Consider the following 70,510-nt stretch of genomic DNA (forward strand, 5'->3'; position numbering starts at 1 on the left):
TACCATCACCAATAGCTTAGTGGTCAAGAATTATGGATCTTCCGGCGCCAAGGACCAATGACATATTAATGCCCAATTTCACTTCTAGCTTTGTGGTAATATGGGATTTCATGGCTATTTTCTACTCTTCTTACTCCTGGTAGATCAGAGATATATTACGGTAAGCATTTCAAAGGGTGAAATCCAATGTAGTTCTGCTACATAAACCCCAATTTTATTTCCATTCAGTATTAACCTTTACCATTTGGCTTACTGTATACCATACCAGTCAAAGGACTATTCCAAGTCAATTCAACTACTATAAGTATTTACAATTCTGAGAGATGTATGCAACACAAGCATAGAGGTCCTAGATAGGACGAGTAAAGTGGTTCGACGGGAACACACAATGGTTTTTCACACAAACATTGTGAAAAATTTCTCAGAATTACCTTTCGATGTACTCGCAACTTCGTGTTGCTAATGTACTAGTCATTTATCTTAAAGTCTGCTCCATATCATTCAACAACAAATAGCAATTTGCCAACATCTGGTTGAGCAATATATAACTAAGATTTATAGCCTTTATTCATTTGGTAAGGTCTTTTGCTTACTAATAGAATCCCAATGTGTGATATCTTCTATGCCAAAATGGCTTTCATGCATTATATATATATCTTCGGGTTACTTCGGGTAAAACTTTATGCATGAGGAGAGAGCAGAAAATTAACTTATCTGTGTTTAATTGTATTTCAATTTAATTTCCCAGATTTCCAAGCACTATAGAGCTTGATATAGTTGTTAATGCCACTTGGCGATACATATAAATATATGATGACACGCAACACAATCAAACAAAATATAGAGCCAAACAAAATTGTTTATGAAGGTTGAGCGTAATGTGACTTCAGGGGCTTGAACAACCCACCACAATCCACGCGAGTACAAGCTCAAGCGTATCTGGCGTAAATGCGTGTGCGGCCATCAGGGCTATGACAACACAACAAGCCTTCGTAACAAACGCAACAGGTGCAGTTGTGGCTCAGTATTGGGGTACGCAACAAGTTCACACAATGTGCGCAACAGACGCATTTGTGGCTCGGTGATAACGATAGACGAACAGTGCCTACAGGGCATGCGAAAAATACGTGACTCGGCGATGCCGGTCCAACTCAACAGGAGTGGTCCGATTAAGCGATGATACAACATAGCAATCACATGACGCAACCAAGTTATTACGATACAAATAATGCGTCGTGTTGCCAGGGTGCAGCCAATGCTTAGCCAATGCCATAGCTCAGCCAATTAAAAATGTAGTCTGATCGATGTGCCTGAGTACCCACTGTATCATTTAATCACTCGACGTGAGCCCAAAAGCTCAACGCAACACAAATATTTAGAGCGATTTGGGTATACGCAATATAGCATTCACACATTTTAATAATTTCTATCAATTATCTACTACAGGAAATAAAAGCAGAAAAATAGACTCTAGAACTAATGCATGAACATAACACATCAGGTGTAACAAACATTTACCATATTCATGCATGTATTTGTCTACTTATTATTTAGTAGACAGGAAATTGAATTAGAAGCAGCAAAATAAAACATACTGCCTTGCTATCGTATTATATGTTATCTCTAGTCATCCAAATCCTTATGCTAAAACATTTTAATATGTAATTAACACATTATATGCGGCCATGCAGGAGGTGGGTGCGTGTGGCAGTTTAAGAGATAAAGCTGCCTCTTGCATGCGGCCATGTAGGAGGTGGGTGCGTGTGGCCGTTCAAGAGATAAAGCTGCCCCTTGCATGCGCGACCACTTTTTTCAACTAAAAGCCGCTCGCTGCATGCACGCATGGTCAACAGCCATGCAGCCACGATCAGGGAGAAGCCCCTGGGAAAAACGGCTTTGGTCTTATCTATCCAAAATACAGAAGAAAGAAATGGTCCACGCGGATGACCCGCTCGTAGGAAACGCACATGCCATCTCCATCTCTCGTAGGCTCCATGTGCACTGTCTCATCCGGCTCGAAAACTGTCAGATCTGTTTTTCTCTTAGCAGCTACTGGCCGCTCGCCCGCCAGGTACACGGTCACAGGACACAACCATCCAGGGCTGAGGGCTCGACACTGGTCTGCAGGGCCGCGTGGAGCCAGTAGCAGGGCGGGCGGCTCGCCGCGTCAGTGCGTACAGGAGCGACAATTATCCACCGCGGGGGCTGGAGACAGTCGATAGGCAGAGGCTTTTCTCAAGCTGGGGTATGACGCCTACCCAAGCCTCCACCCGTGAATGGAGATGACGCCACGGAGCACCGCCGTGACGCAGCTCCGGCGTGGACGCAACTTCTAATGCAGACATGACTCATAGAGGGCAATGGTTGGGCCACGTGCCCCTGTTATGGGAAACTGAAGTGGTGGCTAAATTCTCTTCCGGTGAATAGGAGTAGATTCAATCTCATACCGTTCATTCTATTGCGTAGAGGAAATCGAAGCCTGTCGCGTAGGACAGTTCGGCTAGGTCGGAGACCTGCCGGATTGACGGAGAGTTGATGCAGATCCAATCCCGCAGCAACGTCGAGGTAGAGCGTGCTGATAACGTATTGAGAACTACGTTACCACAGATCACCAGATCCGCTCCCTTCCCTCCCGTCAGCAGTAGAGGCGCAAGAAGCTGTAGAGAACCCGTCTCCCTTCCCATAAACACGACAGTGGAAACACACGAGACACATGATATAGGGTTGGGCCTCTGGCCTCTTTCTGATCTTTGTATATAGGTTCCTTATATAGAGATGTGAGACCCCTCAGGGGCAAAACAGGTATTTGTCTACATAACACTAACTAGGGTTACTTAACAATAACTACGTCCGAGAAAGGTGGGCATGAGTGAGAGGGCGGGTGGAAGAGGAAAGACTGTGCTGATACGATACCTTAGAGAGCATTCAGCGGGGTGGAGGATGCCTCAACACATGATATGTCGTCGTTCGTGTACTATAGGACGTTTATCCAGATTCCAGGAGAGACCATCTAATTATCTAGCAGATCTTGTAAAATAAGAGACTTCCACTATACATTATATACTATACATTATGGTATTTATAAAGTGAAGCTTGAAATAGTGAATAATATTGGGGATATGATGTAATAGCTGCTGGATACAATCTAGAAACACAATAGAACACAATTAGGGGGTGTTTGGTTAGATAGACTAAAGATTAGTCTCTAGTTTTTAGTCCCATTTAGTCCTTTTTTGCCAAACACTAGGACTAAAATATGGACTAAAATGATTTAGTCTTTAATCCTTCACATATGTGCTAAAAGAGACTAAAAGCCCACATGAGTGTATTCAAGAGCATTTAAGTCTTTGGACAATGTATTTAATAACTTTAGAATCTATTTAGTCCATATAACCAAACAAGTAGGGACTAAAATTTAGTCCTAAGACTAAAGTTTAGTCCTAAGATTAATTGAAACTAAACATGTCCTTATATATACTACATTTGGTGTCGTGGACGCGTTCGACACATGGGCTAGTTGTTGGAGGTCAACGATTATTATTTGTTGTATTCAACACAAAAGGAAAAATACTATCATATAAGTCTGTACGATATAATCCTCTCATCCCAAAATATTTTTGTTTTATAAATAAATTAGTGACTAAGGTTTAATCACTCAGAAGCTAAAGATCTAAATAGGAAGAGATAAAAAATACTAAACTGATACTTCTTTACTATTTTAGTTACTTTCTCTTCCTGTTCATATCTTTATCTTCTGAATGACTAAACTTTAGTCACTTTTGTTTTACCTTCTAGGAAGAAAAAAAAACCCTTAGTTAAACACTTGCAGAAATTTAAAGATAAAAAGTGTATAAAAGCGTGTTTGTCATTGAACCTATAAATTGATTTAATTTTGCTACTACAAAAAGTAAATATATATGTAAGTCTATAGATTAACCCATTTACATTCGACACATTCATCAGTTCAATACAACTTCTCATGGCTATAAACATATCAATATTTACTGCTCTTATGAGATTGCTCAATTATTTACTTGTCAACACTAACACTGCTGAAAGGGAAATGGGGTTAACCTTTTCCCTCAATTAATTTTTATGGTTGAATGTCCAACACAAATATATGGACTAACTAGTTTGCTCTAGAATACATGTTCTACAGATGCATAAGGTTCAACACAAATCAATAAATATTCAAGTTAGGGATCCAAAATTGAACGGGAGCAAAGACTTGAGTGTGCTGGACTGGCGCACCGGTCTGTCCGGTGTGCCACCAGACAGTGTCTGGTGCACCATGTCCGTACGAAGATGAACCAGCCACTCTCGAGAAAACTGAGCCACGCTCCGCTATAATTCACCGGACTGTCCGGTGCACCAGCGGAGCAACGGCTAACTCGCGCAACGGTCGACTGCAAAAGCCGTTGACAGAGGAACAGTGCGCGCAGAGTCAGAGCCGCAGAGTCAGAGGCGCACCGGACAATGTCCGGTGCCGCAAGAAGACAAAGCTCCAACGGTCGACCGAGCTCTGAACCCTAACGGTCGGGTGACGTGGCAGCGCACCAGACAGTGAACAGGACCTGTCTAGTGGCGCACCGGGCTGTCCGGTGCGCCCATCACCAGCAGCCTCCCCAACGGCTATTTGGTGGTTGAGGGCTATAAATACCCCCCAACCACCACAACCCAAGGATTCTGAACATTGCATTCAATACAAGAGCAAAAGACTTCACTCCAAGACACAATCAAAGCGATCGATCCACTCAAAGTCTCTAAATCAACTCTAGTGCATTAGGACTTGTGAGAGGATCTCTTGTGTTCTTTTGTTGTTCTTGTTTGCTTGGCTTGGCCTTCTTTTCTTTTCAATTCTTACTCTCAAGTGCTTTGTAAGTAAGTCGATGAGCACTGCTTCCTATTTGGGATCGAGCCCGGAGCCGATCCGGATCTGCTTGGAGGCGTCACCGCTGGGGTCGAGGGGGACGGCCTTAACCGTCTCCACTGGCTCGAAGTTGCCGGCATGACGTTTCACGTCTGGCACCTCCTTAGAGAGGCTTTCCAGGTCGGCGATGAGGGCCTCGGACTCGGCGAGGGCCTCGGCGTACTCCACGCACTCCACGTCGCATTCGAACGCGTGTTTGTACGTGGGGCCGACGGTGATGACCCCGTTGGGGCCCGGCATCTTGAGCTTCAGGTAGGTGTAGTTGGGGACGGCCATGAACTTCGCGTAGCATGGTCTTCCCAGTACCGCGTGGTAGGTTCCTCGGAAACCGACCACCTCGAACGTCAGGGTCTCCCTTCGGAAGTTGGAGGGTGTTCCGAAGCAGACAGGAAGGTTGAGTTGTCCGAGGGGCTGGACGCGCTTCCCAGGAATGATCCCATGGAAGGGCGCAGCGCCTGCTCGGACGGAGGACAGATCGACACGCAGGAGCCCGAGGGTCTCGGCGTAGATGATGTTGAGGCTGCTGTCTCCGTCCATGAGGACCTTGGTGAGCCTGACGTCGCCGATGACGGGGTCGTCGACGAGCGGGTATTTCCCCGGGCTCGGCACGTGGTCGGGGTGGTCGGCTTGGTCGAAGGTGATGGGCTTGTCGGACCAGTCTAGGTAGACTGGCGCCGCCACCTTCACCGAGCAGACCTCCCGGCGCTCTTGCTTGCAGTGCCGAGCCGAGGCATTCGCCGCTTGCCCACCGTAGATCATGAAGCAGTCGCGGACCTCGGGGAACTCTCCTGCTTGGTGATCTTCCTTCTTGTCGTCGTCGCGGGCCCTGCCACCCTCCGCGGGTGGCCCGGCCCTGTGGAAGTGACGCCGAAGCATGACACACTCCTCAAGGGTGTGCTTGACGGGCCCCTGGTGATAGGGGCACGGCTCCTTGAGCATCTTGTCGAAGAGGTTGGCACCTCCGGGGGGTTTCCGAGGGTTCTTGTACTCGGCGGCGGCGACAAGGTCCGCGTCGGCGGCGTCGCGTTTCGCTTGCGACTTCTTCTTGCCTTTCTTCTTGGCACCGCGCTGAGTCGACGCCTCGGCAGCATCTTCCGATGGGCGGCCCTGGGGCTGCTTGTCCTTTCGGAAGATAGCCTCGACCGCCTCCTGGCCGGAGGCGAACTTGGTGGCGATGTCCATCAGCTCGCTCGCCCTGGTGGGGGTCTTGCGACCCAGCTTGCTCACCAGGTCGCGGCAGGTGGTGCCGGCGAGGAACGCGCCGATGACATCCGAGTTGGTGATGTTGGGTAGCTCGGTGCGCTGCTTCGAGAATCGCCGGATGTAGTCCTGGAGAGACTCTCCCGGCTGCTGCCGGCAGCTTTGGAGGTCCCAGGAATTCCCGGGGCGCACGTACGTGCCCTGGAAATTGCCGGCGAAAGCTTGGACTAGGTCGTCCCAGTTGGAGATCTGCCCCGGAGGCAGGTGCTCCAACCAGGCGCGAGCGGTGTCGGAGAGGAACAGGGGGAGGTTGCGGATGATGAGGTTGTCATCGTCCGTTCCACCCAGTTGGCAGGCCAGACGGTAGTCCACGAGCCACAGTTCCGGTCTCGTCTCCCCCGAGTACTTTGTGATAGTAGTTGGGGGTCGGAACCGGGTCGGGAACGGTGCCCGTCGGATGGCCCGGCTGAAGGCCTGTGGACCGGGTGGTTCGGGCGAGGGACTCCGATCCTCCCCGCTGTCGTAGCGTCCCCCACGCCTGGGGTGGTAGCCTCGGCGCACCCTCTCGTCGAGGTGGGCCCGACGGTCGCGGTGATGGTGCTCGTTGCCGAGGCGGCCCGGGGCCGCAGGCGCGGTGTTGCGCGTGCGCCCGGTGTAGACCGAGGCTTCCCGCATGAATCGGGAAGCGCGGCATGAGGTTCCGAGGGGTACCCCTGCCTTCGGGAGGCAGAGCTCTCGGCCCGTCGGGCCGCGGCGCCTTCCAGGAGATTCTTGAGCTCCCCCTGGATTCGCCGGCCCTCGGTGGTTGATGGCTCCGGCATCGCGCGGAGAAGCATCGCTGCTGCAGCCAGGTTCTGGCCGACCCCACTAGATGCGGGTGGTGGCCTGACCCTGACGTCGTCGGCGACGCGGTGCTGGAAGCCCTGGGGCAGATGACGTATTTCTCCGGCCGGGGGTTGGCCCGCCCATGCCTGCCCGACGTCCCGGCGGATCGGCTCAAGCGCTCCTGCTCCCTCGTCGAGCTTGGCCTGCACCCCGCGGATTTGCTCGAGCTGTGGGTCATGGCCCCCCGCCTGAACGGGGACCATAGCTAGCTCCCGTGGGATGTCAACGCGGGGCACCGGCCTAGGGAGATCACCGTCCTCCAGCATGCCGAGATGATTGCCTTCGGAGGGACCCCCTAGATCGACGTGGAATCATTCGCGGCTTGGGCCGCAGTCCTCGTCGCCGAGGCTGCGGCTACCGTCGGAACAGTCGGAGAGGCAGTAGTCACATGCGGTCATGAAGTCCCGCATGGCACTGGGGTTGCCAAGTCCAGAGAAATCCCAACAGATGTTGGGCTCGTCGTCTTCCTTGGACCTAGAGGGCCCGTAGGTCGAGACGTCCGTCAGCCGGTCCCAAGGCGACCGCATGCGAAACCCCAGAGGGTTTGGACTCGCCTCTACGAGAGCGCCCGCCAAAGCGGGGTCGCTAGACGGGTTGAGGCTGAATCCAAATGACGTGGGATGGGAATCAGTCGGTACCTCTCGGTCGACGAGCGGCGATAAAGTCACGTCGGGGACTGACTGCACCGTCGTCTCACGTACGAGGGTGATGTCCAGCAAGCTTTTCGCGAGCGCGCTGGCGTCGTCCGCTTGCTCGGGATTGGCGTGTCGCGGGGAGACGGCGCCCGTCTTCGTCTCAAGCGCGAAGTCGATACCCGGTGCGCCCCCCGTTGGGGTGCCGGCGCTGTCGACTCGCTCGACAGCCGACGAGGCGCTGCCTCCTGCTTGGCCTTGGTTGCCCTGCCTTCCCCTCCGTCGGCGAGGAAGAGGGCGGGATGAGCTCGAAGGTTGTTCTTCCACCACGCGGGGAAGACGTCGTCGATTCCGCCGCCGGCGGGCGGGCTGTCGGCCGCCATTGTCGTTGTCGCGCGGCGGTGGAAGGAGTATCATGTCGTAGCTGCCGTCGAGGGACATGAACTCAAGACCCTCGAAACGGAGCACCGTCCCGGGTTGGAGAGGTTGCTGGAGACTGCCCATCTGGAGCTTGACGGGAAGCTGTTCGTCAACACGCAGCAGGCCCCTACCTGGCGCGCCAACTGTCGGCGTTTCGAGACCGGGGGGTCCTTGGGCCGACGAGTGAATGTCGCCGCGTGCCCCAGCCCAGATGGGTCGAGCGCGAGGGCGAGTGCGAAGGGGGGAGAGCGAGGCGACCGGAGACCGGCGTGAGAGAGGTGGGAATCCCGCGGCCTTCGTGTTCGTCCCGCGCCCAGGTCGGGTGCGCTTGCAGTAGGGGGTTACAAGCGTCCACGCGGGAGAGGGAGCGAGCGGCTTCAAGCGAGCGCCTGTCTCGTCCTTGTCCCCGCACGACCAACCCTCCCTAAGAGGGCCCTGGTCCTTCCTTTTATAGGCGTAAGGAGAGGATCCAGGTGTACAATGGGGGGTGTAGCAGAGTGCTACGTGTCTAGCGGAGGAGAGCTAGCGCCCTAAGTACATGCCGTTGTGGCAGCCGGAGAGATTTTGGCACCCAGCTGGTGTGATGTCGTGGCCGTCGGAGGAGCGACGGAGCCTGGCGGAGGGACAGTTGTCGGAGCGGTTGAGTCCTTGCTGACGTCCTCTTGCTTCCGTAAGGGGGCTAAGAGCCGCCGTCGTCACAGAGTATGCGGGGCGCCATCATTGCCTATCTGGCGGAGCGAGCCAGATGGGACGCCGGTCTTGTTCCCTGCGGCCCGAGTCAGCTCGGGGTAGGGTGATGATGGCGCCTCCTGTTGACGTGGCTGGTTTGCGCCCTAGGTTGGGCGATGTGGAAGCTCCTCCGAAGCCGAGGTCGAGTCTGTCTTCCGTGGTCGAGGTCGAGTCCGAGCCCCTGGGTCGGGCGAGGCGGAGTTCGTTGTCTTCTAGGGCTGAGCCCAAGTCCGAGCCCTGGGTCGGGCAGAGCGGAGTTCGCCGTCTTCCGGGACTTAGCCCGAGTCCGAGCCCTGGGTCGGGCGGAGCGGAGTTCGCCGTCTTTCGGGACTTAGCCCGAGTCCGAGCCCTGGGTCGGACGGAGCGGAGTTCGCCGTCTTCCGGGACTTAGCCCGAGTCCGAGCCCTGGGTCGGGCGGAGCGGAGTTCGCCGTCTTCCGGGACTTAGCCCGAGTCCGAGCCCTGGGTCGGGCGAAGCGGAGCTCCCTATGGTGCCTTCGGCAGGGCCTGACTGCCTGTCAGTCTCACTCTGTCAAGTGGCACCGCAGTCGGAGTGGCGCAGGCGGCACTGTCCTTCTGTCAGGCCGGTCAGTGGAGCGGCGAAGTGACGGCGGTCACTTCGGCTCTGCCGGCTGGGGGGCACACGTCAGGATAAAGGTGTCAGGCCACCTTTGCATTAAATGCCCCTGCGATTTGGTCGGTCGGTGCGGCGATTTAGTCAGGGTTGCTTCTTGGCGAAGGCAGGGCCTCGGGTGAGCCGGAAATATGTTCGCCGCTGGAGGGGGGCCTCGGGCGAGACGGAAATCCTCCGGGGTCGGCTGCCCTTGTCCGAGGCTAGGCTCGGACGAGGCGTGATCGAGTCCCTCGAATGGACTGATCCCTGACTTAATCGCACCCATCAGGCCTTTGCAGCTTTATGCTGATGGGGGTTACCAGCTGAGAATTAGGAGCCTTGAGGGTACCCCTAATTATGGTCCCCGACAGATATAGTTATCTCAAAAGGGTGGAGGATGAGTCTGTGGGATAGAGCGCAAGGAACGTTGGCTAGAGACTTGTCGATCCTGAGTACTACTAAGCTAGTGGGCGACTATAGAGGTCCAGGTCACAAGTGCATAACTTTACACCTTTCCCCTTCCCATTCTTGCGTTATTTATCGTCTTTGCATTCCGCTTCTTTCTCCTCTCACATTCGTTCTCCGTCTGTCATTGTTGCACCTTCGCTCTCCGTTTACACTCAACTAGTTGCTAGTTCTTAACCAGGAAGATCTAGACAAGGTGTGTGAACTCCTTGGGTGGGTCAAGCCACCTATTAATGAATCTAGAGTAGACTCATAAAGAGGAGACAAGTAGGGCTGGACGAAATACTCGTGGCTCGCTGGCTCGCTCGGTTCGTGGTCAGCTCGGCTCGGCTCGGATCGGCTCGTTTGAATTTTTTCACGAGATGAGCTAACATCCTAGCTCGGTTTGTTAATGAGCCAGCTCGGTTCGTTAACGAGCCAGCTCGCGAGCTAAACGAGCTACCATATTCCAGCAAAACGAAACTATATGCATATCATTTACAAAATAATTGATGAACATGTTATATATATGTGAGGTGTTTATGGCCTATGAATTAAACTAATGATTAATGAACTATGTCTATGTGTTAATTTGGTTTATGCAAATATAATTATGGGTTAAACTGATGAGCATGTATGTGAATTGTGAATTAATGAGTGATGAATTGTGCTAATTTGGTGTTATATTGACGTGGTTTGTGAAACTATGAGTATAATTATTATTTTCTATTGTTAAATTAGTTTGAAATTAACTAAAAAATAATTATTATATACATTTTATTTTTTTTCTGCTCTGGCTCGCGAGCTAAACGAGCCAGCTCGAGCTCGTAAACGAGCCGAGCCGAGCTGACTCTGTGGCTCGTTACCTTAACGAGCCGAGCCGAGCTGGCTCGTTAGCTTAACGAGCCAGCTCGAACTCGGACGAGCCGAGCCGAGCTGGCTCGTTATCCACCCCTAGAGACAAGGCAGTACTACATAAGCTTCTACTCCCATGAGATGGTGGAGCTGAACTTCTCATTATCAAGGCTCTTTCTATGCGTCCTTGACTTCTATAGCCTTTAGGTTGGTCACATTACCCAAATTCCAACATCGCCATCTTGGCTTCTTCGTCTTCACTTATAAGTATGAAGCGTTCATGGTGGGTGAGGCCCTACATTGAACTCTCCCACCACTTCTTCATTCTCTAGGCATTGAGTAGCTAGAATTTCTTTAGTATTGTGTACTTATGACTCCGCTTATTGCTTTAGACCACGCTTCTAGATGTCATACATCATGATGGATTTCACCATTAAATGGGAGCACTAGTGGGCATCATGGATCTATGTCATCGTCAAGCCGCATGTGCACCTAGAGATGCTGACTAGAGTCGACAGTTGATAGGGGCTAGTGAGAGAATTTGTTGATCTTGGACGCGACATGGAAGCTAGTCCCAAGGAGGATCGTGGAGCTCACCGAATGCGAGGCTATTGACAAATAATGAGCTCGCCGATGCGGGGCTATCAATACAGGTCGGTCCTAATGATACTACTAAATTAAGAAATTAGGGAAAAAGTGAACTACATCAAATAATAGATTTACAATTAAAGAATATAAGTACTACATTCACATTTATATGCTTTTCATTTTGGTCAATGATGGTCTAATTATACACCAATAGTATCATTTGTGCACCATAAATAGTAGTCTATACAAACAATTAAGAAGGGTAACAATTACATAAGTTGATAAAGTTGCACCATGGCATTTTAATGCACAAATAAGAAAGCATAAAAATCAAACCTTCCTTATGCTCTAAAGCACCTAAGAAATTTCTTTGGAGCTACCCTAGTGGCACGGTACTTAGCTGCCATCTCCTCAGTCTTGAGAATTTCTTCACCATGCTGGGCCATAACCATCGCTCTCTTTTCCTCGGCCTTCTTATGGATGATTGCCTTCTTGTTTTTCATCTTCTCAGCATATTCAGCCATTTTCTTCTCTAGTTCTTCCTGATCAGTAGCTCAAAGAGATTAATATTTTTTATTTTCATTAAAAAGCACACAATTTCCCACACCATATTTTATGATATACCTATTACATTAACATCAATATAATTGTTTTCTCAAAAGCAACTAGACATCAATACTAAAATTAAACCATTATATCAAAACAAACACTTTTAAGACCTTACCTCTAGTATATAGTACTTCTGCTGATTATGTTTATTTTAGAGTTATAGTCTGTGAAACTTCTTTAATTTAACCATCAATATAAGAAATGTTTAAGTTACACATATTAACAACATAGGTTGGTGATAATTCGATAATATATATGTTTTTTATTTATAATAGTACACTTTGTAATAGAAGTAAAAATGACACATTTATTTATAATAGTAAAATTTGCAATAAAATGTCATACTTTGTGACATGTGGTTATAATTTATCATATGGAATTCTTTTGATGTTCTAAATGACTTACATTTGTAATTAGAGAGAGTTCTGAATATGGTATGATCATCCTTCAAAACGATGTATAATAAGACAAATGAAAACGTCAAACTTACTTTCTTCTTTTTCAACTCAGCTTCTATGATTGCCTTCTTTGTGTTCTCCCATGAAAGAATAATAGATTGTTTCTTAGCAGTCCTGTGACATATGGATTAGTTAGTTGATTATTTGTGGTTTTGTGATTTATTTTTGTTACCAGATACACATAATTTCTAATGAAATCATACAACAACATGAAGGCATGGCCATCATATGCTTGTGCTCATGCTTGCTAGTATGTTTTTTCTTAATACCTACTTGCTCACTTAAACATGGTGTACCACTGAGTCACAAAAGATCGAGGGTTTAGGCACATCAATGAAAAAAATACATAAGCATTTTCTTAGAATGTTTAAGTGTTTAGATGTTTGGAGAATAATTTAGCTCAGATAAAAAATGAAGAAAAAAGGTTACCATGACAACTAATAGTTGCTATAAGATGCAAAAGTGACTAGATATGTGAAAAAACTAGAGAACACAACTTGGCAACATACTTGTTATCTGCTTTTGCCTTCTCATTCTCTTCCCAAGCTTTAATCAAAGAGTTTATCTTCTCTATTTCCACTGTTGCAAGAGCAATGTCTAAACATAGGTTACCTTAATTAGTCAACTCCCATGATTATATATGCAATAGGAAGAAAAAAGGAAAATCATTTAATTACCTCTATCATTGGAGTTCCTTGGCATATTATTCAAAGAAAAAGGTTTATCATCCACCTCTGGGAATCACAAAATATATGGAACTTATTCATGGATTAAGATAAATGACTTGATTAAACATTTGCCCTATGGAAGATATGCAATGATAGTATTGAATGAATCATGTACATCTTAACTTCATACAACTTTCTGAGTGTGTTGAGACATATCATACATAGTTGAAATTGTTAGAGATTTGAAAGATTTTACAAATTTCATGTTTGAGTATATTTGGTAGTTAGGATTGTAATCATGTATTGACATGTACCATGTAGGGATAGCAACGGGTTGGATTCGGGTCGGGTATAATAAATATCCGCCATCGACCGTACCCGCGGGTATTAGCCATACTCTCTCGCAACTGTATCCGCGGGTAAAAAATTGTACCCGTGCCCGTACCCGTCAGGTATCGGGCGGGTATCGGGTACCCATATATATAAACAACTATATATATATATAAACAATACAGAAAAATTCGAGAAAAATATAATCATAACCAGCAAAATTTCCAGAAAACTTATGCGTACAGGGAACACTTCAAACAAGTCTTCATGAATTATGCGTCAACACAGGCATACAGAACATAATATGGGAACACTTAAGTCTTCATGATACATGCTCACTAGTTTTTTTAGTTTTTAAGGACCGCGGATGACAAAAAATATCCGTGCCTGACCCGATTTTATCACGGGTCGGGCATAGGCAAGACCCGCGGGTACAAATTCGTACCCGAACCTGACGGGTCGGATATCCGACGGATATCCGAACCCGCGGGTAAAATTGCCATCCCTAGTACCATGAGAGGCATCTTTCCCACCACATCCAAGTCTATATGTCTATATACAGTGTCTAATAGGCTTAATACAATCCTTCCAACTTTCATGGTTTCATGTGTTTAGAATTTGGCTCTTTGGCTAAGGCTTTTGCTGCCACTGTTGTGTTGGCTATGGTACATAATTAGTATTATTAGATGAACCTTTAAATCATTTCTATAGTAAATTTATTCGAATATACAAATATCCTAATATATTCTATAAATCCAGTCAAACTAAAGGCATAAATACCATAGCGATAAATATTTATGAACGGAAGAAGTAATCATGAATTCATATTTACTTTTTTATCAATAAAGCTGTGCCAAACAGACAAAAAAAGGTAGGTGTTCCACGAGATTAGACAAAGACAACCTTTTATGGCCGATTTAAACAACGACTATAACTTTTGCAGCTCAGAAATTTCCTGGTTAAAGACTTCTTTGGATCGAAGGATTATTTTCTGAATCCTACGTTTTTCTGTGTTTTTAACTAATTTCTATATTGTTCCTATGAAATTCCTGCGTTAAGTCCTAAGTAATTTTCAATACGATTGCACTAGCGCATGGCACAGGCACAGGCACAGGCACAAGCTGACAGCGCTCTCGAAATTCACGGAGGAAAACTAAGTTTGCCTTGTGCGAAGAAACAGAGAAAAAAAAAACTCAGGACAGGGTGCTAGGAAGAACACCTAGGGGCTAGCGAAGTGCTTGTACTACTCACTGTCAACGACGATCAGGGCCTTGGAGTTGGAGCCACCAACCGGAGGCCCAGGCGCGGTGACGCCGGCCTCCTCCTCTGCCACGGCCTTTGCCGCCGTCTCCGCAGCCGGCGCCGCCTCCACCACCGCAGCCATCTATCTACCTCGCAGCTCACGTACGCACAGGCACAGGCGAATCGGCCTAGGCTGTGCCGAGTTTTCTGGAGTTGGTTTCGAAGCAGCTGGGGGCGTGTACCGTGTACGTGGCCGCACGCTGATAAAATATATACAGCGTCGTCCGCGCCGGCCGGGTTTAGCAGCTGGCGAGGCGTGGAGTGGAGTGAGAAAGCTTAAGACTTTGCGAGCAGGCGCGCGAAAGTAAACACAAGTTAGTTGTGACCGCAGGATTAGGACACCGCTGGTACGCGCCCGCTATACAGCGTCGTTCCCAACCGCTCGTTCCAAAGCAGACAGACAGCTTTGGTAGCCTTCGTCGTTGCGGTCCTCGGCTGAAACTGAAAATTCCCGATCAGCAGTTGTCGCCGCGCGACGGCCGCACCGAAGCCTGGACGGCCGGCGCTGGCGCTTGATCTGGCATGTTCAGATGACGCTTGTCGGTGGCTCGGCGCGCGCTAACCGATCGAGCTTGCATACAATACAATGGGAATGCTCAACCATAAGCCTCGTTCCCCTTCCTTCCTGTCAGCTTCTTGCAATCATCTTTTCCTCGTTTTGTTATTTGAGACTCACATGCTTGATAACCTGTAAAAGAACCGCACAATGGTCGACACCTCCTTTATGTATTTTAGTTACGCAATAAATCGCTGTCCTGTCACATGTACCATGCCTTCTTATATTTATGTAGTCTGATATTTTCAATGGCTCAGTAGTGCGCTTAACTTTCTTCAGAACTATTCCTCATTTGATAAACATACATGTCTATCTATGTTCATTACAATATGGGGGATATCAGTTAATGGTAGTTATGGGCTGTCGATGACACTTACATTATATTACTTGAAGTGCGCTCTTTTTAAATTATGCTTTTCATCGTAGTCTGGTTGGGCTGAAGGTTCTGGCAAGTTGATTGCGCTCCAGCTAAAATCTGATTCTGCTTGTAAGTCATGCAGTGGCGGACCCAGAAATTGGCTAAGGCCCGGGCCAAAGTGACTATAAACTTTATACATCTTCGTTTTGATTGTTACTGGCTTCTTGTATCTGAAACATTTTACAAACACAATAAAACTCTATAAAACATCTAATTAAAGCCTTAAAAGTTAAAAGGATAGAGAAATTAAGGGCACTGTTGAACACTTGAACACATACCGTCTACCGAGGAGGCCAGGAGGGCGCGGCCGTGCGGGCGCCGCGGTGTTGGCTGGCGCACGGCGTCAGCTGGCCGCGCCGCAGAGGGCGCGACGACGCGTGGCCGGGCTGCGGACAAGGCCAGTTGGCTAGCGCGCGGCGTCGGGTGGCACTGGCAGAGGGCGTGTGGCTAGGCTCGCGACCTAGCGTGCTCCCTGGCCCATGCTTCCCGTGACTCCGTGTGAGCTTCTGAGCGGACACGACCACAACTGATGAGGGTGTGAAGAAGCTAAACTTCTAACTATAATGCATGATTTTGAAAAAAAAAATGAGATTTTAAAGAAAAAAATTATGAAGGATTTTGACTTACTCGGATTTAATCCCACTTAATCCCGTCTAATCAACATGGATTGAGCATTAAACAATCATGCCCTATATAGTATGGTTTTAAAGACGAGTAAACGGTATATCACATACAATCCCAATTGACAAATATACCCCCACCGTCTTATCGGATTATTATTGGATAAAAATAACTCCATTATGTTTTTCTCATGCACTACAGCAAACCCGTGCAAATAAGTGGGAACTGAGACGATAGATAACTCCATTATGACAGTGAACATGCATATAACCTTTATCACTTTCTGTTAGGTAGTTCCAGTGGCTGATTCTGAACCAGCACAATTCAAAGTCAGCTCAATTTGCAATAAATATCAGCAAAACAGTAGAGATAGCGCATTTATCAAGAAGAATACTGATGAAAGCAAATACAGACATTTATGAAGCAGGATATTCAATTTTGCATATACTGAAATTTTGAAGTATCACAGAATGTATCTCTACTAATCCTTAAGACAATAGTGTAGACATATACAAACACAATGAAGATGCACTATCTTCTTATCGTGATAACTCCATGATCTTCTTCTCCTTAATAAAGAGAGATGAATATCTTAGCTCCATATGGTAACAGCCAATCCTGGCAACTGCATATGATGTACATTTCATTTGTACTAGTTTTCTGGAATTGGAACATAACCCTGTGGTTCTTCAAGGCGAACTGGAGCTATAGCAGCCACCACAACAGAGGCACCAAACAACACGACAACCAACGCTGTGAAGTTCACCAAGAATGCCTCTGTGCCGTATTTGTCGAGACCCGAGCTCTCGAGGAAAGTGAGCTTCTCAAGAAAGCCGAGTTCCGCATTAGCCAGTGCTAAGATGTAGACAAAGAGCCCAAAGAGTATGTGCCAAGGAAGAACACCCTTCTTCACGTTTGGCGCAGCACCAGGGAAGAAGAATGTAACGAATCCAACTATCCACTGTGATAAATTAGGCAAATATAAGTGCAATCCCAATCCAACTATCTAACTTTGCCATCATATGCATGACCTTACCTGAATACCATACAAAGTAATCGTCCCTATCCCAATCCAAGAGTGCAAACTGTAAAGATTGGCAATCCCACTCTCATTATGATTTTTGAAGGCGAAATATATTCCAACCGCACCAAGGACAAGTGCAATCCCGTGGAGAACTAGATGGATCAGCTTATTTGTCTCGTGGTTCGATGTTGGAAGTACCCTGTATACCATTATAGCTGACAACGACGAACAAGATGTTACTAAACTAAAATCTGTCATGTGACAGAAAAGAGAAGCCTGGAAAACATTTAAATCATTTACCTTCGCCGCCGATGATAATATAACCGATAAGCATAAGAACAGGGTGAACCTGCAATGTTTAACATGTGATGGACTCTAAATCAACTTATTATTCTGATTCAGTTTCAAAAAATAAAAACTTATTGCTCTGATTCACTAAAAACTGTACAGACGAAACAAATGGTTAGCTTGAAGCAATAGATAGGGTTTCGTGATTTGAAAGGTAATTGATGAAACCTCAGGAGGGCAGGCAGACAGCAAAATGCTTTCTAACTAACATAGGCCACAACCTCAGCCAAATAAACACGTATTAAGTGCTCTGCTAGTTTTAGCTAGAGATTCTGAATAGCGGCATAATTGAAGTCCTGGATTGCAGAGAACTGAAGGTCCAAAAGCTGATGGCTCTTTGTGAATTCTAGCTCATGGCCTCTCTCTCTCTCTCTCTCTCTCTAGTTTGAGAGGATTCGTGGATCGTAGAATCTGGGCGAGCTGGATTGTGTAATTTAGTACTCCACAATCCAGCTCGTGCAGCAGCCTATGTGTAATTTAGTAGAAAGCTACTACGGGGTATAAAAGATAGAATCCACAATCTCTGACTGAAGCAAAGAAAGCTAGAATCCACACGCTCGCCGACAGAACTGCACAATAACACTTCTTGATAATTCTATAATTCTACTAGATTTAAATTTCCTCACTTTTCTAGCTCGTGAAGCAGCCTACACGCGCTCACGTCGACGCGACGTCAAAGGGGAAAGAAAGCAAACAAAAGGGAAAACACGCGTCCCCAAAACAAGTTGTCGGCGTTGAAGCAACCAGCGCGGGGAGGGGAGAGGCAGTAGTACCCACGTTGAAGATGAGGTTCTTGTTGGTGGCCTCGATGGCGAGCCCACCGCGGAAGTAGATGGCCCAGACCAACACCATGGCCGCCGCCGCGACGGCCAGCGCGTGCGCCGCGTACGTGAAGGGCGCCGCCCGCACGCCAAGGCCAAGCCCCATGACGTTTTCTTCGCTTTCCTCTTCGTCGCCCCCTTTGCCTTGCCACCCGCGGCGCGCTGCTGCTGGCACAGTGCCACCAACGCTCAACGGCGTCCGACGCAACGACTGGAGGGACTGAATGCGGGAGCGTGGTGTCCCCGCACCGTCGTCTCCTATAAAAATGGCAGGGATTTCGTTGGTTTTTGTTGTTTGGTTTTTTCGCTGTCACTAGAGCATTCTATCGAACATGTTCGGTGTACGAGTACCTTATATAACTTGGTTCATATCTGTAGATTCTCGTGCTACCGAGAGCTCAAGTTTTTAGCTTGTTACTTCTAGCGTGATCCGTAGCCTTCGTGTGTGTTGAGATTTGAGAAGAATCAAGGTGCCACCTGCGTCCGCGGGACCCAGCGCGAGAAAGCAACAGCAAATCGCTAGCGCGGAAAAAACTTGCACCGGTCTGGCGACGACCGGTGGGTTGTTGGAACTCGTGACCAAGAGCTGTGCTACCCTTTGAAGACCAGAGGATAGCATACTTCGTCTTCTCCTGTGCTCTGGTGTTATCAGGCTTGGTGACGTGGTCAGTGGTCACTAGCATGGGTCTCTGATTCTCCGTCCGCCGACTACAAGGTTACAGGTAAACTTCGTGAGGATCGCTGGCTGATGGTAACTGATTGCGGAAAACTGGCATGAGGGCCGCGTGAGAGTTCAGAACTCGGCGTTTGCGTTTTGCAGCCCTGCTCCCGCGTCTTCCTCGTCGTTTCGTAATGATCCTATAATTAACCTAGCGTTTGATGTCATAAGCATAAGGGCATTTGGTCTAGTGGTATGATTCTCGCTTTGGGTGCGAGAGGTCCCGAGTTCGATTCTCGGAATGCCCCTATATTTATAAAATATTTTTTTTATTTCTGTTGATTGTCTGGGCTGCTTTTTTGTTGCAATTTCTTTTGCTGGTTCAGACACATGAATATGATTGATATATTTATTTCCATGTACTAGTTTGGAACATGGTAACGATATTGGTATATATAGAGGCAAAATAGTACTTAACTCCACGACTTCCGCACAGAATTACAAAAAATGTGGTGCTAACTGCTAGAGCTGTTTACGCTGCCGTTTCAGCCAAAAAAAATGATGTGTATTCTAGCTTTTATTCGCTAGTGGGAACTGCTGCTTGGCTCGTTCGTCTGCTGCGGGCCGCTGGCCGGAACATCCGGCTGCGCCGTCGACTGAGAGTTGCCCGCGTCTCCGGCCGGCGCACTGTGCTCGTTATCATCGTCTCGCTTATTTTCATTCGCGTCCACGACGGGTGCCGATGCCCGGCCGGCGTGCCGCGCCTGGGGAGGAAGCCGGTCCAAACGGGCCTTGGCGTGGGCGCTTCGGGAACTGGTCGCGGCCTGCTCGGAACGGGCGGGGGGCCGGAAACCGGCGCTGCGGCGCAGGTGGACGTTGTTGCCCTTGGGAGTAGAACGGGTGGGGGCATGACTGACGGCTGACGCTGCTGCGGCGCGGGCGGACCGCGGACGTCCTTGGAAGTGGAACGTCCCGTATACCGGCGTCTCGTGGTACTGCGACCCGAATGCGGTCTGGCCTCCGACTCCGACCAACGAACGGGGAATCGGCGCCGGCGGACGGTTCTCCAGCACTTTCGCCGGCAGATCGCCTCTGTTCGTCAGGTACTCCGCGGCGAGGCGGCCGGTAGCCATCAGAACGGCTTCACTCTCTTGCGGTGCCATCTGCAGTTCAGGCGGCACCGGGGGGCGGTAGGGTGGACCTGGCCCGTAGCCGAAGCCGCTGCCATATAGTACCCTCGTCCTGGCTGCATCGTCGGTCGTAATTAGACGGGACTCTGTTTCTTGACGTCCAGAAGACGAACGCGTGCCGACTGAACTTGAGGCATCGAGGGGTTAGGCTTGTTCGGTTATTTTCAATCCATATGGATTGAAAGGGATTGATACGGATTAAACGAATTTTGATTTACTAGAGATTGAAACCCCCTCAATTCCTCTTAATCCATATGGATTAGAGTAGAACCGAACATAGAGCGAGTTCGATATTCGTCTCCGACTCGGGCACACAGGAGTTTTTTTTTTAATTCTCTTTTTCGAGGAACTCACTGATAGTCACAGTATGTCCTTGTTTTTTTAAGAAAATAACAATGTGGCCTAGTTTTTTTTAAAAAATAGCAATGTAGCCTAGCATCTATCAATCTTTATACTCGGATCAAAAACAAATTCTAATCTGCAAATTTCAAGTGTTTGTGGCTTTGTGTCGGCCTGTTTGTTTCAGCTTTTTTAAGATTTTGCACTTTTTAGCTTTTGAATTTTCTAAAACCTAAACAACTTTCATAGGTTAAAAGCCCTAAAGTTCATCCTAGTGAGCTTCATAGGGTTTTTCACTTTTGAATGGTCCAAAAAATTGAAGTTCAAAATCTCTAAAAAGCAGAAACAAACAAGCCCAAAGCGATAGCCCAAGTACCTATCTGTTGAAGGCCCTGTTTGCAATAGCTCCAGCTCCAGAAATTTCGTGGAGTTGATGGAGCATGTCATTAGGTGCTCCAGAAAATCGTGAAGCTAGCATTGTAGGTTTTTAGAAGACATTTAGATAAGTTATTTTATTTATTATATAGATTAAAATAGTTTTAAAACTATTTAAATTGATATTATAAACTACAGCTTTACATTGGAGCTGGAACCTAGAGACATCCTAAACATCCCCTAAGATATCGAATTAAGCAGTAGACTAGTGACATATAAGCCTGAAAATGAAGCCAAACAAATGGGATAGACAAAAGACCTTTGAGGATACGCACCTTTGGGGATATGCCAATAATGCCATACCCTCACAGTTTCAGAAAATGAATAGCTATCCATGCCGCCATGCGAGCATCATAAATGCAAACACATGTCAACAAGATTACTGCAGTGAAACCTGAACCTATAGAAGATGATAGTGGCACATAAATTTCATATAAGTTGAAACAGACAGGATATAAGTCTAACAAGGATACATTCAATCATTCCCAGGAGTGCTAAAAACAATATGTACATTGACAGCTCCTGCGAGGTTAATGATGGTGGCGAGTTCTCATGAAGAAATATTTCATGGATTGTCTTAACCAAAACATTAAAAAAAAACTTACATGTGGGCACCTTCTCCTAAAATAACACGCTCTGGGTGTCCAGGACATTACTGGACCTGATAATCTACGTACCTTCTTCATGGTACTTTTTAGGGAAGCCACATCCAACACCGGGGCTGCTTTGATGTCTCCAAACCAGCTTGCTTTGTTTTTCGTTCCCATATGTTGCAAATGTAAGTTTCTGCAGAAGATTGTCTAGATTAACAAGCATCCTAAACACTAGCATGCAAAAACAAATTCTGCCGTATGTAATTACATACTTGTCTCGCTCTCTTGTCAAGAGGAGTCCATGTTGGCTCGATGGATGGCATTATGCTCTTTTCATGATTTATGCTAGGTTGTGCCTTGAAATCCTTTCTTACCCTATGGCTCTGTGCTTTAGTTCCTCCCCTGCCTTTCCCATACCTACGAACCTCATTTGAAGGGCTCTGGTCCCTCAAAAGCGTGTTTATATCTCTTCGATATCTGAAAGATTCAATATCTGAACGGTTCTGGTCCCTGAAAGGGGCATCTTTATTTCTTTCATATCTGAAAGATTCAATTGGAGGAGCACTCAGAATTCTTGAGGAGCCATCCCTTGTTCTTGAATTTGGCTGCGTTGAAACACTGCATCTAGATTGCTCTCGGCATGCTTTTCTGTTTTCATTCATTCGCCTTAGATAGTCAATTTCCCAGCCTGAGCCTTGTGATGCTCCATGACAGCCAAAATCCTGTTTCAGAAAAGAAAGTGAAGGTACTGGAGTCTGCATTATTTCCTGTCTTGGTTCATGATATCTGACACCCTGATCATTTCTGCCAGAGCTTGTGGCGAAATCCCCATGCACATGACCTGCCCATGTCTGATTTATACTACATGGAACGTCCCAGCTACCAGGGTCATTATTGATCTCCAATGCGGATGGGAATGTTGGATGACTGGAAGTTGTACAGACTGATGGTAAGCTGGCGGGAAAGGAACTTCTGATTGGCTGTTTAGCTCCCAATTCGGATTGCTTAGAGAAATTGCATGTGTCCACCATACTGCTAGTCCTTTCATTGTATGTTCTGAAATTTGGAGTCAACTCATTAATGAAGTCATCATCTATTATATTGATCCCAGTTACAGCATCCACATCATACTTTCTTGGCTGACAAGAGACACCTTCACTACCCATATTCAACCGTTGATCAATCATAAAGACTTCGGGGAGGTCAGACATTGTATCCTCTATGTGAAAGAATTTCCTTAACTTAGGTGGTGAGAATATCTTGTCATTTTCTACACAGTCACCATGCAATTGAGTACATGGATTAGGGAAAGCAGGATTACTAACTGCAACGGAAAAGTCTTGTGCGGCACGCCTTTTCTTTTTCCTCGGAGACTGCAGCAAAGTACTACTGATATCTGAATCAACAGAAGAGCATTCAGTCATTACAGACTTTGATTCACCTAGTTCACCGAATTTGCACAAAGCACTGAAGAGAGAAATGCTCTGCGGTGGCAAATGATACTTTTCAACAGCCTGAGTACGTTGCTCATGTGACCATCTGAGGAAATCCATAAGACTGCCAGAAGAAAGTATCATGTGTGCAGACAGAGGACTAACTGAAGGGAATGCTGTGAGAAATGACTCAACCAGACTTTCCGATTCAGTTATTTGTGGACAAAGAGCCTGATTTATCCTAACAGCATTCCTGATGCAATTGAGAATGATTTGATCTGTTGATTTGGGCATTTCTGAGAAGAATAGCTGCAAATTCATGTCCAGGTTAACAGCTGAAGCATATAGAGAATCAGATGCCTCCATTACAGCAGAAAGCAAGTGATTTTCACCCTCGAAGACCTGCAAAAGTGGAATAGATGATTCATTGTGCTGCAATATACCAAAAACGAGCACATATATTAGTAAGAAAAACAAGAGTAACATATATGCATGCATAAGCTGTGAAAAGCCACTCTATTAGGGAAAATTGAGGACATTAACAGGAGCAAAATCAATTACCATTATGCAGCCACAGAAACAGAAGCTAAGTGCCATCAGAACGTTGGTAGCAATATCCTCTAGAAAATTTGTTATACCAGATGTGCCTGCTGATATTGTTAACTCACTGGAACCAGAGGTTCTTGTATCATACCATAGTAAACAAACTGCCGCAGTAAGTATTAGATCCACAGGCAGATCAACATCTCGCTCTACAACCTGCATACCTCCTCTCTCCAAAGCTAGTATCTGCTGATAAGATGATCTTCGAGAGAAAAGCATATTTTTTCCATGATTTCCAGTATTGACAACAATCGCCACCTCTGGGCCAGGCAATCTTCCTGCTTTGGTGCTGTCCATTTTCTCACTGAGAGGAAGGACACCGGCAGATTGGTTGACTTGGGGGGCTTTTATCACATTCGCAGATACAACAGTCGAACTGCTCTTCTCAACTACAGGCACAAAATTTTGTAAATTGGCAATGGTTATTTGGTTCAAGCCATTGGGCTGTTCAGTTGCAGTCACTAAGTTGTGTGAATCAACAATATTCTTTTCGTTCAGATTTCCCGCATTGTGCAGTTGAACATCTGCAGGAATTTTTTTTGATGAATCCACAGTGAGATGATTGGTCTGCAAATGTTGCTGTTGATTTGTTGCCGGTATAAAGTTTAATGAATCAACAATGCGCATTTTGTTCATCTTCTCTTGCAAGTCCTTCTGAAGTGTATGCAAAGCAGCATCCTGCAAATAACCAGGAGAGGAAAACTTAGGACCTCCTACATATGTGCGCCGTTAGCCTTTTGAGGACTCCAGTGTGAACCCTCAAAATTGACTTTTGAACAATTCAATATGCAAAGCGTACCACTTCAATTATCCAGTGTTTAAAATCCATGTTAATCAAAACTAGAAATCATGATAAGATTTCAGTTCGTAAAAGATCTTATAGTTACTTACTCCCTCCGTCCTAAAATATAGTTCTTTTAGCTCTTTTTTCATCCACATTCGAATAAATGATAATAAATGTAGATACATTCATAAATTAATTAATGAATGCGTGTTTAGTCTAAAACGAATTATATTTTGGGATGGAGGGAGTACATATTTTCTATTACACACTTGAACAAATTTTGTTGAGTGTAGAAAAACAAAATTGTAGTGTGTATTTTACTTCCATTCTCTAGTCTAAGTTTATGGAATTCCTTGAGGTGTATAGGTGAATTGCCTACCTTCTCCTAACAATTTAACATTTTGTGTTGAACTGGTTGGTGCGTCCACTCTAACATGGTATTAGAGCCAAAGGTCTCGAGTTCAAATCCTAACAGAGGTTTTATTTGTGCCTCTGCCCCTTTATCTCCATGTTTGTGTCTTTCTCTCCCTACCCTCTCTGAACAACTCAAGCTTTTGGGTTGAACTAGTTAGTGCGTCCATTCTAACAACCAATACTAAGTTTTATAAAAAAAATGACTCGAATAGATAATAGATACACTTAAGCAACAACTAATAAACCAGACCCACGTTTCATATCAGTAACATACATGTGTGCTTATTAGCAAACAGGAAAGTCCTGAACAGCATTATTGAAATAGATACAAAGATCCCCCCAAACAAAAATGAATGAGTTTAACTGTGAAAAAGTGATTGGTGATTACCAATGTGGATTTCAAATCCGGGTCTGTGTGATTGTCCTCGACAAGAGCATTTGGAAGGCCTTCACCATCAACTGTGACATACAGGAAATGCAGTGGTGGCAACCCATCTAATTTGGGAGCCAGAGATAACAAGATAGATGATTTATTTGGGCCTCCATATTCCACTATCATGCAAAATTCACTGAAGGGGAATGAAGCTGGGATGTTCCTTCAAGATGGAAAAGAAATGAATTATATCATATATTTATATTTACAACTGACACACTGAAAACATAAAGCACACAAGAAAAACATCATTTATGAAAAATGACGAGAAACTTTTTGGACAACCTTATCATTTTATGCTATTTTTTGTAGTGTAGAGATGGCGTCGTGGCCTATATGTGATTTCTAAAATGTTACATGTGCATAACAATTTTGAACTCTATAGTGTTTTGTGATTTCAGTTATATAAGAAAGTATAACAGGCCACAAATAACCAATGAGTAAGCAGGCAAATCGTTTGCAAAAAAATGCTTTTAAGTTTTAATCAGAAAAGGTTGATGCAATTTATACACTTTTGTTCACCAAAATAAATTTCAAATTTAAGCACCTGGGCTTGTTAAGGCAGGTTCCTCGTCTTGTTCTGGTGTGTGTGCTAGAGCCTAGAAGTGTGTGCTTGTGTGAGTTTTTTTACCCATTTACCCCTTTTTGGGTGTTTTTCTTCTCTATAATATATAATGATGTGCAGTTCTGCGTGTTCGAGAAAAAAATAAATTTCAAATTTGATATTGAAATTTCTGTACATTTAAAAAGGATGTGAAATCCCACCTAGTTTCGACAAACATGTAATTTATTTACCTAAAGCATTTTTTTCATATTTTAGTTTTATTATATATAAATAGTGATATACCATGCTGAAGAACATATCAATATGAGAATTATCATGGAAGACTAAGTGGCTAACTGCAGGAGACCAAATATTATGTTTTTAACATTGATTTTATATGTAGTAAAATAACTGAAAAGATAAGAAAACGGTGCTGATAATTGACTTAAATGAAGCCCAATTTGAATTCATGCGGACTTACTTGTTATCTAGCAGAATGCAGTCTGATTTCCATAATTCTTGCAGCATACATCTTTTAGAATTTGTCTCAATCACCGCATCTGAATAAGTGGTTGAATGGTATGTTCCAAACTCAACAGATGTTATCTTCATTGCAGTAAGCTTTTGGCCCAATGGCAACCAGAAAGCTCTATCAGACACTATAAGGATCTTTTGGTCGATTTGGGTATTAGATCTAAGGATTGTCTCGATGACAGATAATGACGGATGAGACTCCTGTAATTGCTTCTCAGCTTTCAGTCGAGCTTCACCAATGCAGCGTTGAAGATGTCTTAACCTCTCAGGAATAATTTCAAAGGTTCCAGTCAAATTGCCTACATACAGATAGGCGGCATGCAGACCAAAGAAACATAGGTAATATGCAACCTGTTTTAATGCATACAGTACAATAAGCTCCATCTTATCTTCATATTTACAGCAGCTATACAGGCCTTCTGAACCTTCCCCTGTTATCAGTTCAAGAAGCTTTTGCTTTGAAATGCTTAAACCTTGCCCATCGGAGAAAGAATGCCTTAAGTATGCACTTTCTTGCAAAGCAGATGTATAACTTACATGGATGTCATTGATAAGGCCTTGGATAATATCTGAGAGGTTGACAGGATGAATTTCTATGAGTTTGTTAACTTTAGGTCTGGTTGAAATTGAAGCTGCTTGTTTTGAAGAGGGGATGTCTAAGGTAGAAATATCCTCAGCTTTTCTCACTTTATTAGTGCCATTTCTCACATTCAAGTAGAAGCTTAGCCCATTGGACTGTGACGTTGACTCAAACAAGGATGATTCCTTTTCTGAACTCAATTTATCCATGTGGGTATGACCTCTAACAACATTTTCTAGCATGTTCTTTTGAGTTGCTTCCAAATTAGCTGATGGATCATGAGATATAGGCCCAGGAACATAAACCTCATTCTGCTTGTCCTCATGTTGAGGCTTTGCACTTCTCGGAAAATCCTCCAGAAAACCAATGTCAAGCGCTGGCATCTGCTGGCCACTTATTTGTAGTTCAGAATTTAAACTGCAAGGCTTTACCTCCTCAACCATGCTCTCATAAGTAGAGCAACTCTCCCGGTTGCATGGCCCTTCTGATAAAAGATGCCAATCCAAATAAATCCCATCTGCTGCAGATAGAGGAAGTGGTTTTAGGGAGCAAAGTACTTCTTCTATAGGGGGAAGCATAGATCGCATTGCTTTATCATCATGTAAAATAGGTGTAGGTAGTGATTTGAATGTATCATCAACTAGAGCCAATTCAGAGCTAACCACTGATTCATAGAAATGTTTTGCTTGATCAAAGTCGTCTTTGAATATTTCCTCAGATGTATTCATCTCAGCTTTCTCTGACTGAATAAGAACAAGTGACTTAAAGGCATCCTTGGAAGGAAAGTCGATGATCTTTACTTCCTCAAAGAGAATGAAGCAAGGAAAATGTGAACAGGTCCCATCAGGTTTGAGAGGGTATAATGCTGACTTTTTATCCAGTAAAATACCATCATTGATCCTTACAAAATCCATTACTGCTACATCATTTGCTGTAATTGGTTTATCTGCTTGATACTCCACAAGTGGGGCATCTTTGCAAACCAAGGCAAAAATGTCAATATCACATGGTCTCAAGAACTCATTTGAGCCAAATGATGGAAGACAGACTTGTGCTCCATCAAATAAGTGTTCAATAATACTATGAAAAAAATTGGATATCATTGTTTTTGCTGGGCACTCATCAAGCTCCCAAGAATTCATACTAACCTCCAACTGGGGTATTATTTGACCATTCTCTAGTCCTATGATTTCCATGCAGTAGCTATCTTTAGCATAAGGACAGTTATCATCATCATCATGTTTTACAGGGACTTCTACTTGATAAATTGACTCCGCAAATTCAGCTGCATATGGTATTCTTGTCTCAGTATCAATATCAATGAAATCCTGAAATAAAGCAGAAGGATGTTCGAGGACATGAGCACACCGAGAAACAATAAGAATGTGATGCTTTCATTTCATACTTGATAAATCACAAGGGAATCAAACAAATGAGCATGTTAATCATAAGGTGTTTGCTCCTGAAACCATGGGACAAGAAAACACTATGTTATTGTTATGACCGGCAGCCCAACAGCCCTAATAAAACCAGCTGGTTTGTTTAGATGGATAAGCATAAATTAGTTTGTTTAGATGGGTATCAATTAGTTTGTTTAGATGGATAAGTATTAGCTACTAGCTAGTTTGTTTAAATAGATAAGTATTAGTTTGGAACTCCTAGATAGAGTTGGTTAATTTGTTAGGGGCTGCTATCACAGTCTATATATTGTACCCCTTTGGTTAAAGAGGCAAGCAGGCAATTATCTTGCCCGTGCTTCTCCCATCCCGTTACTGTTCATCGCGTGAACAGTACCGCGCCTTCTCCACCAGCATCTGGACGGCTCCCAAGCGTCCAGGTCCTGGCCCTAGATCCCAAACCTACCACTCGTACGACATTCGTAACCCTAATCCCAACAATCTGGTATCGGTGATGCCAGGTTCCGAAGAAGTCGCCACCGGGATCAACTCCACCCACCATCTCCGCTGTCAACACATTTGCCGCAATCTGTCGCAGCAACATCCGATGTTGTCTCCTAGGCTGATTTCATGGCTTTCCAGGAGATGGTGCTGCACCAGTTTGCCGCCCTCACCGCTGCCATCGACCGCATGTCCAGTAGGTCGCCAACACCACCGCCGCCCCCAGCGCCCACCACCCCTAGCACTACTTCTTTCCCCTATGGAATGCCAGGCTATGGTAGCATATCTGCCCTTCCAACCCACACCGCGCCATCCATACCATCACCACCAATGCCACCACCATCGCTCCACTCCCATCTACCTCCACCACCCTTCCATCATCAACCTCTGCCTTGCTGCCGCCCATATCAACCATAACCATACCCATCCATCAGATACCCTTCCCACACTCCACGTAAAAATCCCAGGCTTTCCCGACCCCCACCATAGCGCATACCCCCCAACCTGTAGCAGCACCCTCACAACCCACACTACCATAACCTTCCCTTTCCCACCCTCAACGGCAAGGAAGATCCTGTTGGTTGGCTGTCCCGCTGTGAGAGCTTTTTCTACAATCAAGGGACGCCGGAGATGGACAAAGTCTGGATGGCCCACATACTATCTCACGGGCGCGGCACAGCTGTGGTCCGTCATACTACGGCGCGACGAGCCCACACTGCGTTGGTCGTGCTTCAAAGCGTTGTGCCAGCAGCGTTTTAGGCCTCCTCTGCGCAGCAACACATTGGGCGAGGTGGCACGCCTGTCGTTCCGCTCCACGGTGGAGGACTACCAAGATTGATTCATAGCTCTCCTGTGCCACGTGAAGCCCGTGCCGCCACCGCACCAACAAGCACAACTCTTCACCGCCGGACTTCCATGGCATCTTTGTGGGACGTCGAATTGTGAGCGCCTGGCGACTTACACCAGGCCATAGCCCTCGCCCGGGCATACAAACGCCGCCAGCAAGGCTCGGACAGACGCATGGCTCCGCTATCTACGCGTCTACTGGCTACGCCATCCCCTACGCCGGCATCGTCGGTCGGGCCAGCAGCTGCTGCCTCCACCCCGGCAGCACCGACGTTCAAGCGCCTCACCCCAGCAGAGATGACAGAGCGATGCCACCAGGGTCTATGCTACAAATGCGACAAGCCGTTTGTACAAGGCCATCACTGCCAACGCCTCTTCTACCTTGAGGTGACCCCAGACGACGACGGGGTGGCTGTTACGACGGAAGATCCCCCACCCCCGTAATTTTGCCTTCCAGCTCGAGGACAAGCTGTTTGTGGAGGCCGGGAGAGATGTTATGACCGGTGTTGAGCACCAAATTGAGCGCGGACGGTCCGGCCCTGAGGCCGGACGGTCCGCGGTCCGGACAGTCCGCGCCTGTAGGCCGGACGGTCCGCGCCTGCGCAGAATTGGTTAGGGTTCCGAGTTTTGTGCTATGTTTGTTAGCTATATTCGCGGATTTGGCTCGGAATCCGGTCGTGTAAAGGGTCCAGCCCCCCTCCTCTATAAAAAGAGGTCTACGGCCGATTTGTAATCATCAACAATCGAATCAAACACTTCTATTTCGCATTTTATCCTAGGAGTAGTTCTAGTCTAGTTTAGGTTTAGCTATCCAATCCCCAAATTCTCCGCCTCTCCTCGACTCTACGTCGATTAGAGGAGTCTAGGTCGGCCTGCCCGAGCCTAGACAACCCCTAGGATCTCTTCTCCCCGACGGGGTCCCTCCCGGGAGCGAGATCCAGGCGCCGCCGGCGATCTTCCGCCGCCCCTGCGTACGCGCGGACCGTCCGGCCCTAGGGCGCGGACCGTCCGGCCGTCAGGCAGAGAAGCCCCAGCCGCGCACCAGGCTGCGGACCGTCCGGCCCCAGGCCGCGGACAGTCCGCCCCTGCGCAGAGAGTACCACCGCGCCTCGCACCAGGCCGCGGACCGTCCGGCCCCACGCGCGGACCGTCCGCCCCTGTGCAGAGGGCACCGCCACGGTTCTTCTTGAGTAATTGGCGCCCTCAAAAGGCGTCAACATACTTTTTGGCGACTCCGCTGGGGAAAACACATCTAAGCTCATCAAATCGGCCCTCAATGGCCGGTTCAAGGGATAGCTCTGATGTTTCTCCAAGCAACATCATAGAGCCGACTTGGGAAACCTTGCCGGCTGACGAGCAGCTCCAGTTCGAGGAGCACAAGGAGCGGATGATCCAGGAGGCGAAAGCACGATTCTTGGCCAACTTCAAAGTGGACAGGAACAACAAGGTCGTCCGACATCGGGCGACGGATCCGGCTTCGCTCCAACCTACGCCAGATATCCCCAATGTAAGTAATACCGACGATCTGCAATCTCTTAGAAATTATGTAGAAGATCAGCGTGAACAAATGCAGAACATCATAGGGGGTATGCAAAGCGATCTTAAGAGACTAGTACGTGCGTTTGATAAATCTAGTGTCTCAAATTTTCCTTCGCACGAGGTTGAGTTAGGAGGTAACACGCGTAACACATCGGCTACAGGTTGTCACGACCAGTCACAACCCCTTTATGGGATGCCGATGGACACATACCCTGAGCAACCGCAAACCGGCAGCAAATCAGCCGATCTGCACATGCCCGGACCGTCCGCACGTGAGCGCGGACCGTCCGGACCAACAACAGTAGGGCCTGTTCTTAATGGGTTACCTAGATATGCGCCCGAACCACCACACACGACACAGAATTTAAACTACCCAGTCGGACCGTCCGCGTACAACGACGGACGGTCCGCACATAATCACGGACGGTCCGGGCCAATGTCCGGACAGTCCGCACATGACCTTTTTGAGGAGGATTGTTACCTGAATCCTCACCCGTCCCAGCAGCGCTTCCCATCGCACTATACAATGCATCAACCCATTAATTCGAGATCTAGAGCCCAGGAAAACTTTCCGGCCCCACCTAGAAGGCCGGAAAGGAACGATCAAACATATGAACCATATAGGGCAAATGGCAATGCACCACGTAGTTCAAACCAATGGGGGGAAAGACAACATGCTAATATCCAGCCAACCCCACCTATGTTTGACCAGAGAGCCGGTGGTCTCGCACCGGCTGCCATTGATATAGTTAGGGAAGAAATAGCCGGGGCGTTCCGAGATAAGCTCGGAGTAAGCATGGTCCCTGGGGGGCAATCATATCGGAAACCTTATGACAGCCGATTTGATCACCACCCATACCCACAGGGAACCAGGATACCCGAATTCGCAAAATTTTCGGGTGATCAAGGAAAAAACACGCGCGAACATATAGGCCAGTTCTTAGCACAATTGGGAGAATTGGCCGACACAGAGGCATTTCGCGTGCGTTTATTTTCATTATCTCTAACAGGAACTGCGTTTGCATGGTATGCCACTTTACCTCCTAATTCCATTTCATCGTGGGGGGATCTAGAACAAAAGTTTCATGATCATTTTTTCTCTGGTGACTATGAGTTAGATTTGGTAGATTTAGTGTCATTACGACAGACAAAGGACGAATCGGTTAATGATTACATCCGGAGATTCCGCGATACAAGAAACCGATGCTTTCAAATTCATTTAGCAGAAAAACAGCTAGTAGGATTAGCCTTTAATGGTCTGCGATATTATTTAAAAGAAAGATTAGAAGGCATCCAATTTTTTACACTAGCACAATTACACCAGAGAGCTTTGGCTTGCGAAAGCCGAAGCAAAGAAACTGCTAAAACAATTCGTCACAACGTGCATGTAGTAGAATGCGACCAAAGTAGCTCAGAAGACGAATCAGCAGAAGTCTATGCTGCTGAAATGGTTTGGCCAAAACAGGCCAAATCTTCGGCTTGTGCCTCCTTACAGCCGGTTCAAAAGAAACGGCAAGAGGAGGTTAAGTTTACATTTAATGTTGGTAAGTGTGATAGAATATTTGATGAATTACTCAAAAATGGCAACATTAAAATAAATCACACTGTTCCGTCCGCCGACGAGCTAAAACGTCGTGCATATTGCAAGTGGCATAACTCATTTTCTCATGCCACTAATGATTGTAATGTATTCCGTCGACAGATTCAATCGGCCATTAACGAAGGACGATTGAAATTTCAGGAAATGCAGGTGGACACGGAGCCCTTTCCAATGAACATGATCGACTTTGAGGGCAAGAAAGTCCTGACTCGGCCGAACACAGCCGATGAAGGCAAAGGCAAAAAGATAGTCATCGGCAATGCAAGAGAGGCCGGTGGGAATCATAAAACTTCTTGCAGGAAAGTGGTGGCCGAGAAGACTCCTGATGGAGGGGAGACCTTGAAGGTGACTATCACAGCCTCTGACACTGGGGGGCAAACACAGACAGAGACACAGGCGCAAGAACCCATTCTGCGCATCGCGGACTGTCCGCCATCCAGACGCGGACGGTCCGACGCCTCCCCGGACGGTCCGGCGGACTCCAGCGGACGGTCCGACCATGCTCAAGACTCGCAGCGGCCACGTACCTTCAAGCCACGACGACCAGAAATAGGTACGTGGAAAACAAATACATTTAAAGCAGCTGGTCGGCTGATCAAGCCTGGCCCGACTTTCGATCAGTTGTTATCTAAATATGTGAAAAAGAAGGCCGGCCCCAGTGACCGGCCACTGAAGCGACCCCACTCACCCATTCATGAGCGACGTCAGGTCAGACCGATTGGACCACCTCACCAATCGGAAGAAATGAAAGGTCCTATTATACAAGTGAGACCTAACGTACCTGCATGGACACCTCCACCTCCATATCCACCACCTTATCCATCCATGCCATATCCATACACATACTTACCTCCACCATATGTTCCAAATCAAATGTGGGGTATGCCACCATATCCATTTGGGATGCCACAGTACCCCGCCTGGGGGGCACCCCAAACATCCGTTTTTGATAGGTTGGCGCCGCCAGTGCGAGACCGATTGAGCGATGCTGAATCTGGTCACCAGGCACAGGCCCAACAAGATTGCCGGACTACTCGGCCTCCTAAGCCGACCAATACGGCAGGGGGGCATATGCCTGTAGCAACTCAAAGAACAACGAAAAAAGACATCATCAAAATAGGCACTGCAGATGTTGTCATACAGGGAGACAATAAAGGGCCGATGATTTTCGGCGAATCGGCCAACACAACCGAAAAGGATACGGCTACCATCAAAACAGCCGATCCAAAATACTCCATGCCTCGATGGTGCCCAGCGGGATTGACACGATCCCAAAAGAGAAAATTGCAGCGCTTAAGAGCAAAGGAGAGCCAGGAGAAGGAGGCGGAGAAGACATTTAATGACACACATCCACTATACCCACCACCGCAAAAGAAATGGAGACCGAAGGCCGTTGAGAACAAAGAAACGGCCACAGAAATAGAAAGTCAACCTGCATCAGGCGCGGACCGTCCGGCCTCCGCGCACGGACCGTCCGCCGTTCACCAGGAAGCTTCTGGACAACCTGCACCAGGCGCGGACCGTCCGGCCCCCGCACGCGGACCGTCCGCCGTTCACCAGGAGACCTCCAACGACACGACAACATCAATGGAGGAGGACGATCTGCTGGGAGAAGACCTGGTCGACTACGAGGATTCTCCAGAACGCCCAGGTATGGATGTAAATATTATTACATTTTCCGCTGATTGTACTATTATCGGCGACAATGAACCTGTTGTTGCCCAGTTTGATTTTGGTCCTAAAGAAGCCGCCTTTACTAAACCAAAGGAATCGGTAAATCATTTAAAGCCGCTCTTCGTGCGCGGTCACATTGATGGGATACCGATTGCTAAGATGTTGGTAGATGGAGGGGCGGCTGTGAATCTAATGCCTTATTCATTATACAGAAAATTAGGTAAACAAGATGACGAACTTGTCAAGACCAACATGACCCTCAGCGGTGTTGGAACTGATAGTTCGATCAAAGCCAGGGGAGTCACGTCCGTTGAATTAACCATCGGGACTAAGACCCTTGCTGCTGCATTCTTCGTCGCCGATGTAGAAGGAAATTACAGTTTAATTCTAGGCAGGGATTGGATTCACGCCAATCAATGTATACCTTCTACATTACATCAGATGCTAATACAATGGGTAGGCGATGACATAGAACAAGTACATGCTGATGTATCGGCCTGCATCGCTGTGGCCGATGCCCCTGTACTCTGGACTTATGAGACTGCTACATGTCTCACAGGAGTAGACTTTTCTGATTATCAATTCATAAGTATAGATAAGAAAGGTTTCATTCCTGTAATGCTAGAGCCGATGGAGAATCGGCTAAATCCTAAATAAAGTTAAATGATGAATACACACAAAGTTCATGAGTCTTTGGTCACGAACAGTTCGGCCGCCAAGGCCGGATGGTCTGGTTTTTCACAAAAGAGTTCGGACTTTAAAACCGAACATATACCACAGCGAAAAGACAGTATTATGGATGATCCGGTCCCCGAGACCGGAAAGTCCGCCATCACACAAAGATCATCTGATTCCTCTGTGGGAGACATGATAGAGGAATTCAGAGATCTTGATAAACTAGGACAGGGGTTTACATCGGCCGATCCTTTGGAGGAGATTGACATAGGAGATGGTAAAACTCCAAGGCCGACTTTTGTAAACAAGACCCTGGAGACCGATTCTAGAAATGAGATGATCGGTCTATTGAAGGAATATTCAGATTGCTTTGCTTGGAATTATACTGAGATGCCTGGATTAAGCCGAGAGATCGTAGAGCATCGGCTGCCTATTAAATCTGGTTTCAGACCTTTCAAGCAAAGAGCTAGAACATTTCGTCCGGATCTTCTCCCACGCATCAAGGACGAAATCCACCGGCTGCTAGAAGCTGATTTTATCAGACCTTGCAGATACGCAGAGTGGGTCTCCAATATTGTGCCGGTGGAGAAGAAGGAGACAGGTAAACTTAGAGTATGCATTGATTTTCGCAATTTAAATAGAGCAACTCCTAAAGACGAATATCCCATGCCCATAGCCGACACATTAATCAATAATGCATCAGGAAATAGAATTATTAGCTTCCTTGATGGTAATGCCGGATATAATCAGATTTTCATGGCCGAAGAAGATGCGTCTAAAACGGCCTTTATATGTCCAGGCTTCATTGGTTTATTTGAGTGGGTTGTCATGACATTTGGTCTGAAAAATGCTGGTGCTACTTATCAGAGGGCTATGAATTTGATCTTCCATGAATTGTTAGGAAACACTTTGGAAGTTTACATTGATGATATTGTAGTCAAATCGGCTGAGTTTAGTTCTCATATAGCTGATTTGCGCAAGGCCTTTGATAAAATGCGTCAGTATGGTTTGAAAATGAACCCACGTAAATGTGCTTTTGGGGTGTCGGCTGGTAAGTTTTTAGGATTTGTCATACATGAACATGGTATAGAGATAGACCCTGACCGAATCAAGTCTATTCGGAATGTGGGGCCTCCGACTTGTAAGGTCGAGGTACAAAGGTTCCTCGGTAAGGTGAATTATTTACGAAGGTTTATTTCTAACCTAGCCGGGAAGATTGATGCGTTTACCCCTATTCTTCGGCTTAAGAATGATGCCGAATTCGCTTGGGGGACAGAACAGCAAGAAGCATTTGATCTCATCAAAAAATACTTATCTTCGGCTCCCGTATTAAAAGCACCACGAGCAGGAGTGCCATTTCGATTATACATTGCAGCTGAGGATAAGGTCATTGGGGCTGTTCTGATACAAGAAACTGAGGGGAAGGAGCATGTGGTGACATATCTAAGCCGAAGGTTGGTGGATGCTGAAACAAGGTACACTTTTATTGAAAAGTTATGCTTATGCTTGTTTTATGCCTGCACCAAATGTAGATGTTATTTACTGTCTAGTCATTGCACTGTTTCTGGTCAAGCCGATGTGATCAAATACATGTTGCACAACCCAATTATGAGTGGTAGAATTGGTAAGTGGGCTTATGCACTAATAGAATATGACTTGGCCTACGAACCACTGAAATCTATAAAAGGCCAAGTCGTAGCGGATTTTATTGTAGAGCATCGGGTTAATGATGTTTATGAGCTAGACATGTCATACCTCACTATTACTCCTTGGACTTTATATTTTGATGGATCGGTTTGCAATGAAGGGCAAGGGATTGGCATTGTGCTTGTGTCACCAAGTAATGTCTCCTTTGACTTCTCTAGCCGATTGGAAACTTATTGCACTAATAATCAAGCTGAATATGAGGCCCTCCTATTCGGTTTAGAACTTTTAGATGGTATGGGAGTAAAACATGTGATGGTATTTGGTGATTCTCAGCTGGTTGTCCAACAAGTGTTAGAAGAATATCAATGTCTTGATGGTACTCTAAATAGTTATCTTGAGAAATGTTGGAGCATAATCCATTCTTTTGACGAATTCAGTATTCGACATATCTCTAGAATTGAGAATCATAGGGCTAACGATTTGGCACAAGATGCATCAGGTTATCGGATAAAGAGAGGGAAGTTTCACAAAACTGAAAATCTGATAACCAGTGCAAAGCCAAATTCCCAGGTCGCGGACCGTCCGCGTTATGACGCCGGACCGTCCGGGGTGACCAGAAATGTTCTTCTAATCAATTCGGCTGACAATGAAGCCGATGTAAGTGATTGGAGGACACCTATACTTAATTATTTACGAAATCCCAATATCAGGACAGATAAGAACATTCGGCGAACAGCTTTCAAGTATGTCTTGATGAGTGATGAACTTTACCGCCGAACAGTCAATGACATCCTACTTAAATGCTTGGGCCCAGATGATGCTATATTAGCCATGGCCGAAGTACATGAAGGAATTTGTGGTACTCATCAATCAGCCCCAAAGATGAAGTGGTTATTGCGAAGGTCTGGTTTTTATTGGCCTAGTATGATAGCTGATTGTTTCAAGTACTACAAGGGTTGCCAAGTATGTCAAAAATTCGGCGACCTACAGTTGGTCCCTGCAGCCGAATTACATCCTATCATCAAACCTTGGCCGTTCAGAGGATGGGGATTAGACTTTATTGGAGAAATTCATCCTTCATCATCAAAGGGGCATCGGTTCGTGTTAGTTGCCACTGACTACTTTACCAAATGGACTGAAGCCGTTGCTCTGAAGAACATGACACACAAGGAGGTAATTGAGTTCATAACTGAGCATATTATTCATAGATTCGGCATTCCCCAGACCTTGACTACAGATCAAGGGACTTCTTTTATGTCAAAGGAGGTACGTGAATTTGCTGAATTATACAGAATTAAGCTGCTTAATTCATCTCCATATTATGCTCAGGCCAATGGTCAGGCCGAGTCTAGCAATAGGACATTGATTAATTTGATAAAAAAGAAGATATCTGATAATCCTAAACATTGGCATAAGATTTTGTCTGAAGCTTTATGGGCTCATAGGATATCTAAACATAGGGCTACTAAAGTATCTCCTTTTGAGCTTGTCTATGGGCAGGAAGCAGTGTTGCCTGTGGAAATAAGTCTGAATGCTGTCAGGTTTGCCAGACAAAATGATCTAACTGCTACTGATTATTATAATTCAATGATGGATAATATTGATGAGGTGACCGACAAGAGGATGATAGCCTTGGGAGCAATAGAAAAGGACAAGATCATGGTAGCCAGGGCATACAACAAGAAGGTCAAAGCAAAATCATTTCAGGTAGGGGACCTGGTGTGGAAGACTGTTCTGCCTCTAAGGAATAAAGACCGAAAGTTCGGGAAATGGTCACCAAGCTGGGAAGGTCCTTATAAAGTAAAACAGGTGATGTCTGGCAACACCTATTTGTTACAAACATTACAAGGCAAAGATTTACCCAAAGCCTTGAATGGGCGTTTCCTTAAGCAGTACCATCCTAGTATGTGGCAAGATGCATAAGAGAACCGATGTGATCACATCGAGTTAGTTGCTTTTGGTTTGCTCAGCTCCACCAAAAGGCAGGGGGGCATATGTTGAGCACCAAATTGAGCGCGGACGGTCCGGCCCTGAGGCCGGACGGTCCGCGGTCCGGACAGTCCGCGCCTGTAGGCCGGACGGTCCGCGCCTGCGCAGAATTGGTTAGGGTTCCGAGTTTTGTGCTATGTTTGTTAGCTATATTCGCGGATTTGGCTCGGAATCCGGTCGTGTAAAGGGTCCAGCCCCCCTCCTCTATAAAAAGAGGTCTACGGCCGATTTGTAATCATCAACAATCGAATCAAACACTTCTATTTCGCATTTTATCCTAGGAGTAGTTCTAGTCTAGTTTAGGTTTAGCCTCTCGATCTCCAATTCTTCGCCTCTCCTCGACTCTACGTCGATTAGAGGAGTCTAGGTCGGCCTGCCCGAGCCTAGACACCACCTAGGATCTCTCCTCCCCGACGGGGTCCCTCCCGGGAGCGAGATCCAGGCGCCGTCGGCGATCTTCCGCCGCCTCTGCGCACGCGCGGACCGTCCGGCCCTAGGGCGCGGACCGTCCGACCGTCAGGCAGAGAAGCCCTAGCCGCGCACCAGGTCGCGGACCGTCCGGCCCCAGGCCGCGGACAGTCCGCCCCTGCGCAGAGAGTACCACCGCGCCTCGCACCAGGCCGCGGACCGTCCGGCCCCACGCGCGGACCGTCCGCCCCTGTGCAGAGGGCACCGCCACGGTTCTTCTTGAGTAATTGGCGCCCTCAAAAGGCGTCAACAACCGGCAACCCAATAGCCCTAATAAAATCAGTTAGTTTGTTTAGATGGATAAGCATCAGTTAGTTTGTTTAGATGGATAAGTATCAATTAGTTTGTTTAGATGGATAGGTATTAGCTACTTTGTTTCAATGGATAAGCATTAGTTTGGAACTCCCTAGATAGAGTTGGTTAGTTTGTTAGGGGCTGCCCAAGAGTCGGAGTCCTGGCCCTAGATCCCAAACCTACCACTCGTACGACCTCCGTAACCCTAATCCCGGCAGTTATGTTATCATGCATGTATTGTGCATGATGTACGTTCATTTTAATATTGTAAGTGCAGCAGTAGAAGAAGCAGCCATCAACTTGTATCAGAAGATAGTAGATTTTAATGATCCCAAACATGTCATGTGACAAGAGCATATGGTTCTAAGCACACTATTTTCATCTATATCTTGGAACCAAACTGCAGCTCCATACATTAATGTAGATTAGTGATCCCTATTAATATGTGACTTGCCAAAGAACATGTGCATCCAAGCACAACATTTTGATTCATTTCTCATAACTAGATTGCAACTCCAACAAAATATGGAATACAGGGTAGTAAATAGCTTAAAACTTAGATGAGATGGTGTAGAGTACTGGAATGATTTTCATGTCTCGGACACCAAATGAATAGGTGCCGGCACAAGCATCTGGCTCTTCGTCATCAAACGATGCAATTTTCTTCTGCAAAACCTTTGATACAATGAAATAGCAGAGCAGAGTTTGAAACAGAGCAGGAAACTACATAAAAGTACAGGTGAAACTATTGAGATGCATCTTACCGACAGGAAATCGAGCTCTGGAACCTCAAACAAGGCCTCCAACAGGTCCCCTCGCTAACAACACATCACGCAGAAACCACACATAAATCTCCTATGCAACAGTCGCACCATAACAAAACAAGCAGAAACTACAATCACCTTAGTAACTGCTGAGCCCTCCAAATTGAGGCCCTCTTCCTTATCGCCGTTTGTGTGGCTGTCTTCCAGTCCCTGAATGAACACACATTATTTTCAGAAATACTCCATGGTGAGAACATCAAAGCTGAGAAGGCGCATGGAATCCAAACATAAAGCTTCATTTGCCTTGAAGACTCTGAAAGCAACGGGATCAGTAGAGCTAAAAGCGTTGCCGTAAACACCCCTACCGTAGAGATAATCATCCAAGCCCTGCGAGAAACCTGTTAGTTACAAAATTTCACGCAAAGAAGCCCGGAATTGACAAAACCATACAAATCACCACTTCATCACCCATCCGAACTGCCCCTCACTGAACCCATACGGGCTAGACATAGAGAATAGAGAACGAGAACTCCAAAGGCCTCAATACGCGGCGGGCTCACCTCGTCAGCGACAGGGATATCCGGCACAGGCAGGGGCTGCGGGATGACAGCGGTGAGGAGCTCGGTCACCGCGGAGTCGAAGGGGAGCGAGTCGAGATCATCGCCGGCTACACTAACGGCGGGGAGGAAATCGGCGGAGAACGGGAATGGGGTGAGGTGGGGTTCGGGAGGAAGAGTCGGGACGGGGAGGGAAGGGAAGGGAAGGGATGCTAGCGCTATGGCTAGGTCGGAGGAGGCGGCAGCCGAGGGCGACGGCGCGAAGTAGTCGGCGGTGAGGAAGCGAGTCCGCATGGTGACTGTGAACTGTGAAGCGTGAAGCGCCGCGGTGGAGGGGAGGGAGCGGTGGGGACTAGGCCACTAGGGAGACTGGAGGAGTGGCCTGGCCGTTTTGGTTTGGAGGAGTGACAGTCAATTCGAAATTCGAATTCGACCACGAGCAGGCACTAGAGTATTGGGCCAAAACTGCTGTCATGATGTGGATGATGATCGGCCTAAACAAATTTGGAACCTGTTCCACAGCCTGTCTGAGAGTCTAAGGCTATCCGCAGCCGTTCCCTCTAAATTTTTCCCCCTAAATCTTACTATGCAGCCACGTCAGCAAGATTCCCTCTCCTATATTTGCTCGTCCCGCAACCGTTCCCCCTAAATATTACCCTACATATCCCTCTACTCATTAAATATACATTTCCCTACAACTAACATAACCAACTTGTTTTTTTATTTTTATTGTTTTTTTCAACACGTTTTGATTACCAGATGATACTAGGTGAACAAAATTATTTTTGTAATTATTCGTCTTAATTAAGACATACTATGTACAAAATCAAATATTATATTATTTAATTTTAATCCTTCTTACATCATTTCATTTAAAATTAATTTACGTTAGCGGTATTCCGAATTGTTCCATTCATATGTGCACGAACTTCTCTGAAGCACACTTACTTTGGAAGACAAACCTTTCAGTCGTACGGTGCAAGCCACGACTATCTTACGATGCAAGACACCGTTGCCTTTCATACGAAGCCACGGATGGCTTTCAATGGAAGCGATCTCCCCCCCTTTGCTCTCCCCTATATATATTCAATCAACCTCTCCCATATTCTTCGCCCATACTACTGAGTGAATCAAGTTATCCATAGTTCGGTATGTCTCCGAGCCATACGGAAGATGAGTTTGCTTCGAGTGATTCGAGTGATAGTGAGGACGAAACTCTTTTGCTTGTCAACCTACTGACCCTCAACATTGCGGCTCAACACCATCACCGCCGACGGTCGGGTCTACCCCGCCGTGTCATTCACAGAGATCATTTCGCTGGAGAAAACCTCATCCAACATCACTACTTCGCCGCTAACCCAGTGTATCCACCGCATGTGTTTCGTAGAAGGTGCGCACTTCATACATTTGTCTTATGTTATGATTTGTTCAAGTTTTGACAATTATGTAATACCATTTATATAGGTTCCGCATGAGTAGGCCTTTGTTTTTCCGCATTCTGCATGGTCTTCAACAACACGATATTTACTTTACACAAAGAGTTGACGCAACTGGTATGCCCGGACTAGGACCATTACAAAAAGTTTGTGCGGCCATGCGGATACTTGCTTATGGCTTACCTTCTGATGCGGTAGACGAGTATATTCAAATTGGGGAATCAACGGCTAGGGAATGCCTTCATCATTTTTGTCGCGCAATCATTGCTTGTTTTAGTGCCTGGTATTTACGCACTCCAACTCAAGATGACATTACTCGCATCATGCATAATAGTGAGTCGCGGGGTTTTCCTGGCATGTTGGGATCCATCGATTGCATGCACTGGGAGTGGAGGAACTGTCCAACGGCATGGCGAGGTCAATTTTGTGGTCGAAATGGTAGGGCATCGATGATACTTGAAGCAGTTGCATCGTATGATCTATGGATTTGGCATGCATTTTTTGGCATGCCTGGGACAAACAATGACGTCAACGTGCTCCACCGATCCCCGGTATTTGACCCAATCACTACTGGTCGAATGCCACCTGTCAATTACACAGTTAATGGTCATGCGTACAACTTCGGTTATTACCTCGCTGATGGTATTTACCCCAACTGGCCTACTTTTGTGAAAGCAATCCGACACCCATACGAGGAAAAGAAAGTCTACTTCACTCAGATGCAGGAAAGTTGCCGAAAGGATATTGAGCGTGCATTTGGAGTACTTCAAGCCCGGTGGGCGGTGCTCCGTGGACCAGCTTATGGTTGGGATCGTAATCGTTTGACAGAGATAATGACGGCTTGCATCATCATGCACAACATGATCGTCGAAGACGAAGGGCCATTTGCTGCAAACATTGATTTCAGAGACAACTCTTCAAAGATTGATTCATCTCAAATTATAGCAGAAGGTCGTGCCGAATGGGTTATTAACCACTTTGATCTACGTCGCCAAGAAAGATCGTGCTCCCTTCAAAATGATCTTGTCGAGCACTTATGGAATCGCCGTGGAAGTATGTAATAATTATGTGTCGTAGCTGCTTAGTTCGCACTTACTATCACTACTTGTAATGTGTTTTCGTCTAAGTTTGTATTCGGATAAATAAGCTACGTTTCCGAAATTTTCCATATAGGCGACTACATTTTAGTTGACATACAACGTTTTTTGTGTACCACACACAACGCAACATCATAATTCATGATTTCTTCTACAATATAAAACATACCATTCGATTGGCAATAATCTTGTTCAAACATTTCTGACATCCAAGCTCATTATTGTCTAATACAACAGCAAACAACTTAAGATACACTGGTTCGACCAAACAAATACTGATGTTCATAATACAATTTCGTAAACGAAGTAACATAAAATTGTCTCAACATGTCTCAACAGCACATGCGCACATCCAACAGAACCGTTCACGATTGCTCAAAAGTAAATATGAACTGCTGCAATTTTTTTCTGTTCCTTCATCACAACCCAAACTTCAGGATCTACATCTTCTTCGTTTGTCGACAACAGCATCTGCAAACGTTGTTCTGCCGATTTCAGTTCTTCAAGTTTGAGTTCCCTTTGTCTTATGCTTAACTTTTGGGCTTCCAATTCCAATCTCTTCTTCTGTATCTCCCTGTCTTCTTCAGTGGTCTTTTCTTTTTTTTTCCCTTTTCTATGGACCTCTGTATTTGTTTCTCAGTAATTTCTTGTAATCGGCTTAAGTACTCCGGGGACGAAGATGAACCAGCTTTCTTTCTCTCAGCTTTACTGTAATCACGGCCACGAGGCCTTTTTCCTGAAAGCCCAGCGGATCCACTATCAGTCTCCGGTGTTTCCACTGATGGACACCCCGAAGAAGGTATTGATCTTGCATGTAATCCTCTAAACGAGTGTCCTTGACATATGCTCTCCCATTTCGGTTCCCCCTTCAATTGATGCCAGCAGTGCATATAATGAAATGGTTTGCCCTCCTCATGAGCAAACAAAGTGGCTGCCTTCGATGTCTGCAAATTTGGAATTGATTATATAATGAGTTGCAGCAGAGACACATGTACTACATAAAATCATCGTTTCAATAGTCGTACCTTATCGTCGTCACTTAGACCACTTTGTTTCTCTCTTAGGACTCGGGCGTAGTATCCAGAGAATTTACTGACATCAGCCCTTATCTTGTCCCATCGGCTGCTAAGTGCTCTGTTAAGTCGACAAGGAAATTCCCCCCTTTGTTCATTGTACCTTTTTTCAATTCTGGCCCAGAGACCCTCCCTCCTTTGCCCAGTATTGACAATAGGGTCACTACTTATTTGCAACCAAGTAGTACAAAGGAGTTTGTCTTCTGGTGCTGTAAAGTTTTGTTCTTTGGATTTCTTTTGTTTTTGAACTGGAGGTGCATTTTTCTCAGGACTATTGATGTCCTGAACACTGTGTTCAGCATCTGACTCCAAGTGTACAGGCATTTGAGGTATAGTGTTCGAACCCTGCAACGGTGTACTTGATAGTGATGGTGGATAAGAATCTGTGTATGGACTCATTCCAACCGACCCAAGAGGGTTCCTCACAAAATTCATGTAGTGATTCCAATATAGTGCAGATTGGGAAGCGGGGATCATGGTTGATTGGGAACTAGTATTCCCTGGCTGAATTGGAGCCCACATTGTAGTTGGACCTTGTCCAGGACTAGGAAAATTAATGTTTCCCATGATGTTGCAATCGACTGGATTCTGCTGCATGTAGCCCGTTGGCCATAAGGGGGGTGGTGGTGGAAATTGCTGGGCATTTGAGGGATTTGACATCGCCTGCGACGATGTCGCATTGTTGGCAGGGTCCATGCTAGGATATGTGGAGATGGCACACATTTAGTCATATGATACAAAGTGAAGCCAATCGACAAAACGAGGTACGTTATACTTAAGACAAACAATATGAAGACACGCAAATAATAGTACCATAATGTAATGAACTTATTAAGGAGTAGCTGCATCAGAACATTTCAGATTCAACATAGTTCACAGACGACAACGTTCGTAACATCATACTAACTTAAGCTGACGAGGTAGCATGGAGACTTAGACATACATCACACGACTAGTTCGACAACTTGACAACTACGAGAACCCGAGTAATGGGATGTTCAAAAGCCAATCCTGCTTGTACAGGAGGAATACATTGAACTAATAAATATTCCAATAGCTATTACGAGTTGACCTATCTGAGTCGCTGAAGTACCACTCGTCACTCACATCTGGGCAGTAGAACTCCTCTTCGTCGACAGATGGTTCAGTAACTGTTGGAGGGGTCGAAGGAGATGTCGGTTGAACACTTATGTCATCCCCCTCGTACTTAGCAATTTCAGGAAAAGTTTGGGCTTTTGCCTCTAAGGCATCTTGGTGAAGCAAATCAAGTTTTTCTTTCATGGCAAAGAGGGTTCTAGCTAATATCTCTTCGTCATGCATGTGGTCTAATGCATGATCTACTAATCCACGAAGGGATTTTGTGGCATCCTCGGCACAGTCGACAAGTACTTTAACCAAAGACTTCATGGTATCTTCTTTCGAGGATGCCATTCGGAACTGTGCTGCAAAGAATAATATATGAACAAACACTACGATTTCCTTATGAACCATAAAGGCTTAACGAAATGAAAACAACCCAAAATAATTATCAATTATGTTGCATGCAACAAGTAAAGATTTGAATTGTACCATTCATATTGCAGCATGGAACATGACATATTTATAGAAGTATAACACTGCAAATGTTATGACTGGTAAGGGCAACATATGGGAATTAGAAATAAAAAAAATTGACTAGTTCGATATATAGTTGTTTGTGATAGCTGCCTGTAGACTTATAAATATTGTTGTATCTTGTGGACATGGACGGAATTTAAAAGCAATGCACTCATTGTACAGCAGTAACAAATGTTTGATGTCAGTTTTGTAGAAAACAGTTAAGGAGAAAATTAACAAACAATGCAATCCATGTCAGCAGAAACATTACTGTAATGTGAGGGTTGTAGAAAACATTCAAGGATACAAAAAACAAGCTATGTACTCCATGCAAGCACAAACATAATGTACATAATAAAGAACTGTGTGGTCATACCATCACTTGCTGAAGAAAACATAATGTTAATGGGAGGATATTGTGAAATACGTGAGGGTTGTACACATTACTACAACAAAAATAAATTAGTTGTTGTATCAATATAGAAACCTACTAAATGAAGCTGCACAATAGTTCACTATCCTCCACTCGTATACAAGGGTGACAAACAAATTGGGGGGAAGTAGAGGAACACAATAAGGGTTGACATAGACCTAACAATATGAATGAACATGAGGCATACTAACTTCAGAAGTAATGCCCCATCTGAGTATGTCGATGAGAGTTTTAAAAAGGATAATAAACAATGAACATAACACAGAGTTGGATGAAGTAACACATTGTGGGGCACACTACGATGAATCACTCTAGTACATTTACTAAAATGAGCTGTGGTTGTGGACAGTGTTCATCCAAAATTAATTCCAGAAGACTACACTTGAAGGCAGTATGGAAGCTAGTCCGTAGTGTAGGGATTACAAAATAATGGAAGGTCAACAACGTCTGGCCCTAGTACTAAGCACAACCAAATTTAGTTGGACCAAGTATGAAGGACATTCGCCAGGTTGAGTACCTTAGAATTGTCTAACCCTAAAAGGCAGACCAGATCCGCGGAAATTTGTGAACTGGGATTCATCGTTTCTTTTCGGATGAAATTCGTTACGGTTGAAAGGATTACTGGATTGCCGTACTAATAAGTTGTTCAAAGTTGTGCGCAAGATTAACATAAACAATACGGGTCGAAGGGCGTACCTCAAGATCCGAAGATTTGGGCGGGGAGAAGACGAATCCAACTGCTGGATTGCAGATCCGTTGAAGGCATCGATGGTCGGACGGGGAAACCAACCAAGCTGTCGCGACGAACCTCGACGGAGCCGGATTTGCGCCCGCTTCGTCTTCGGTCTTGACCGGAGCTGGTTGGTCACCACCTCCACTTCGTCGTCCACAGCTCCGACGGGGACCGGCACGCTAGCGCGCCCGAATCGCCGTCGCCTCGTCGCGAATCGCCGAAACGCAGGCGCCTCGAACGGGAGAGAAGACGACCGCGAAGCTTCCGGTCGGTGCCGCGGGCGGAGTCTTCCGCGCGAAGCAGTGGAGGGGGAGTGCACAGTGACGCCCTGCATCTGGCGTGAGAGAGAAGAGGGTCGCGGCGAGGGGAGGCGAATAGCGGCGACCGCTGCGGAGGGAAGGGGTGAACAGTATCCCCTAAATCGTGAACAGTGCTAGGGGAGGGGGGCCGAAGGGTTTAGCGTTGCAGTCAGTCTAAGGCTATCCGCAGCCGTTCCCCCTAAATTTTTCCCCCTAAATCTTACTATGCAGCCACGTCAGCAAGATTCCCTCCCCTATATTTGCTCGTCCCGCAACCGTTCCCCCTAAATATTACCCTACATATCCCTCTACTCATTAAATATACATTTCCCTACAACTAACATAACCAACTTGTTTTTTTTATTTTTATTGTTTTTTTCAACACGTTTTGATTACCAGATGATACTAGGTGAACAAAATTATTTTTGTAATTATTCGTCTTAATTAAGACATACTATGTACAAAATCAAATATTATATTATTTAATTTTAATCCTTCTTACATCATTTCATTTAAAATTAATTTACGTTAGCGGTATTCCGAATTGTTCCATTCATATGTGCACGAACTTCTCTGAAGCACACTTACTTTGGAAGACAAACCTTTCAGTCGTACGGTGCAAGCCACGACTATCTTACGATGCAAGACACCGTTGCCTTTCATACGAAGCCACGGATGGCTTTCAATGGAAGCGATCTCCCCCCCCTTTGCTCTCCCCTATATATATTCAATCAACCTCTCCCATATTCTTCGCCCATACTACTGAGTGAATCAAGTTATCCATAGTTCGGTATGTCTCCGAGCCATACGGAAGATGAGTTTGCTTCGAGTGATTCGAGTGATAGTGAGGACGAAACTCTTTTGCTTGTCAACCTACTGACCCTCAACATTGCGGCTCAACACCATCACCGCCGACGGTCGGGTCTACCCCGCCGTGTCATTCACAGAGATCATTTCGCTGGAGAAAACCTCATCCAACATCACTACTTCGCCGCTAACCCAGTGTATCCACCGCATGTGTTTCGTAGAAGGTGCGCACTTCATACATTTGTCTTATGTTATGATTTGTTCAAGTTTTGACAATTATGCAATACCATTTATATAGGTTCCGCATGAGTAGGCCTTTGTTTCTCCGCATTCTGCATGGTCTTCAACAACACGATATTTACTTTACACAAAGAGTTGACGCAACTGGTATGCCCGGACTAGGACCATTACAAAAAGTTTGTGCGGCCATGCGGATACTTGCTTATGGCTTACCTTCTGATGCGGTAGACGAGTATATTCAAATTGGGGAATCAACGGCTAGGGAATGCCTTCATCATTTTTGTCGCGCAATCATTGCCTGTTTTAGTGCCTGGTATTTACGCACTCCAACTCAAGATGACATTACTCGCATCATGCATAATAGTGAGTCGCGGGGTTTTCCTGGCATGTTGGGATCCATCGATTGCATGCACTGGGAGTGGAGGAACTGTCCAACGGCATGGCGAGGTCAATTTTGTGGTCGAAATGGTAGGGCATCGATGATACTTGAAGCAGTTGCATCGTATGATCTATGGATTTGGCATGCATTTTTTGGCATGCCTGGGACAAACAATGACGTCAACGTGCTCCACCGATCCCCGGTATTTGACCCAATCACTACTGGTCGAATGCCACCTGTCAATTACACAGTTAATGGTCATGCGTACAACTTCGGTTATTACCTCGCTAATGGTATTTACCCCAACTGGCCTACTTTTGTGAAAGCAATCCGACACCCATACGAGGAAAAGAAAGTCTACTTCACTCAGATGCAGGAAAGTTGCCGAAAGGATATTGAGCGTGCATTTGGAGTACTTCAAGCCCGGTGGGCGGTGCTCCGTGGACCAGCTTATGGTTGGGATCGTAATCGTTTGACAGAGATAATGACGGCTTGCATCATCATGCACAACATGATCGTCGAAGACGAAGGGCCATTTGCTGCAAACATTGATTTCGGAGACAACTCTTCAAGGATTGATTCATCTCAAATTATAGCGGAAGGCCGTGCCGAATGGGTTATTAACCACTTTGATCTACGTCGCCAAGAAAGATCGTGCTCCCTTCAAAATGATCTTGTCGAGCACTTATGGAATTGCCGTGGAAGTATGTAATAATTATGTGTCGTAGCTGCTTAGTTCGCACTTACTATCAGTACTTGTAATGTGTTTTCGTCTAAGTTTGTATTCGAATAAATAAGCTACGTTTCCGAAATTTTCCATACAGGCGACTACATTTTAGTTGACATACAACGTTTTTTGTGTACCACACACAACGCAACATCAGAATTCATGATTTCTTCTACAATATAAAACATACCATTCGATTGGCAATAATCTTGTTCAAACATTTCTGACATCCAAGCTCATTATTGTCTAATACAACAGCAAACAACTTAAGATACACTGGTTCGACCAAACAAATACTGATGTTCATAATACAATTTCGTAAACGAAGTAACATAAAATTGTCTCAACATGTCTCAACAGCACATGCGCACATCCAACAGAACCGTTCACGATTGCTCAAAAGTAAATATGAACTGCTGCAATTTTTTTTTCTGTTCCTTCATCACAACCCAAACTTCAGGATCTACATCTTCTTCGTTTGTCGACAAAAGCATCTGCAAACGTTGTTCTGCCGATTTCAGTTCTTCAAGTTTGAGTTCCCTTTGTCTTATGCTTAACTTTTGGGCTTCCAATTCCAATCTCTTCTTCTGTATCTCCCTGTCTTCTTCAGTGGTCTTTTCTTTTTTTCCCCCTTTTCTATGGACCTCTGTATTTGTTTCTCAGTAATTTCTTGTAATCGGCTTAAGTACTCCGGGGACGAAGATGAACCAGCTTTCTTTCTCTCAGCTTTACTGTAATCACGGCCACACGGCCTTTTTCCTGAAAGCCCAGCGGATCCACTGCCAGTCTCTGGTGTTTCCACTGATGGACACCCCGAAGAAGGTATTGATCTTGCATGTAATCCTCTAAACGAGTGTCCTTGACATATGCTCTACCATTTCGGTTCCCCCTTCAATTGATGCCAGCAGTGCATATAATGAAATGGTTTGCCCTCCTCATGAGCAAACAAAGTGGCTGCCTTCGATGTCTGCAAATTTGGAATTGATTATATAATGAGTTGCAGCAGAGACACATGTACTACATAAAATCATCGTTTCAATAGTCGTACCTTATCGTCGTCACTTAGACCACTTTGTTTCTCTCTTAGGACTCGGGCGTAGTATCCAGAGAATTTACTGACATCAGCCCTTATCTTGTCCCATCGGCTGCTAAGTGCTCTGTTAAGTCAACAAGGAAATTCCCCCCTTTGTTCATTGTACCTTTTTTCAATTCTGGCCCAGAGACCCTCCCTCCTTTGCCCAGTATTGACAATAGGGTCACTACTTATTTGCAACCAAGTAGTACAAAGAAGTCTGTCTTCTGGTGCTGTAAAGTTTTGTTCTTTGGATTTCTTTTGTTTTTGAACTGGAGGTGCATTTTTCTCAGGACTATTGATGTCCTGAACACTGTGTTCAGCATCTGACTCCAAGTGTACAGGCATTTGAGGTATAGTGTTCGAACCCTGCAACGGTGTACTTGATAGTGATGGTGGATAAGAATCTGTGTATGGACTCATTCCAACCGACCCAAGAGGGTTCCTCACAAAATTCATGTAGTGATTCCAATATAGTGCAGATTGGGAAGCAGGGATCATGGTTGATTGGGAACTAGTATTCCCTGGCTGAATTGGAGCCCACATTGTAGTTGGACCTTGTCCAGGACTAGGAAAATTAATGTTTCCCATGATGTTGCAATCGACTGGATTCTGCTGCATGTAGCTCGTTGGCCATAAGGGGGGTGGTGGTGGAAATTGCTGGGCATTTGAGGGATTTGACATCGCCTGCGACGATGTCGCATTGTTGGCAGGGTCCATGCTAGGATATGTGGAGATGGCACACATTTAGTCATATGATACAAAGTGAAGCCAATCGACAAAACGAGGTACGTTATACTTAAGACAAACAATATGAAGACACGCAAATAATAGTACCATAATGTAATGAACTTATTAAGGAGTAGCATCAGAACATTTCAGATTCAACATAGTTCACAGACGACAACGTTCGTAACATCATACTAACTTAAGCTGACGAGGTAGCATGGAGACTTAGACATACATCACACGACTAGTTCGACAACTTGACAACTACGAGAACCCGAGTAATGGGATGTTCAAAAGCCAATCCTGCTTGTACAGGAGGAATACATTGAACTAATAAATATTCCAATAGCTATTACGAGTTGACCTATCTGAGTCGCTGAAGTACCACTCGTCACTCACATCCGGGCAGTAGAACTCCTCTTCGTCGACAGATGGTTCAGTAACTGTTGGAGGGGTCGAAGGAGATGTCGGTTGAACACTTATGTCATCCCCCTCGTACTTAGCAATTTTAGGAAAAGCTTGGACTTTTGCCTCTAAGGCATCTTGGTGAAGCAAATCAAGTTTTTCTTTCATGGCAAAGAGGGTTCTAGCTAATATCTCTTCGTCATGCATGTGGTCTAATGCATGATCTACTAATCCACGAAGGGATTTTGTGGCATCCTCGGCACAGTCGACAAGTACTTTAACCAAAGACTTCATGGTATCTTCTTTCGAGGATGCCATTCGGAACTGTGCTGCAAAGAATAATATATGAACAAACACTACGATTTCCTTATGAACCATAAAGGCTTAACGAAATGAAAACAACCCAAAATAATTATCAATTATGTTGCATGCAACAAGTAAAGATTTGAATTGTACCATTCATATTGCAGCATGGAACATGACATATTTATAGAAGTATAACACTGCAAATGTTATGACTGGTAAGGGCAACATATGGGAATTAGAAATAAAAAAATTGACTAGTTCGATATATAGTTGTTTGTGATAGCTGCCTGTAGACTTATAAATATTGTTGTATCTTGTGGACATGGACGGAATTTAAAAGCAATGCACTCATTGTACAGCAGTAACAAATGTTTGATGTCAGTTTTGTAGAAAACAGTTAAGGAGAAAATTAACAAACAATGCAATCCATGTCAGCAGAAACATTACTGTAATGTGAGGGTTGTAGAAAACATTCAAGGATACAAAAAACAAGCTATGTACTCCATGCAAGCACAAACATAATGTACATAATAAAGAACTGTGTGGTCATACCATCACTTGCTGAAGAAAACATAATGTTAATGGGAGGATATTGTGAAATACGTGAGGGTTGTACACATTACTACAACAAAAATAAATTAGTTGTTGTATCAATATAGAAACCTACTAAATGAAGCTGCACAATAGTTCACTATCCTCCACTCGTATACAAGGGTGACAAACAAATTGGGGGGAAGTAGAGGAACACAATAAGGGTTGACATAGACCTAACAATATGAATGAACATGAGGCATACTAACTTCAGAAGTAATGCCCCATCTGAGTATGTCGATGAGAGTTTTAAAAAGGATAATAAACAATGAACATAACACAGAGTTGGATGAAGTAACACATTGTGGGGCACACTACGATGAATCACTCTAGTACATTTACTAAAATGAGCTGTGGTTGTGGACAGTGTTCATCCAAAATTAATTCCAGAAGACTACACTTGAAGGCAGTATGGAAGCTAGTCCGTAGTGTAGGGATTACAAAATAATGGAAGGTCAACAACGTCTGACCCTAGTACTAAGCACAACCAAATTTAGTTGGACCAAGTATGAAGGACATTCGCCGGGTTGAGTACCTTAGAATTGTCTAACCCTAAAAGGCAGACCAGATCCGCGGAAATTTGTGAACTGGGGATTCATCGTTTCTTTTCGGATGAAATTCGTTACGGTTGAAAGGATTACTGGATTGCCGTACTAATAAGTTGTTCAAAGTTGTGCGCAAGATTAACATAAACAATACGGGTCGAAGGGCGTACCTCAAGATCCGAAGATTTGGGCGGGGAGAAGACGAATCCAACTGCTGGATTGCGGATCCGATGAAGGCGTCGATGGTCGGACGGGGAAACCAACCAAGCGGTCGCGACGAACCTCGACGGAGCCGGATTTGCGCCCGCTTCGTCTTCGGTCTTGACCGGAGCTGGTTGGTCACCACCTCCACTTCGTCGTCCACAGCTCCGACGGGGACCGGCACGCTAGCGCGCCCGAATCGCCGTTGCCTCGTCGCGAATCGCCGAAACGCAGGCGCCTCGAACGGGAGAGAAGACGACCGCGAAGCTTCCGGTCGGTGCCGCGGGCGGAGTCTTCCGCGCGAAGCAGTGGAGGGGGAGTGCACAGTGACGCCCTGCATCTGGCGTGAGAGAGAAGAGGGTCGCGGCGAGGGGAGGCGGATAGCGGCGACCGCTGCGGAGGGAAGGGGTGAACAGTATCCCCTAAACCGTGAACAGTGCTAGGGGAGGGGGGGGCGAAGGGTTCAGCGTTGCAGTCAGTCTAAGGCCCGTTTGATTGCTTGGTTGAGGAACTGGGCCAGACCGGTGGGCTGTCACTGGACTTGTTTGGTAGCTCGGACGGTCTCACTGTCACAGCTAGGCCGGCACGGTGCATAAAGCACTTGCGAAACCAAATTGAAAGTTCGTTTTTTTCTCGGTCTGGCTGGCTTAATGCCCAAGTGTTAGGTTATCTTCGTCAAATTTCTTATCTCATTCTCTATTCCCTATTTCAAACTTTCCTTTGAAAACGGTATCATCTACCGTTCTTCATCCTCTATTTTTCATACTCTAATGGAGACTATCTTAACAAGTCAAGGTCGTATACCATATCTGATATCAATACATATATGCGCAGAATACGACATCGATATGTACTATCTCCGTTCTTTTTTATTTGTCGTGTTTTAGTTAAAAAATGAACTAGCGACAACAAGTATTTGAGAACGGAGGTAGTACCTCTGAAGTATTTAATCTTTACTACTCTATAAGAACCTAACGTAGACCATGGTACATGCTTCTGTCCCCCACCAGCGCTCCCCACACGCATCTCACCTCTACCTCTCTGCCTCCTAGATCCCCTCTCCCAGGGCACATCTCTCGGCCTCTAGCTCAGACCCCAACCCAGTTCCCATGCATGTGTTCCCAACCCTAGCCCCCGCCTCGACAACGCTCCCCCATCGGCGTTGCTCCCCCCACTTCGTGCATCGTGGGTGTCCCTCCCCGCTCGCGACCAACCCGCCCCCACGACCTCCGCATCTCGCCGGCCAATGCGTTCCGTGCCATCTCCCCACTCCTTCGCTCCTTGCCCGTCGTGGACGTGGACGACTGCTTCCTCATCGCACGGCCACTCCGCACCGCCGCGACCTCCACCCCGCCGCCGTTAGAGCCTGAACGAGTGAGGCATCACTATGCGCGATGTGTAAGACCTACCCGCAGCAGGCCATTACTGTTTGCAAGAATGGCTTCATCATCATCAAGAATTGTCCCTGCAAGGTATATGTGTGCTTAGATTTACGATCGGATTTATTCCATCAATTAGTATGGATGTGCATCATTGTGCCGTGAACTGGTGAGCTTGTTCAGGTTCTAAAGACTGTTGTAGCACTGATACCATGTGAAATTGCAAATATTGTTTCTGTTTTCCATTAGAATTTGTTCGTGATGTTTTCTGTTTGAAGAAACTCATCTTCTTTTTCAACTCACCAATTCAGCTTGGATTTACACTCATTTTCCACATTTTGAAGCTTTCGATGAATGTCATTTTCTCCTCTTGTTCAACAAAAATCACATCCCTCAATTCATGGATCTCATTTGCATCCATAGTGAAGGAGTACAAGCTGGTGGTTCTGGTGGTCATTGTTAGTTTCGGATATGACCGATCACTACATTTTATTATGGTATTACTTAATTATGTCTTTGTTTAAAAATATTCGCCTTTGATGATAACTAGATATCTTCCTTTTTACTTTCCTCTAATGTCATTTCTCAACTTTACCAGACGGACATTTTTTGTGACAGTACTCCTGATCTCATTGTGTTTGCTAGCATATTATAACATGTCACAGAACTATCAGACAAGGATGGAGATTCCTTGGAAAAGATAGGGAGCTTCCAAGTTCCAATGCATGATGAGGTCTTTTTCAAAGTCATTATATTTTATTTGATGATCAGCATCTCCTTTGTTTCCTTCTGACATATTGCTTTGTAGGGAGCTGGACTGGATGTTCATGTTGCAAGTGTACTGTCTACTACATGAGCATGGATTCCACCTACAACCTGAAGTTGAGGCCACCACAGTACTGGGTACAAACTACAATTCATATTTGGTGTCCAGTGGGACTGGCGCCACATTAACTAAAATATCATGTTGCAATATTTTTAAAAGATCATCACATAATAAATCATGTATGTAGTACACACAAATTATAGTTGCAAAAATTCAGTTTGATATTCATCCTAGATGTCAAGAAACGAATTGTTTGTTTGCAATTAAAGCCAACAGTTCAGTCTGCAGCTGCTGCCAACCGAACACACAAAACACTGTAGGAACAATAGGATTTAGCGGCAGCACTGTAAAGAAGCTAACCTAACATGGCTAAATAATTAAGCAGCCAACCTGACACTGTTCATCATGTGCATAGTTCATCATGTGCAGACAGTGACACTTGTTTTTTGAATCCCAACATCAAAGATGAATTTCAAACTGAATTATTTCAGCTACACTTAACTTTCTTTAGTACTATATAAATCATTTGTAAACATTGCAACATGATTTTTTAGCGAAAGAGGGCGCCAGCTTCCTTGTGTGTGGGTGGGGTGGGGGCATACTACCACCTACTTTCCCTTATTCTCGTGATTTCTGTAGAAAAATGGAAAAAACCACTGCAAGCTAGAGAATTCCAGTTATTTACCTGGATATTGCTTAATTAGAGCAACAATAGCAGTTTTGGGAGGTGATTCTAAGAAATGAAGTCCATCAGGGCTGCAACCCCCATTGCTCCTGAGTCATGACCCTGCACTGTCACCATACTTCCTTGCATGGCTATCGCTCTACCCCTACTTGACCTGTCGGAAATGGGGCTTAGGGCAATTGCTTGCTGGTCCCTCTCAAATTTGATGGCTTCGTCGGGGCCAGTTGAAGCTACCTTTTGTTTTTGCCTAGGGCCTAAAATTTAGAGTTTGAGCTAGAGATGCTCAAACTTGGGTTGAAATCCCCTGCACACCATCTCTCCTTTATTCCACATCATGTTGCACAGCTTGCACCCAACCGCTCCTGACCTTTACCTAGATGCCTACCGATGTGCATACTTGTGCGGTGTCCCCTTTGCACCCCCCACAATGTCGTAGACCACTTGTCCATGGACAGGAACTTGGTTCTTTCCTTATGAATCCATGGATTAATGATTGTTGCTGAGCAGGGTGGCCAAGCAAGACAAATAGGGAGAGGGTGTTTTTTAGATGGGGTGGGGGTTGAGGAGCCTATTGTTGGCGGCTTAGAGGAGCTTAAAGAAACCAAGCCTGACAAGGCTTGAGGTCGTAGAACATGGAAGTCAAGAAGGTGAAGGGGATCATGTAAAAGAGCTTGACAACCTGCACATTTTATGTGTTTTAAATACTCCTATCTATTGCCAACCAATGTTTTCTTAGAGTTATACATGTTAGCCATCGAGAAAACGTGCATCCACTGTCCTCATTAAGCTTGCTTAGGCCAAGTGAGAGTTTGTGCTTATTACTTTTGATAATCAACATCACCTAGATAACTTAGTGGTGATTGAGAGTTTGGTGATGTCTTGATGGTGATTGTGAGAGGCCCAACTAGGGGTGGTAATGGATCATGGCCCTAATACTTGCTTCACAAACCAACAAGGCCCTTAATTTTGTTAGTTCAAAATTGTATTGTTTTATGATCCGACCCTAACTTGATTGGATCCTTAAATTTGCTAGACTAAATTAAATGGCTCGTTACCACACCCCTAGGCCCAACTCATGGTGTAAATGGTTGTTGGTGATTCACTGTGCTAGAGCAATGAAGAATCAACCCATAGATAAACACTCACTCTTTGTGCGGATCGAGGGAGAGTTACACCCTAGCATGGGTGCTCCAACAATTACTAGTGAGCAGTGCTGACTTTCTGATACCTCAGAGAAAAATCATCGTGTTTCTATTTGTTAACAACCTTCCTAACAGATGAGCTGATACAAGAATTCCAGGAGAATTCCAGGAGTACAGATGAGGAAGAACAACATGAAGTATTGAAGAAGAGAAAACTTGGGAAACAAGTTGAGTTCCGGTAAAATGATTATCGATGTCCTCTCCTCGTCGGGTGCTAAACATAATATAGCTACACGCATTGCTCCAGCCCACTAGCCCACGACGGCCCAAACGCTTTGATGCTTCGCTTCCTCAGTCTTAGTCCAGCGCAACCCATCAGCTTCGGTAGTTGATCCGGCACATTGTCTGACATTCCCCATCGCTTGAAATGCGGCTTGCCCCCAAGCCGCAGCGGCAGTTGGCTCGCTTGCTGTAGTATTTGTTGCATACTAGGAGGCAGCTGCAAGACTCTGTTGTTTGGCCCAACATGAATTGTATAATACATGTGTTAATTGGTATAAGAACTGCTCTCCATCTTCATCTTGATAGCAACTCAAACTAAAAAGAGGGCCAAGGTGTTGGTCGCAGCTTAGTTTCATGACCCATAACCTCCAATTGGCACGCACACGCAAACATCCCTGTGAGACCTAATGAATCAATGGCTTCTCCATTTTCTGAAGTCAAACTAAGTTGATTGAAAAGTCCATGAGCTAATCAACTTGACACAAGAAGAAAAATTCTCTCAGACAACTGCTCCACTTGCGCAAGGCACACAAGAGATGACCAATATCGATATGATTTCGGTGCAGCAAAGTAGAACCCAAACTCAAGAATATATACTGGGTGCCAAAATTGTGCCCTCTGATATGTTTGCAAAGTAATTGTTGGCAGTGGTGAATAAATCCAAAGCTGTCCATGTACTTCCCGACTGAATAAGCAATGGATAGTGTTGAAAGTCGCCTAGAGGGGGGTGAATAGGCAAATCTGAAATTTATAAACTTTAAGCACAACTACAAGCCGAGGTTAGCGTTAGAAATATAATCGAGTCTGAAAGAGAGGGCAAAAACAAATCAACCAAAGAAATAGAGCAGATGACACGATGATTTGTTTTACCGAGGTTCGGTTCTTGCAAACCTACTCCCCGTTGAGGTGGTCACAAAGACCGGGTCTCTTTCAACCCTTTCCCTCTCTCCACCGATCACAAAAACGGGCGAGCTTTTCTCCTCAATCAAATGGGTCACTTAGACCCCACAAGGACTACCACAACTTGGTGTCTCTTGCTTTGATTACAAAGGTGTTGAGAACAAGAAATGGGGAAGAATAAAAGTGATCCAAGCACAAGAGCTCAAAGAACACGAGCAAAACTCTCTCTTCTAGTCACTAATTGCTTTGAGTGGAATTGGGACTTGGAGAGGCTTTGATTCAATTCAATTGAAATGTGTCTTGTATTGAATGCACTAGCTCTTGTATTGAGTGAGACGTCTGAAAAATTTGGATGCCTTGAAGTGTGGTGGTTGGGGGGGAATTTATAGCCCCAACCACCAAAGTGGCCGTTGGGAGGGGCTGCTGTCGATGGGCGCACCAGACAGTCTGGTGCGCCAGCCACGTCACCCAACCGTTAGAGTTCGACCGTTGGAGCTCTGACATGTGGGGCCACCAGACAGTCCGGTGGTGCACCGGACAGGTACTGTTCACTGTCCGGTGCGCCTTCTGGCGCCTGCTCTGACTCTGCGCGCGCTGTTCGCGTACTGTAGCGTTGTCAGTCGATCGTTGAACTCGACCGTTGCGCTAGCGACCGTTGCTCCGCATGGCATACCGGACAGTCCGGTGAATTATAGCGGAGTGGCATTTCCAGAAACCTGAAGCTGAGCAGTTCAGAGTTGTTCTCCCTGGTGCACCGGACACTGTCCGGTGGCACACCGGACAGTCCGGTGCGCCAGACCAGGGCAGCCTTCGGTTGGTTTTGCTCCTTTCTATTTGAACCCTTTCTTGGACTTTATATTGGTTTGTGTTGAACCTTTGGCACCTGTAGAACTTATAATCTAGAGCAAACTAGTTAGTCCAATTGTTTGTGTTGGGCAATTCAACCACCAAAATCATTTAGGAAACAGTTTGACCCTATTTCCCTTTCAATCTCCCCCTTTTTGGTGATTGATGCCAACACAAACCAAAGCATATATATAAGTGCAGAATTGAACTAGTTTGCATAAGGTAAGTGCAAAGGTTGCTTGGAATTAAACCAATCCACATTTTTTTTAAGATATGCATGGATTGCTTTCTTCATTTTAATATTTTAGACCATGCTTGCACCACTTGTTTTGTTTTTGCAAATTCTTTTGGAAATTCTTTTCAAAGTCTTTTTGCAAATAGCCAAAGGTATATGAATAAGATTTCGAGAAGCATTTTCAAGATCTGAAATTTTCTCCCCCTGTTTCAAATGCTTTTCCTTTGACTAAACAAAACTCCCCCTTAATGAAATTCTCCTCTTAGTGTTCAAGAGGGTTTTACGAATTGAAAGAGGATCAAATATTTTAGATACCAATTTTGAAAAACTCCTCCTTAAGATATAGATATCAAATTAGATAGAATTTCTTAGAGGAATACTAATTTCAAAGATACCAATTGAAAACAACATTTAAAAAACTTAGACTTGTTTCAAAAAATTTTGAAATTGGCGTGGTGGTGCGGTCCTTTTGCTTTGGGCTAATACTCTCTCTCCCTTTGGCATTAATCGCCAAAAACAGAGTCTTTAGAGCCCTTTTCAAACTTTCTCCCCCTTTGGCAAATAATATATGAGTGAAGGATTATACCAAAGTGGAGAGCGATGCGGAGTGACGACGAAGGGAAATAATACGATGGAATAGAGTGGAAGCCTTGTCTTCGCCGAAGACTCCATTTCCCTTTCAATCTATGACTCGACATGAAATACACTTAACAACACATTAGTCATAGCAAATGAAAGAGATATGATCAAAGGTACATACATGAGCTATGTGTGCAAAATATCAATAAAAATTCCGAGAATCAAGAATGTTTAGCTCATTCCTAAGTTTGGTAAAGGTTTTCTCATCTAATGGCTTGGTGAAGATATCGGCTAATTGTTCTTTTGTGCTCACATAGGCTATCTCGATATCCCCCTTTGTTGGTAATCCCTTAAAAAGTGATACCGAATGGCTATGTGCTTAGTGCGGCTGTGTTCAACGGGATTATCCGCCATATGGATTGCACTCTCATTATCACATAGGAGAGAAACTTTGGTTAATTTGTAACCATAGTCCCTAAGGGTTTGCCTCATCCAAAGCAATTGCGGGCAACAATGGCCTATGGCAATATACTCGGCTTCGGCGATAGAAAGAGCTACTGAATTTTGTTTCTTTGAAGCCCAAGACACCAGGGATCTTCCCAAGAACTGACAAGTCCCTGATGTGCTCTTTCTATCAATTTTATACCCTGCCCAATCAGCATCTGAATAACCTATTAAATCAAAAGTGGATCCCTTGGGGTACCAAAGACCAAACTTAGGTGTATGAACTAAATATCTCAAGATTCGTTTCACGACCCTAAGGTGAACGTCCTTAGGATCAGCTTGGAATCTTGCACACATGCATATGGAAAGCATAATATCCGGTCGAGATGCACATAAATAGATTAAAGATCCTATCATCGACCGGTATACCTTTTGATCTACAGATTTACCTCCCGTGTCGAGGTCGAGATGCCCATTAGTTCCCATGGGTGTCTTGATGGGCACGGCATCCTTCATTCCAAACTTGGTGAGAATGTCTTGAATGTACTTTGTTTGGCTAATGAAGGTGCCTGCTTGGAGTTGCTTGACTTGAAATCTTAGGAAATACTTCAACTCCCCCATCATAGACATCTCGAATTTTTGAATCATAATCCTACTAAACTCTTCACAAGTAGATTTGTTAATAGACCCAAATATGATATCATCAACATAAATTTGGCATACAAACAAATCATTTGCAATGGTTTTAGTAAAGAGTGTAGGATCAGCTTTGTCGACTTTGAAGACATTAGTGATAAGAAAATCTCTTAGGCATTCATACCATGCTCTTGGGGCTTGCTTGAGCCCATAAAGTGTCTTAGAGAGTTTATACACATGGTTAGGGTACTCACTATCTTCAAAGCCGGGAGGTTGCTCAACATAGACCTCCTCCTTGATTGGTCCATTGAGGAAGGTACTCTTCACGTCCATTTGATAAAGCTTGAAGCCATGGTAAGTAGCATAGGCAAGTAATATACGGATTGACTCAAGCCTAGCTACGGGTGCATAGGTTTCACCGAAATCCAAACCTTCAACTTGTGAATATCCCTTGGCTACAAGTCGGGCTTTGTTCCTTGTCACCACACCATGCTCATCTTGCTTGTTGCGGAATACCCACTTGGTTCCTACAACATTTTGGTTAGGACGTGGAACAAGATATCATACCTCATTCCTCGTGAAGTTGTTGAGTTCCTCTTGCATTGCCAACACCCAATCTGAATCCCCTAATGCGTCTTCCACCCTGTATGGCTCAATAGAAGACACAAAGGAGTAATGTTCACCAAAATGAGCGACACGAGATCGAGTGGTTACCCCCTTATGAATATCGCCGAGGATGGAGTTCACGGGGTGATCTCGTTGTATCGCTTGGTGGACTCTTGGGTATGGCGGTCTTGGACCCTGATCATCTTCCTTGTCTTGATTATTGGCATCTCCCCCTTGATCATTGTCCTCCTCTTGAGGCGGCTCATCTTCTTGATCCTCATTCTCATCATCTTGAGCTTGATCCTCATCTTGAGTTGGTGGAGATGCTTGCATGGAAGATGACGGTTGATCTTGTGCTTGTGGAGGCTCTTCGGATTCTTTATGACACACATCCCCAATGGACATGTTCCTTAGCATGACACATGGAGCCTCTTCATCATCTAGCTCATCAAGATCAACTTTCTCTACTTGAGAGCCATTAGTCTCATCAAACACAATGTCACAAGAAACTTCAACTAGTCCAGTGGATTTGTTGAAGACTCTATATGCCCTTGTGTTTGAGTCATAACCAAGTAAAAAGCCTTCTACAGCCTTAGGTGCAAATTTAGATTTTCTACCTCTTTTAACAAGAATAAAACATTTGCTACCAAAGACTCTAAAATATGAAACATTGGGCTTTTTACCGGTTAGGAGTTCATATGATGTTTTCTTGAGGATTCGGTGAAGGTAGAGTCGGTTGATGGCGTAGCAAGCAGTGTTGATTGCTTCCGCCCAAAACCGGTCTGAAGTCTTGTACTCATCAAGCATGGTCCTCGCCATGTCAAGTAGAGTTCTATTCTTCCTCTCCACTACACCATTTTGTTGTGGTGTGTAGGGAGAAGAGAGCTCATGCTTGATACCTTCGTCCTCAAGAAAGCCTTCTATTTGAGAGTTCTTGAACTCCGTCCCATTGTCGCTTCTAATCATTTTGATCTGTAAGATGAACTCATTTTGAGCTCGTCTCAAGAATCCCTTTAAGGTCTCTTGGGTTTGAGATTTATCCTGCAAAAAGAACACCCAAGTGAAGCGAGAATAATCATCCACAATTACAAGACAATACTTACTCCCGCCAATGCTTATGTAAGCTATCAGGCCGAATAGATTTATGTGGAGTAGCTCAAGCGGCATGTCGGTCGTCATGATGTTCTTATGTGGATGATGGGTACCAACTTGCTTTCCTGCTTGACATGCGCTACAAACCCTGCCTTTCTTAAAATGAACATTGGTTAGTCCCAAAATGTGTTCTCCCTTTAGAAGCATGTGAAGATTCTTCATTCCAACGTGGGCTAGTCGGCGATGCCAGAGCCAACCCATATTGGTCTTAGCAATTAAGCAAGTATCGAGTTCAGCTCTATTGAAATCAACTAAGTATAGCTGACCCTCTAATACTCCCTTAAATGCTACTGAATCATCACTTCTTCTAAAGACAGTAACACCTATATCTGTAAAAAGACAATTGTAGCCCATTTTGCATAATTTAGAAACTGAAAGCAAGTTATAATCTAAAGAATTTATAAGAAAAACATTGGAAATAGAATGGTCAGGTGATATAGCAATTTTACCAAGTCCTTTGACCAACCCTTGATTTCCATCCCCGAATGTGATAGCTCTTTGGGGATCATTGTTTTTCTCGTAGGAGGAGAACATCCTTTTCTCCCCTATCATGTGGTTTGTGCACCCGCTATCAATGATCCAACTTGAGCCCCCAGATGCATAAACCTACAAAACAAATTTAGGCCTTGTTCTTAGGTACCCAAACGGTCTTGGGCCCTTTGACATTAGAAACAAGCACCTTGGGTACCCAAACACAAGTCTTTGAGCCCTTGTGTTTGGCCCCAACATATTTGGCAACTACCTTGCCTGATTTGTTAGTTAAAACATATGAAGCATCAAAAGTCTTAAATGAAATAATAGGCTCATTTGATGCAGTAGAAGTTTTCTTTTTAGGCAATTTAACATGAGTGGATTGCCTAGAACTAGATGCCTCACTCTTATACATAAAAGCATGATGAGAGCCAGAGTGAGACTTCTTAGAATGAATTCTCCTAATCTTATGTTCGGGATAACTGGCAGGATATAAAATGTAACCCTCGTTATCCTGAACCATGGGAGCTTTGCCCTTAACAAAGTTAGACAATTTCTTAGGGGCATTAAGTTTGACATTGTCTCCCTGTTGGAAGCTAATGCCATCCTTAATATCAGGGTGTCTTCCACTATAGAGCATACTTCTAGCAAATTTAAAATTTTCATTTTCTATTTCATGTTCATTAATTTTGCTAGTTAGTTGTGCTATGTGATCATTTTGTTGTTTAATTAAAGCTAGGTGATCATGAATAGCATCAACATTAACATCTCTACATCTCATGCAAATAGAAACATGATCAACGGTGGATGTAGAGGGTTTGCAAACATTTAGTTCATCAATCTTAGCATGTAACATGGCATTCTCATTTCAAAGATTGGAAATAGAAACATTGCAAACATTTAAATCCTTAGCCTTAGCAATTAACTTATCATTTTCAATCTCAAGGCTAGAGAGTGATTCATTCAACTTGTCAATTTTAGAAATCAAACTAGCATTATCATTTTTGAGGTTGACAAGAGAATCATCACAAATATTTAACTTCTCAACCTTAGCAATTAATATTGCATTCTCATTTCTAAGGTTGAAAATAGTGTCATGGCAAATGCTAAGCTCACTAGTTAATTTTTCACATTTTTCTACTTCCTGAGCATAAGCTTTTTTAACCTTAACATGCTTTTTATTTTCCTTAATAAGGAAGTCCTCTTGGCTATCCAAGAGTTCATCCTTCTCATGAATAGCACCTATCAATTCATTTAATTTTTCTTTTTGTTGCATGTTTAGGTTGGCAAAAAGGGTAAGCAAATTATCTTCATCATCACTAGAGTTATCATCATCACTAGATGTTGCATATTTAGTGGAGGCTCTAGATTTTACCTTCTTTTTGCCATCCTTTGCCATGAGGCACTTGTGGCCGACGTTGGGGAAGAGGAGGCCCTTGTTGACGGCGATGTTAGCAGCGTCCTCGTCGGAGGAGGAGTCGGTGGAGCTCTCATCGGAGTCCCATTACCAACATACATGGGCATCGCCGTCCTTCTTCTTGTAATATTTCTTCTTTTCCTTCCTTCTCCCCTTCTTGTCGTCGCCTCTGTCACTATCACTTGATAATGGACATTTAGCAATAAAATGACTGGGCTTACCATATTTGTAGCACACTTTCTTGGAGCAGGGCTTGTAATCTTTCCCCCTCCTTTGCTTGAGGATTTGGCGAAAGCTTTTGATGATTAGCGTCATCTCCTCATTGTTGAGCTTGGAGGCGTTGATGGGGAGCCTACTTGACGTAGACTCTTCTTTCTTATCTTCCGTTGCTTTGAATGCGACGGGTTGCACCTCGGATGTGGAGGTGGCGCCTCGCTCGATGATTTGTTTGGAGCCTTTGATCATCAATTCAAAGCTCACAAATTTTCCTATAACTTCCTCAGGAGACATTAGCTTGTATCTAGGATCACCACAAATTAATTGAACTTGTGTAGGGTTAAGAAAAATGAGTGATCTTAGAATAACCTTGACCATTTCATGGTCATCCCATTTTATGCTCCCGAGGTTGCGCACTTGGTTCACCAAGGTCTTGAGTCAGTTGTACATGGCTTGTGGCTCCTCTCCTTGGTTGAGCATGAATCGACCGAGCTCCCCCTCGATCGTTTCCCGCTTGGTGATCTTGGTCACCTCATCTCCTTCGTGCGCGGTCTTGAGCACGTCCCAAATCTCTTTGGCACTCTTCAACCCTTGCACCTTATTATACTCCTCTCTACTTAGAGAGGCGAGGAGTATAGTAGTGGCTTGGGAGTTGAAGTGCCGAATTTGGGCTACCTCGTCCGAGTCATAGCCTTCATCCCCCACGGATGGTTCCTGCGCCCCAAACTCAACAATGTCCCAAATGCTAGCGTGGAGTGAGGTTAGATGGTGCCTCATTTTATCACTCCATATACAATAATCTTCACCGTCAAAAATTGGTGGTTTGCCTAGTGGGACGGAAAGTAAAGGAGTGTGTTTGGAAATGTGAGGATAGCGTAAGGGGATCTTACTAAACTTCTTGCGCTCATGCCGCTTAGAAGTGACGGACGGCGTGTCGGAGCCGGAGGTGGAAGGCGACGAAGAATCGGTCTCGTAGTAGACCACTTTCTTAATTTTCTTCTTCTTGTCGCCACTCCAGTGCGACTTGACGCGGGGAGGTGATTCCTCCCTCTTCTTGTTGCCGGACTCCCCCGATGGAGCTTTCCCGTGGCTTGTGGCGGGCTTCTCGCCGGTCACCATCTTCTTCTTAGCGTGAGCTCCCGACATCACTTCAAGCGGTTAGGCTCTAATAAAGTACCGGGCTCTGATACCAATTGAAAGTCGCCTAGAGGGGAGGGTGAATAGGCAAATCTAAAATTTATAAACTTTAAGCACAACTACAAGCCGAGGTTAGCGTTAGAAATATAATCGAGCCCGGAAGAGAGGGCAAAAACAAATCAACCAAAGAAATAGAGCGGATGACACGATGATTTGTTTTACCGAGGTTCGGTTCTTGCAAACTTACTCCCCGTTGAGGTGGTCACAAAGACCGGGTCTCTTTCAACCCTTTCCCTCTCTCCACCGATCACAAAGACGGGCGAGCTTTTCTCCTCAATCAAATGGGTCACTTAGACCCCACAAGGACTACCACAACTTGGTGTCTCTTGCTTTGATTACAAAGGTGTTGAGAACAAGAAATGGGGAAGAAGAAAAGCGATCCAAGCACAAGAGCTCAAAGAACACGAGCAAAACTCTCTCTTCTAGTCACTAATTGCTTTGAGTGGAATTGGAACTTGAAGAGGCTTTGATTCAATTGAATTGTGTCTTGTATTGAATGCACTAGCTCTTGTATTGAGTGAGATGTCTGAAAAACTTGGATGCCTTGAAGTGTGGTGGTTGGGGGTATTTATAGCCCCAACCACCAAAGTGGTCGTTGGGAGGGGCTGCTGTCGATGGGCGCACCGGACAGTCCAATGCGCCAGCCACATCACCCAACCGTTAGGTTTCGACCGTTGGAGCTCTGACATGTGGGGCCACCGGACAGTCCGTGGTGCACCGGACAGGTACTGTTCACTGTCCGGTGCGCCTTCTGGCGCCTGCTCTGACTCTGCGCGCGCTGTCCGCGCACTGTAGCGTTGTCAGCCGACCGTTGAACTCGACCGTTGCACTGGCGACCGTTGCTCCGCATGGCACACCGAACAATCCGGTGCCACACCGGACAGTCCGGTGAATTATAGCGGAGTGGCATTTCCAGAAACCCGAAGCTGAGTAGTTCAGAGTTGTTCTCCCTGGTGCACCGGACACTGTCCGGTGGTGCACCGAACACTGTCCGGTGGTGCACCGAACACTATCTGGTGGCACACCGCACAGTCTGGTGCGCTAGACCAGGGCAGCCTTCGGTTGGTTTTGCTCCTTTCTATTTGAACCCTTTCTTGGACTTTATATTAGTTTGTGTTGAACCTTTGACACCTGTAGAACTTATAATCTAGAGCAAACTAGTTAGTCCAATTGTTTGTGTTGGGCAATTCAACCACCAAAATCATTTAGGAAACGGTTTGACCCAATTTCCCTTTCAAGTGTCACCACACTTATGTTGTGTTAGTTGCAATGATGGCCCTGGTTGCCTCTCCATGAACATGCTCTCTCTCATATTGTTAAGATTGTAGGGTTGAGACTAAAATAATTTGCAGGCCATCCAATGCAAAAATGCAAGCAATAGAGACATCTGAACATATGAAGAACTAAATAGTGCACAAAGGCTTCTTTTTGCTCCCCTATTCCTGGCTGCAAACTGAAAGTCGCCTAGAGGGGGGTGAATAGGAAAATCTGAAATTTATAAACTTTAAGCACAACTACAAGCCGGGGTCAGCGTTAGAAGTATAATCAAGTCCGAAAGAGAGGGCGAAAAACAAATCACAAGCAAATAGCAAGAGTGACACGATGATTTGTTTTACCGAGGTTCGGTTCTTACAAACCTACTCCCCGTTGAGGTGGTCACAAAGATCGGGTCTCTTTCAACCCTTTCCCTCTCTCAAACGGTCACTTAGATCGAGTGAGCTTCTCTTCTCAATCAATTGGGACACTTAGTCCCTACAAGGACCACCACATAATTGGTGTCTCTTGCTTTGATTACAAAGATCTTAGGAACAAGAAATGGGAAGAAGAAAAGCGATCCAAGCGCAAGAGCTCAAAAGAACACGACAAAACTCTCTCTTCTAGTCACTTGCTTTGTGTGGAATTGGGACTTGGAGAGATTTTTATTCACTGTATTTGTGTCTTGTATTGAATGCACTAGCTCTTGTATTGAATGTGTTGGCTGAAAACTTGGATGCCTTGAAGTGTGGTGGTTGGGGGTATTTATAGCCCCAACCACCAAAGTGACCGTTGGGGAAGGCTTCTGTCGACGGGCGCACCGGACACTGTCCGGTGTGCCAGCCACGTCTCCCAACCATTGGAGTTCGACCGTTGGAGCTCTAACAAGTGGGGCCACTGGACAATCCGGTGGTGCACCGGACATGTCCTGTTCACTTAGGGATGGCAATTTTACCCGCGGGTTCGGATATCCACGGATATCCGACCCGTCGGTTTCGGGTTCGGGTACGAAATTTAACCCGCGGGTCTCACCCATACCCGACCCGTGGTAAAATCGGGTCGGGTACGGGTTTTATATTTTACCCACGGGTCCTGGCGGATATTCGAAATATTCTCAGTTTTCACTTTTCAGCCCACCAGAAACCGAAACCGGCCCAATGTCCAGTTTTCACCCAGGGAACCCTAGTCTCGGTCTCTCCTCTGCACGCAGCACGCGGCGTCCCTCTCTGTCTCGCACTCTCGCTCTCAATCCTCTGATCCTCTCATCTGCCAGCCGCCCAGCCGCCTGCAGTCCTGCACGCCCAGCGCGGCAGCGCCCCATCCACAAGCAGCCGCGCCACCCCATCTGCCGGCCGCCGTGGTGTGTTCCTGCCGTGGCCTGTGGTGCGTTCGGCGTTCCTGCGTGGCTGCGTCCCTGCGAGGCTGCCGTGGTCGAGGTCCGGCTGCCGTGGACCCGTGGTGCGTTCGTGCCGACTGCCGTCCAAGTCCGGCTGCCGTCCAGCTGTCCAGGTCCGGCGTCCCTGCGAGGAGCGAGGAGCGAGGCTGCGACCGGCGACCCTGTGTGGCTGCGTTCTGCTGTTCTCCAACAGCCAGCCGCCACCGCTAGCGAGCCGGTCAGCCGTCAGCCCGTGCTGCTTGCGCCCCGCCTGGTTCTCAAACCATCCATGGCGCCTACAAGTGGATCCGGCTCTGGGACGCAAGCTAATCGTCCACCGTTGTCTTCACATGGTGCTGCAACGAGGAGGGGGAGGGTGAGGGTGACCTCAACTACAAATCGTGCTGGTGATGCTGCTGGTACACATACATCGACGCCGACGCCGAGTGCAGACCCATCAAGTGCCGGCGATGCTACTGCTAGTGGCACACCATCATCAAGTACCAATGCTCCACCTGCGGCAGCAGCACCACAATCAGGTATAGATAATGTCATTGTGGAAGATGATGATACTGTTATTGTTGGGACGAAGAGGAAGCTAAAATCTGATGTTTGGCTAGAGTTTGAACAAGTAACTGTTGGTGGTAAATTAAAAGCTCAATGTAATTTGTGTAAAAAGCAATTAGTTGGAGATAGTAAAGCTGGTACAACTCATTTGCGTAGTCATCTTGGAAGTTGTCAATCATGGCAAGTTAGAAAAGGATTAAAGCAAGCAACCTTGAAGTTGAGTAAGGATGAACATGGAGCAATAATAGTTGATAAGTATGTTTTTGATCAACAAGTTGCTAGGAAAGAACTCGCAATAATGATATGTGTCCACGAGTATCCGCTTTCAATGGTTGACCATGTTGGTTTTAAGAGATTTTGTGCAGCTCTACAGCCTCTTTTCAAAACAATGTCTAGGAACACTATTAAAAAGGACATTTTAGATATGTATGAGGTGCAGAGGAGTTCTATGATCAATTTCTTTCAAAAGTGTCAATCTCGGATTGCTGTAACTACTGATATGTGGACAGCAAATCATCAAAAAAAGGATATATGTCGGTTACAGTACATTTCATTGATGATGAATGGAAGCTGAAATCATTTCTTTTGAGGTAACTGTTACTTGTAGTTCATATTTGTGGTTGAATTCTAGTTTCTTTGGTGCTTACATTTATTACTGCTGTTGTAGGTTCATATATGTGCCCGCTCCACA

General features: G+C 45.4%; 5 protein-coding genes and 1 non-coding gene across 10 annotated transcripts; 3 read left to right on the plus strand and 3 right to left on the minus strand.

Moving 5' to 3' along the window:
• Positions 1–11,442: 11,442 nt before the first annotated feature.
• LOC100285314 (remorin) lies at positions 11,443–14,947 on the minus strand. Of its 2 annotated transcripts, none has more exons than XM_020553407.3 (5): positions 14,612–14,947; positions 13,040–13,096; positions 12,872–12,941; positions 12,395–12,476; positions 11,443–11,837 (listed from the first exon to the last, which is right to left on the minus strand). In XM_020553407.3, the coding sequence occupies exons 1-5, from the start codon at positions 14,742–14,744 to the stop codon at positions 11,637–11,639; spliced, it is 543 nt and encodes a 180-aa protein (XP_020408996.1). In that variant the 5' UTR covers positions 14,745–14,947; the 3' UTR covers positions 11,443–11,636. The 2 variants fall into 2 exon arrangements, with proteins under 2 accessions (XP_020408996.1, NP_001354150.1); NM_001367221.1 differs by having other exon boundaries at positions 11,447–11,837; positions 12,872–12,959; positions 14,612–14,875.
• Positions 14,948–16,675: 1,728 nt separating this feature from the next.
• Positions 16,676–18,853, minus strand: LOC100384594 (Ascorbate-specific transmembrane electron transporter 2). Its single transcript, NM_001177098.1, has 4 exons — positions 18,407–18,853; positions 17,582–17,630; positions 17,294–17,496; positions 16,676–17,218 (listed from the first exon to the last, which is right to left on the minus strand). The coding sequence occupies exons 1-4, from the start codon at positions 18,554–18,556 to the stop codon at positions 16,910–16,912; spliced, it is 711 nt and encodes a 236-aa protein (NP_001170569.1). The 5' UTR covers positions 18,557–18,853; the 3' UTR covers positions 16,676–16,909.
• A 491-nt stretch (positions 18,854–19,344) lies between these two features.
• On the plus strand, positions 19,345–19,416 carry TRNAP-UGG (transfer RNA proline (anticodon UGG)). Its single transcript has one exon. It is a non-coding gene; the product is annotated as a tRNA-Pro (tRNA).
• Positions 19,417–19,499: 83 nt separating this feature from the next.
• LOC103627474 (uncharacterized) lies at positions 19,500–41,312 on the minus strand. 4 transcript variants are annotated; one of them, XM_020538619.3, is made up of 12 exons: positions 40,945–41,312; positions 40,688–40,771; positions 40,523–40,594; positions 40,385–40,438; positions 40,200–40,295; positions 26,358–28,318; positions 25,288–25,495; positions 23,660–24,379; positions 21,938–23,530; positions 21,750–21,858; positions 21,348–21,472; positions 19,500–20,354 (listed from the first exon to the last, which is right to left on the minus strand). In XM_020538619.3, the coding sequence occupies exons 1-11, from the start codon at positions 41,233–41,235 to the stop codon at positions 21,378–21,380; spliced, it is 5,283 nt and encodes a 1,760-aa protein (XP_020394208.1). In that variant the 5' UTR covers positions 41,236–41,312; the 3' UTR covers positions 19,500–20,354; positions 21,348–21,377. The 4 variants fall into 4 exon arrangements, with proteins under 4 accessions (XP_020394208.1, XP_035814701.1, XP_008645988.1 ...); XM_035958808.1 differs by having other exon boundaries at positions 19,500–20,420; XM_008647766.4 differs by having other exon boundaries at positions 19,507–20,354; positions 21,938–23,500.
• A 759-nt stretch (positions 41,313–42,071) lies between these two features.
• Positions 42,072–43,491, plus strand: LOC118472084 (protein ALP1-like). The gene is made up of 2 exons (XM_035959228.1): positions 42,072–42,331; positions 42,406–43,491. Exons 1-2 carry the CDS (start codon positions 42,093–42,095, stop codon positions 43,436–43,438), a joined length of 1,272 nt encoding a protein of 423 aa, XP_035815121.1. The 5' UTR covers positions 42,072–42,092; the 3' UTR covers positions 43,439–43,491.
• Positions 43,492–48,379: 4,888 nt separating this feature from the next.
• On the plus strand, positions 48,380–49,855 carry LOC118472085 (protein ALP1-like). Its single transcript, XM_035959229.1, has 2 exons — positions 48,380–48,639; positions 48,714–49,855. Exons 1-2 carry the CDS (start codon positions 48,401–48,403, stop codon positions 49,744–49,746), a joined length of 1,272 nt encoding a protein of 423 aa, XP_035815122.1. The 5' UTR covers positions 48,380–48,400; the 3' UTR covers positions 49,747–49,855.
• Positions 49,856–70,510: the final 20,655 nt, after the last annotated feature.

Source organism: Zea mays, chromosome 5, assembly GCF_902167145.1.
Source record: "Zea mays cultivar B73 chromosome 5, Zm-B73-REFERENCE-NAM-5.0, whole genome shotgun sequence".
Classification (NCBI taxonomy): domain Eukaryota; kingdom Viridiplantae; phylum Streptophyta; class Magnoliopsida; order Poales; family Poaceae; genus Zea; species Zea mays.

What these genes read in the sequence shown, in the direction of transcription:
- LOC100285314 (NM_001367221.1), bottom strand. Translation starts at nt 14,744, where the DNA reads ATGGCTGCGGTGGTGGAGGCGGCGCCGGCTGCGGAGACGGCGGCAAAG. An exon ending in AAGGAACTCCAATGATAGAG is followed by an intron (nt 12,960 to 13,039) that starts GTAATTAAATGA and finishes ACCTATGTTTAG; the next exon opens with ACATTGCTCTTGCAACAGTG. An exon ending in AAGGCAAAAGCAGATAACAA is followed by an intron (nt 12,477 to 12,871) that starts GTATGTTGCCAA and finishes CATATGTCACAG; the next exon opens with GACTGCTAAGAAACAATCTA.
- LOC100384594 (NM_001177098.1), bottom strand. Translation starts at nt 18,556, where the DNA reads ATGGGGCTTGGCCTTGGCGTGCGGGCGGCGCCCTTCACGTACGCGGCG. An exon ending in ACAAGAACCTCATCTTCAAC is followed by an intron (nt 17,631 to 18,406) that starts GTGGGTACTACT and finishes TAAACATTGCAG; the next exon opens with GTTCACCCTGTTCTTATGCT. An exon ending in TTACTTTGTATGGTATTCAG is followed by an intron (nt 17,219 to 17,293) that starts GTAAGGTCATGC and finishes AATTTATCACAG; the next exon opens with TGGATAGTTGGATTCGTTAC.
- LOC103627474 (XM_020538619.3), bottom strand. Translation starts at nt 41,235, where the DNA reads ATGCGGACTCGCTTCCTCACCGCCGACTACTTCGCGCCGTCGCCCTCG. An exon ending in CAGAGCTCGATTTCCTGTCG is followed by an intron (nt 40,296 to 40,384) that starts GTAAGATGCATC and finishes ATTGTATCAAAG; the next exon opens with GTTTTGCAGAAGAAAATTGC. An exon ending in TGCATTCTGCTAGATAACAA is followed by an intron (nt 25,496 to 26,357) that starts GTAAGTCCGCAT and finishes TCCATCTTGAAG; the next exon opens with GAACATCCCAGCTTCATTCC.
- LOC118472084 (XM_035959228.1), top strand. Translation starts at nt 42,093, where the DNA reads ATGTCTCCGAGCCATACGGAAGATGAGTTTGCTTCGAGTGATTCGAGT. An exon ending in CCGCATGTGTTTCGTAGAAG is followed by an intron (nt 42,332 to 42,405) that starts GTGCGCACTTCA and finishes CCATTTATATAG; the next exon opens with GTTCCGCATGAGTAGGCCTT.
- LOC118472085 (XM_035959229.1), top strand. Translation starts at nt 48,401, where the DNA reads ATGTCTCCGAGCCATACGGAAGATGAGTTTGCTTCGAGTGATTCGAGT. An exon ending in CCGCATGTGTTTCGTAGAAG is followed by an intron (nt 48,640 to 48,713) that starts GTGCGCACTTCA and finishes CCATTTATATAG; the next exon opens with GTTCCGCATGAGTAGGCCTT.